The following is a 72,089-nucleotide window of genomic DNA, read 5'->3' as shown; positions in this document are numbered from 1 at the left end:
GAAACCTGTTCTTGAGCTGAAGCAAATATCTAACATCGTGCTCTAAAACAATCAACGAAATAGATTTTAAGAATCTGAAGAAGCAACACAGAAAAAACTGTATAAACTTGCAGCATCTTAATTGAATTCATCTTGCAACACTATAAAGCACCAGGTAGGAACCTAGACAGGGCTACATTTGTCATATTGTCTTAAGAAAAAAATTCAATTCACAAATAGATTAGTTCAAATAAGTCTTAAGACAAGTTTGGATAAGGATTTTGTGTGTCATGATCTGCAAAAAAGAAACCACTATATGACGTATAGGTGGCCGATTCCTAGTAGGGACAAGTGAAAGCAATGTACAAAGATGACCTTAGATCAAATAGGATAACTCTTTGATCCTATGCTTCGGAGAGTAGTACTTCTATGGGAGAAGAAGAGTGGATTCTTTTGACTTTCACTTATACGATTCAGAAACCACTATATAAGAAGAGTGGAATAACATCTACTCTCTCTTATATGCATATATTATTCAGTTTGATCTTTCACTTTAATTATTGACCATCCTATTATATTCCTACTCTCTTATCAAAGACTGCATCCTTTTTATTAGCTGGGCCTTTCTAAGTGAGCCATCTGTCAGTACAATTTTAGACGGCTCCCAGTCAATTTCTCAACGAGTTACAGCAATCTCAAAGAAATCATATTAACATATACGATTATACAAATACAATTAATGCCACTAAGAGGAACAGAATTATAAGTCAAGTTCCCCACATGATCTTCATCTATCCCGAATATAAGAAGGCCAGTGTCAAACTGATTAACGTGTCAATCTCCCTTAGATCAATTAACTTGTGACCACTATTACTCCTAATGACCAAAATCAATCATCTAATCACATTAAAGACATAGCTAAAAATAAAAAACTCTTGCTTCCTTCTATTCCGCTGAACTAATACAGGTTGTTATAATTGACAAGACAACATTCAATTGCTGTCCAAAATGACTAGTCCTTCTCAGGAGTCATGTCATTTACATTTCAAAAATGAAAAAAAACACACTTGTTTTCCATGTGGAATGAGAGTCATGCCAATAAGTTTACCTTTTTTTTAATTTAAAATATATATATATAAATAAAAAAGAAAACAGGGAATGAAAGTTCATAATGAGACTAAGAGTTGGTTAAATATATAGTCATGCAAAGGAATTAGTACATAAGTTCCTAAATGTTAATCAGAGATGTAACATCATTAGCCAATCAGCAAATTAACTTGCCCAGTTCAGCTCAGAAGTTAGGGTCATTGGTTGGGTTGTTGAATTTCATCCCCACTGTTCTATCTTCACTATGGTCAGCAATTATGTGGTGGTGCAAAGCCAATACCCTTTCTCTATCCACTCCTCTGAAAGCGACAAAGAATTTAAAGGGATTGCTAAGGCCAATTTATATAAGAAAAGACTCCCCCATGGTAAAGTGTATTACACCCTCTTAATAACATAAGTACATCCAACAGTCAATGAAAGTCTCAAATAGAGAGAGAGATTGTGCATATCCAGCCATAAAGTCATAGAATTGATTCCAGTCCATTAATTCAGAATCACTAAAATCTAAGAGGATGCTGATTTATGTGGCAAACAATCAGATTCTGTTAAACCACAAAGCAACATTTAGTATAAATGACAATTTCTGCCTACACACAACATGTATAAATTCAAGTGAAGCTGAGGCGCTTTAAACAGCTGTGTTAGAGGAAGAGAGTCCCTGCACGAGGATGCAGAGTCAATTTCAGGCAGCCAAGGATGACTTGCCTACAGTTCTCTATAGGTTTTCTATGCACAAGATAGCCTATTCTATGTAAAGATAAAGCCAAAGATAATCCACATTATATGCCCACCCAAGTGCCTTCGATGAAAAGAGTTATCATAGTACATCCTTAAGTGAGATTTTGGAGGCAGGTCATCCTTGGCTACCCTGACAGACTCTAATCTCTCATGCTGGAACTCCTTTTCCAAGCTCTTCAAGCACTTTGTTCATCTTTTTCTAGCTAATGCAATGATGCAGTATTAAGCATCAGGTAAGAAATCAAGGTATATCATTCAAGATGCATTTATAGCTTAATTATGTGTACTATCAAATGCATAAATGAGTTTAAATAAGCATCTACTTTCCCGCCTCATCCATTCTACCTGCTATAAGACAGGAAGCATGAACCATGTACACAGGTATGTGGTCCAGTGACATGACAAATACAGCATAAATTTCTTTTTCCTGTTGACCCCTATTTGTATTCGCAATTTCACAAGCCTGACCAAAAAATATCACACACACAATAGCATCTGTGCAATATTCATCACATGAATAGGTAAAATCATATAAACAAGACCATTTGTATAGACTATATAAGCAGTACTAGTACAATTACAATGCACCAAGTTTCAACACATGACACAAAATTAACTTATTCACACCTCAGCTCATGTGCTACATTCATAATCTATAGAGGACATATAATAGAGCAAGGGCATCGAGAGAAGGCTTAACATCAGACAAACTAACCATCGCCATATTAGCTTCAGCTGGTTAATGCAAAACTTCTCTCTACCCAATGTGGAGGATCCATCACAGCACAAGGATCTGATTTCTCAAAGTCGGCAACCTACAATAAAGGCAGTAAGCAAAAAAAAAAAAATCAAGTTTTACTCCACAAAACTGATTGTACGATAGTTAAAAGCACCAGAAGCTACAAATGAAAAAAGTCAAAAATGAATGTCAATTATAAGGTTTTAGTGATTTTAACACCTTTTCTCCACATCTAGGGCAATAGTGATACTTATGCCAGAGGCAATCCATGGAAGGGCAGAGGAAGCAAAATCCGAGCATCATCGGCATCATGCAACCAATAAAAGCCGCAAGACTAGGTTTTGACCTGGATTGCATTTTCAAATTAGAAAATTAGGGATCTTGGGATTAATAGCCCAGATAGCATTGATCATGCAATGATCAGCTAATAATGATTACTAATAAAAACATGCTAAACTACATTAATGCATATAAATTCATACACAAGTATTTTCATATGAAATCACCAAAGGTAGCTTAAAATCACCAAGATTAACTTTGATATGATTGACATAAGATGATAAACTGGTAGAAACGCAATCAACAAAGAATCAAATTTTAGTGGCATCTGGAATTACAATGGTTTGCATATCCAAGAATCACAAGAAAATGTATCAATGACAAATGGTCATAGTTTTTCAATGCACAATTCTATCAAATTAAAATAAAATCGTGGGTAATACAACAATTAAATTGACTTAAGCTAATTTCCCTAAACAACACTACTGATTAACCTAAAGATTACAAGAAAGTAGTAGAATTTCATATAAAAGGGGCAAATCAATCCCTATCTTAATCCCCAATTGAGCTTAATCTGACATAAATCAAACCAATTAAAAAAAAAAAAAAAAAAAAAAAAAAAAAAAAAAAAACCCAAGAATCTAAATAATTGAAAGAACATAAAATGGAGCAAATGGAGGAGAGAGAAAGAGACTAACTTGACGGAAGTAACAGAAGAATGAGAGCAGAAAACGCAGGAAAAAGGAGCAGGGGTATCTCTGTAAAAAGTCTGGTGAATAGGGGCACCTTTAGGATCATCAAAGATGGCGTTGGGAGGAAGAGTTCCTCTTTGATAAGGGTTTTCTGCGACATAATAATACTGCGGCGGTTGTGATGGGAGCGGCGGGTGAGGTTGCGGCTGATACATGGTTGCCGGCGGCGGATGTCCGGCGTTGTACGGAATTCCGAGCACTGGTTCTTCATCTTTATTACCCATTAATTTTACCAGAAGGTGAGAATAAGGAGAAATTCGGAAATGGGACGTTTGATTTGGGTGAATGAATATTATGGGAGTGAAGATCGATTTGTCGTGGGAAGGAGTGAATATGAATTTGGGACGCGCTTTTGAAATTTCTACGCCGGCAGAATTTTTTTATTTTTTATTTTCCTGATGTTTAACAACAAAGAGTGGTCAATGTGGACATGTAGATGCTTGCTTGGTTAATGGTTGGTTACTTCTTGATCATCATATCTTCATGTTTATTTTTCTTATATTTCTAGATTTTTTTTTTTTTTTTTAAAACATCTTATATTTCTAGATTTTAAACTAATGATATATGGTCAATATGGACTATTGGACTAACATGTAATAATTTTGGATTAAAGGATAGTAGGAGTACTTTTCATTGGGGACGGAATGAATGATATCATTCACAAAGATTTCACATTAAGGGCGTGTTCGGCAAAATATAGTTGTAAAGGTAACTGTTAGTTAACAACAAGTTGTTAGCTATGATTGTTGTGAGTATTTGGGTTTTAACATAATAATTAATAAATAAAGTTGGGTCCTATAATTTTGGAGCCTTGTTCTGTGGATCAAAATGGACCGCCTCATAGACGGGCCTGATCTATAACCTTTTAAACACTTATTTTTACAACATGCCTTACTAAAATAAGGTACATAACGTTGAGAAAGTAAAATAAAAAAATAAAAAATTGTCTTTGGCTGTCAATAAACACAATTAAAAATATTTAATACTATGAGAAAACCGAACTAATAGCATAAATCAACAAAATTAAAATTTTACTAGGAAAAGTATTAAACTTACATATTTTATGATTTTAAATAAGGAGGAGGTTAACAAATTAAATCAAAACCCTAACTTTTTTATCTGATGAACTATGAATGATGATAAATATTGATTATATTGTCGCCGTTGGCTAAGCAACAATCAATGTAACAAGGATGCATGAAACCATTAGATTTAAGAAGCAAGGATCCAATAAACCAGTTGAAGAGTGAGGAACTGAGGACTGAGGAGGTTAATTTTTACTTGCTTCTCCATCTTTGTAGCGAGGAGAGAGAGATTGAAGGCAAGAGGATTCAAAGTTAAGAATGTGCCTTTAAAAAATAAAATAAAATAAAATAAAATAATTATAAATGCATCATATTAAAACTTTAAACAATGCTTCTAAGTTTTAACTACAACGATGCCCTTTTGCCGTGCAATATTAAATTTTTTAGGGCTTGTTCTCTTTGAGCTTAATTTCAGCTCATTTTAGTTCAACTCCAATCAATTCAGTTCACCTCCAATCAATTCAGTTCAGTTTCTAATTTCCTTCTTTTGTAAAGAGTTCAGTTCAGTTCATTTTATTTCAGCTCCAATCAGTTTAATTCAGTTCAACTTAGTTCATTAAATTAGAAGATACCCTTAGACACCGAATTTTTACATGTCAATGAACTTTTAACGTATTCCTAATCTACTTCAATCCATCTATCTTACTTCTTGGGGGGGGGGGGGGAATCAATCGCATTCCTACTAGTGACTTGTGCTAAAGCCAAATGAGATTCTTAGAACATCTAATGCTTTAGAATTATCACTTGTTGAAAATAAATGATGTCTTATGAGTATCATACATCGGCCTGCAATTATGATAAAAGCAGTACTAATAGCTTTTTTTTTATTAATTCCTCAACATGCATGGATTTACTGACGAAGACATAGTTGCAACAAACTAAACGCATGGAGAAATGGAAATACTGAAACAACAAACATAGTACGATAACTAAAAAAGTTAAAAGTACATAAAACATGCATAAACTTAGGTAACGTAAGTCTCCCTACGAATCGGAGTACATAAGTAGTTGATGGATGATATCGTCGGAGGCAAATGAAGTTCATATAGTAACGAACGGCCTCGGTACACAAACGAAATTCATTGAAGGCATCGGAACACAGTGATATGGATCGCAACACCCATCTATGTATGGTATGCAAGATGTCCACACATCATGGCAAGTAAGAGCATTTTCATTATTATTATTATTGTTATTATCAACAATAATATTTTGGAGTAGGATGGTTGAGACCGGGTTAGGGATTTGGCGGACACCCAAAATAGGCTGAGGTTTTGTGGCAACCAACAAAATGGTTACTAGCACTACCAAACTAATTATGTTAATCTTCATCTGATCTTCTTTATTTATTTTTTTTTTTTATTTGTTTTTTGTTTGATGATAACAAGAAGAGGATCTATCGGATGCTTTTATAGATGGTTTTAAGTGTGAACAATTTATCACCCTCTACTTTCCGTAGAGTAATAGAGTGCGTGACGGTGCGTCCTAGCGTGGCAGCTCCTCATAGTTTTTTTTTTTTTTTTATTTATTTATTTATTTTTTTTTTTTTTAATACTCCCTACGTGCCTAAAAATAATATTTTTGGCCAAATTTCAGTCCTAAAGTGTCTATCCCATTTGCATTTAAACACCCTTCAATTAGCAATAATATTTGTGCAAATTAGCTTTTTCAGGTAATTTTGCTTTCTTTTATTACTTTTTCTCTTTATTTTTTACAAATCCCATGTAAATTTTGTTTATTCTATGTAATTTTATTAATTTTTCTCTCTACCTTTTGCAAATCTCATGTAAATTTTCCTTTTCAATGTAACGGACATAACCTGTAACGGAAGTAGTATTTTTATTAGCATTTTCCTTTGCAAATCGTTGCACATAACCTGTAACGGAGGTAGTAATTTTATTAGCTTCCCCATACACTTTTGTACTTCCAACTTAAGTTTCTTAATATTCTTGAAAGCTTCTCAAAAGGATATTTTTAGGAACAGAGGGGGTATATATTATTACTCGTACTATCTGTTCTTCTTATTATTTGCCACACTAGCAACAAACCCTTAATTGCATCCAAAATATCGGACCATTATAGTTAAGGCACTGCATATTTCCTCTTAAATGCTCTTATGAGTCTTATCTTGTTGTTCCCTCAAAATAATTACATAATATTTTTAAATTTGCTTTCATCATCGTAAACATGCACATTTTATCAGATCATAATCCGTGCCACAGCCCACAAGAAATGCATTAATTAATGTTCAATTTTGCTATTTCATGTTTGTTTATTACATGTTGTAATCTCCCGTGATTCCTATATTACTAGGAGTATTAACTTACTTATTAAGGAAAATGTTATACATACGGAGTAACTCTTACGGCTACATATAAGCATTAAATATACACTAAAATTTGTATAAATTTAAAAAATTATAAAAAATATAAACACAATTTACACTGATTTGCACGTGTTTTTGTCAAGAATTCTTAACTTTATACAATTTTCAAAAGTGTATTTAATGCTTATATTTAGCACTTAGGGCTGCATAATGTTTAATCATTTCAACTAAAAAGTTGTTCCGAAATAAATTAAAAACAAAAAACAAAAACAGCTAGCTTAGATTCCATGCAACGCATAATTTATGTCATTCCCAAAAAAAAAAAAAAAAAAAAAAAAAAAAAAAAAAAAAAACCTTCAATCATGTCAACACTAGCTTAGAAGCTAAATAAGGAAATATTGAGGATAAATTAAAATTAATTACACCGATTTGTGCGTAATTTTGCCATAAATTCCCAATTTAATTTCATTTTCAGGAGTATATTTAATATATATATATATATATATATATATATATATATATATATTTAATATATATATATATATATATATATATATATATATATATATATATATATATATATATATATATATATATAGCATTACCCTTTGATAAATGGATGAAGGAGATATTACCGAGTATTCAACAAAGACGAGGAGTTCTAAATAATGGGAGTATTAACTTTTTAGGTCCAAAAATTTAGGAAGGGAAGATTCCTTGGGTCCATGACCATGCATGGCCGATCCAACCATGTTAGCTCTTAAATGCTCTAAATGCATGACTAGAGCCTGTTCATATTTAATGAAATGAGCTTAACTGAACTGAATTGAACTGATTAGAGCTGAACTGAACTGAACTAAACTAAACTGAACTGAGCAGAAATGAATATTTTATGAGAGAGGGAAATTAAGAGCTGAACTGAACTGATTGGAGTTGAACTAAACTGAACTGAACTGAACTGATTGGAGTTGAACTGAACTGAACTGAACTGAAATTAAATAAATGTGAACAGGCCGTAAGGCTTGTTCAGTTATTCTTATTTTTGCTGAATTGAATTTATTTTTACCGAAACAAAATTATATTTGCTGAACTTAAATTAATTTTACTGAATTGAAATTATTTTTACTGAACTGAAATTATTTTTGTTGAACTGAAATTATTTTTTTTTATTGATTTTCGATTATAATTCTTCTTTCAGAAAACTGAATTTTATTGAACTGAACTTATTTTTACTGAACTGAAATTATTTTTACTAAACTGAAATTAATTTTACTGAACTGAACTTATTTTTACTTAATTTTAATTTTTTAAGGTGAAGTGAACAGGGCCTAAATTAGTTTATGGTTTCCTCGTGCAACTTCAATGATAAACTAATTATCGAAGTACCAGATTAGCTTGTCATGTCATATAAGTTTTTAACCTAATTGTCATATTAGCTACCTTAACCTCCGGTGGCTAGATATTAGCTTACTATTAATCTCTCCATTTTATTTTTAAGGATAATGCTATATGCAACTATCTTTTTTTAAAAGTTACACTTGCTATTTTCGTTCGTTTGTTTAAAAGCTAAGTTGTCTCTTTTGGAAAACCTTTATAATTTTACTAGTTTTGTGCCCCGTGTGATGTCCGGGTTGTTTATTGAATTTTAAGATAATTTTTTAATCTAAATGCAATGTCAAATTTTAAAATATATCATTGATACGAAATTAGTTAGGAATTGATGTGCTTTTGTGATGATTTGCTATCTAGTAGACATATAATAATGACTAATAATAATGTTGGTAGAAATGTTCGATTTAATACATTAAAAAAAAATAAAGAATTAGTAAAAAAATAAATTAAATAAAATAAATGTTCAAAGTTCGTTGGGTTGACTCGAACCCAAAAACTTTGGAAAAGGGTTGAACATTTCTTGACTCGTAACCTGAAATAACTTAATTCGAGATGACTCATGACCCGACCCTAATTGACAGGTCTACATAGTAATAAAATTCTATTAGATTGTGAAGTATATTGTTTTAACCGATTAATATATATTATAAATGGATAGCTTACGCTTTTTTGGTTTAAATTATATGACGATCTTTTTATGCATGACATTATTTTGCTTAAACTTAGTGTTAATTTTTTTTTTAAATATAACTTTTTTTATATATTAATTAAACATTGTATTATTTTGCCAAAAACTTGTGTGTTTTTTTTTAAAAAAAACTTATTTTAGAGGAAGTAGCTAAATAAAAATAGTGAATAAAATCGAAAGAGATGAATATGGCCCGGTGAACATAGCATATAATATTATGTAACAAAAAGTTTTCAATCAAATAACATAGAGTTATATTATACTGAATAGGATAATACACTAAATAAAGTAACGTTCGTATACAATGATCAAATTTATGTAATAACATTATTGTATAGTAAAATAACATGAAATACATCATTGAACAACATAATACACATTTTGAAATAACATGAAACAATAAAAACTTTGTATTTCATGAGTACAAAAAAATGTCCATACGGAATAACACATAATTGGTGGGTATTTTAATGCAAATACATGGGTTGATCATTTTGAAACTAAATTAGGCAAAAAGAGTCGAAGTTTTGGAGATGGAGGGAGTCACTACTACAAAAGGCGTGCTTTTTAGTCGCTTTTTAGCCTTATTTTCGACACTAAAAAGCGTCGCGAATCTCGACGCTTTATTGTGTCTAAATTTTTATACGGAGCGTCGCAACTTGCAACAGTTGGCGCACTTTCTTAACTTTGGCGATGCTTTTTGTAGTCAAGAATTTTAGGATTGGTGACACTTTTCTATGTCCAGATATTCTTACATTTGTTATCTAACATTTTGGCGACGCTTTTTCCTGTCCACGTTTTCTAATTTGGGGACGCTTTATCTAGTCCATATTCTTTTTAAAAAATATCAAAAATAAAAAAATAAAATATTTCAATTACTGACAATGATTTCTAGTATATTAATATATATTACCAAAAAAAATTAAAAAGTACAACAAAATTATACCAAAATTTTTATATTGCATATATAAATATATTATAGTATATATACAATATCTCATAGTAATGAGTTTCTATTACAACAATTAAAATTGAAACTTAGAATTCATTTGTGACTAGTTGTAGTGGAATAAATTCCGAATCACTGATTGAAATCTTTAAAGAGCTTAAATATATCTTTCTTCCGTCCTTGAAATATTGCAGTGTTAGTTGTCAGCCTTTTTCTACCGTTTCTCGGTATTCATACATGGATGTCTACATAATCTTTTCACCCTGCAACACATTAAAGCATATGCATCGATCAATACATCAACAAGTGAGTCTAAATAAAATGTTAGATCAAAACTACTAACACTAGGGAGCCATCTCTCTTCCTCCCTAAGTTCACATTTTGTAGCCAAAGCCTCCAAATCCCTTCATAGCGTTAAAAACTAATAAGCTGATAAGCCAAGAAATTTATGATGGCTGTAGAAATGTAGGAATGATCTCCATTATCTTCTTACCAAGATGAATGTCATAACCAATAAACTAAAACTAGCAAGTACTAACATACAAAGAATAGATAAGCTTTATAATTTAAGGAGTTATTTTTTTAGGGTAATTAGTGTACCTGCAGTTGCTGTTGACTAAATAAATGAAGATATCCTGATCATGGGCAAGCAACAAGCTCAATCAACTCGACAAGCTGTTGTCCCTCCTGAACAACCTCGCCTTGCTGTTGAATTCCTAAGCTCATCAACTATTGCGCGAATATCAAACTGTTGTCCCTCCCGAACAACCTCGTCTTGCTTCCTTTGCAAACCCATAAAAAATGCACAATGAAGCCTTTGCCTGGATGGATCAAACAAGTCATGTGGACAGGGATGGCACTGCAGTTTCCCAAGAGTATCACGTTCTATCTGAAAAGCACAACAGATAAAATAAGACCTATTCAGACAAAAACCAATAACGAAATGCAGAAGAGACAACTGGAATTCATAAGATAACAAATAACAATTGTGTGCAATGTAAAACAGCTTGACAAGCACCAATAAAGCTTAAGCCCCAGCAAAGACCAATAAAGCCACCACTAGTCCATTGCAGACAAAAACAAAAATGTCTTACCATCAGAGTCAACTGTCTAAATCGGGATTCTACCCAACCTCTCCAAGAACGCAAATCATCAGCATCAGCAGCAATTATGTCAACTTGTAGATAGTTTTTATAGCTCTCAAAGAACAAATATGGCTCAAACAGAGAGCCCCAGCGTGCCTTGTTAAGCTCAATATCCTATGATAATCAAGTAAAAAAAAACTTCATTAGTGTCTTCCGAGTGATCTTAAAAAAGACAAAAAAAAAAGGCTTCAAACCACCTTACCTGATAAATCTTGTTGCCAAACTCAAGCTGCTCCATCATTACTCGGAGAGTACTAGGAGAAACATTGTAGCTAGAATTCATGCAAGGGTATGCAGGCGTAATGATAGGCATGTGATGAGTACGGTCCCGATGATTTTTACGAGGATCCCAAACTGGAAATCCAAGCTCTTTCTCTTCAATCTCACAAAGCATCACAGGGTTGGGCCAACGCCACTGGGTAAAGACCCTAAAAAATCGAGAAACCAGCATACTTGGTACTGCATTTGGATGCAGCTGACAAACTTGAGCAACTAGAATTGCCCAATTTACACCTCCAAGAAATCCAGTCACCTAAGCCAACAGATTAATGGAATTAGCAAAAGAGGAAGAAGAAGGGAAAAAAAACACTAAATTGGGAATATAATCAACAATAGCAACTTGGAACAACATAGAAACTCACATTTGAGTAAACACCTCGTTTTTTCGCCCAAAACTTAAAGACACCGAAGCGCAGTGTGGAAATGCTGAAAATAGAAGATAGTTTATCATTTATAATCATTCAAGGATCAAAGCAACAGCAAATGAAAGCTGCTAGTGGACCAAGACTATAATCATATTGTAGTAAAAATATAAAATCTAAAATACAACAAAAATCATTAATAACTAAAAAAATGAAGGAATATAAAGCATTGCAAGGCTAAAGAGACCAAGTTTTCATGTGTACCTTGATGTTAGGAACTAACTTAAGAATTTGATCTGCAACCCTGCATCCATTTAAGCTTCGAACAGTAGCTTTGTCAACATTGTATAGAACCGAAACATCGGAAATATCCAAGTCCTGCAACAATGCTCATTTTAATTATCATGCTAGAGTCACACTATTATAATAATAACTTACAGGAAAAGAAAACAATCACAATACTACCAATGTACAATTCTCCAACAATATATATAATAGATCCTCTAAGTACACAATAGGAGATCATATGTTACTAGAAGAAAGAAGATGCAGCTAGTATTGGAATAGGATACTGTAACTAACTACCCCAAAAGAGACACTTCTAATGCCCTTTGCCAAAAAAAATGCAGTCCCGCAAGATATTATGCAATTACATGCTACAAACTTCAATAGTGCTGACTACAACAAATAAGGGGGATGGCATCAAAACAAGAACTACCAATTATAGTGTGAAAAAAATCAAAGTACTAGCTACTTCAGGAACAACCAAGACGGAAACACTAGCATAAAGAAGATCAATAGAGATCCCATCAAACTTAAATTTCATCACTGGAACATGCACATCAGGAATTGGTTGAAGCTCGGTCACTTCCACCACAAAACATCCTAGTAGAAAAGGGGCAGAAGACAATGGAACCCAACTTCCCAAACATCCTAGTAGTTCTGCCCATACTTTCAACTACTCAGAATGAAAGAAATAATTTTTTTTGCTTTCCATATATAGGAGCAGTTTCACTGTCAATAAATTAGGCACCTGGATGAAGTGCAATGCTTATAAAACATATACAAATCATTTATAATAGCACTAGAAGTAGCATACACTGGACTAGAAAAGTAGAATTTCATACACCTACTAGAGATTATTCTACCAAAATTCAAATTAGCAGTTTAGACAAAGAGATAGATGTATTAATAGATCAAAGTGATTGATTCAATACAAGATAATTCCCACTCTATGAGAGATAGAGATGAGCTTTCCCAATACTCTTAGTTGTTATAAGATCAAAGTTCAACTTTCCAAGACAATAATGTTTGCAATATAACAAAGTATATTGTTGGTCTTGAATGGCCGGCAGATCTATACCATCCCACCAACAAATCCATAGTCACCTATTATTTCACCAACAAAAGTTTCCAAAATTCTAATGCTACATTGTGAATAACCAAGTGAAAACTATCTTATTACACCTGGAATTTTTTGTTCAGCATAACTTCATATTAATTTTAATCAATACAGACAAATGTGATGTGCACCTGAAACCTCATGGAAAATCCTGTAAAATTAACAATTAACAGGAAAACTACACCGTCTTATTTTTATCATTAATCAAAATCATCATAATGCATTAAGCCACGATTAAGCAGAACATATTCAAAATAGGAAAACCCCAAAACATTCGTTAAATCAGTTGCCTGGGTTATAGCGAAGCAGATGAAAATTAGGCAAAATTAAAAGGGGAAATTAAGCTAAACTTAACAATATGAAAAATCCTTTACCTTAGGCTGAGAAAAATTAGAAAATCCAAACAAACAAGCCATATAAATCGCCATAAAACAAACAAACGACCCATTTTTTTTTAAAAAAAAAAAGGAAAATTTGAGGAACAACAAATTTGGAAATTGAAAGCACGAATTATGAACTGAAAAACGTTTAGTATCTAATTAAGTGTAGAAAGTTACCTGATGCACCGTCAATGAATTCTTCTAAGTATCGATATGGCGATGCTTGTTCTCTTTCAATTCAAAACCGTAAAAGGCCAAAGATTTTCCGATTTCAACCAGAGATTAAAGAAAATTCATGAGAAATTCGAACATTATACTATACCCTAGATTAATTCGAACCAGAGATTAAGGAAAAGCAAGAAAGTTTACCTATATTAATCGATGAATTTGACAAGTTGATGAAGAAAATTCCTACAATTTCCAGAACGAATTTAAACTAAGTGATGAATTAATCGGAGATTATTTTAGATTTTGGAATGAATTTGAGAGGAGAACAGATAGATAGATGAGGCGTAGCAATTTAGCAATTCTGATGATATCTAACCTAGGCGGTTTAACTATAGGGACACGTGCGGGTCATGTGACTTTGTCGACGCTTTTTAGTGTCTATAGTTTACTTCGACTTGGAAAAGCGTCGACAATAAGCGGAATATAGATCCGTACGTTGACGCTAGTACCACAGCGTCGAGGTAAAAGCGTCCATAAAATACTGAAATTGTAGTAGTGGGTATTGTTTTTTACTTTAATGCTAGATTCCAAATATTCTCCTTTTCTTATTTTATATGATTGATTTCATATGGGATTATCATATTGAAACGGAGGGAGTAAAACATCAATAAATCAATGTTGGAAATAGAAATGTTTAAATTGCATTGAGAGTAATTAAATATTTTTGTAAAAAGGAATAATTGTTGTAAGAAGATAAATATTTTGATAAAAGGGAATAGTTGAATTGGAAGTATTCATATATTAGTCAAACTATATTAAAATAATTAATCTAATATAGGATATAATTGAAACGTAACCAACAAAGAGGAACGTCCAAAATGGCAAATATGACCATGGTAACAAGACTTCTAGATTGTTGGAAATTTGGGCAAAAATCATGGTACCAACACTTATAGATTGTAAAAAATTTGATGTTGTAACTATGAAAATAATAAAGAAATTTGGTCAGAAATACAATACTCAATTGTAGATCTCATATAAGAGTCTGTTCTCATTGACTGAACTCAGCTGAACTGAATTGAACTGAACTGAACTAAACTAAACTGAACTGAGCTGATCTGAGCTGAACTGAACTGAACTGAACTGAGCTGAACTAAACTGAACTAAGCTGAACTGAACTGAATATTTTATAAGAAAAGGAAATTAGGAGTTGAACTGAACTGAATTGAATTGAACTGAGCTGAACTGAACTGAACTGAACTGAACTGAATTTCAACGTAAGGGAACAAGCCCTAAGCTGTGATACGTTATAGTATACGACTTGCTCTAGAAGCGTATTTCACCACTACCGGTACGAGGCTCTCAGTACGATTGTTCCCCAATAGTAACAATGCTACCTTCCAACTCTGTACTTCGATTGGAAGGTTGGAATTACTTCAATAATTGTTTAGATCTTTATAGGAAAGATTTTGTGTTTAGGGTTTTTAAATACTTTGTTTTTTTTTTTCGTCCATCCAAAAAATAATATACTCAAAGGTATTTATAGTTATGTGGGGAAAAGGAAACAAGTCATGTAAACCGACTCGCATCCCTCGCCAAAACCCGCACACACAGCTCAAACCTGCGGGTTTGACCTGCGCTTGGCCACCAAGGGTCCGCTTGAATCCCGTGCCCGCAGGAAACTTCAATCTCAGGCTTAGATGCGGTGACAAGGGCTTGCTCCGTCTTTGGCTCAAACTTAAGCAATTGAGCACCATTTGCATTACATAATTCCAACACTTCATATGTTTTTCGATCATTTAATTTCAATTATTTGAAAACATAGATTACAATGCAAATTCATATTAGTGAAAGCATCTCCAATAATCAAATCATTAAATAATACAACCTAACAAAGATTATAAAAATCAATGTTACATAAATATTAATTACTAGCTAGTGATCGTGCATTCGAGAGGAAGACCTTGAGGGAAGCGATTGTTGTCCAAACAATAATCGTAAACAATGTATTGTTGTCGAATAGATTTCATAGTCTCTTGAGTCGAAGAATCAAGCTCTTGAGAAAGCCATTGAAACTTAGGAGTAGAGGCCGATTTAGGCTTGCAAGAAGATTTACCCTTCGTAGAAGACCATACACAAGCATTAGCTTTGTAATTTTTGAAGGAACAAGTAAATGGCGCGGCTGTCCAATTTGTCTTAACACGTCCACCTTGTGTTGCCCAATCCTCTGCATCCCAAATGCTTCCGTAAAGCCTCATTGTTTGGTTGTTCGCGTATGGTATTCCTTTCGATTCCAAGTTTCGAAATACTCGTATTGGAGTTCCATCTACATAGAATCTGAAACATATAATAACTGCTGGTATAAGCATTGTGTATAGTAGATAAAAACAGTGTTGCAATAACATTTACTTAATTAAGTTCTTCAATACTGTTATTACTCCATCCGTCCCTAAATTACATTCTTATTTCTCTTTATGCGACGAATAAATGTTAAAAGTAGGAATGTAATTTAAGCACGGATGGAGTAGTAATGTAGTATGTTAAACATTTTTCCCGTCTAAGCATTTTGTCAATTTCATTTGGGCATGATAACTCTGGGCCATGTATTGTACGACTTGGCCCAATAGAAAGCGTGCCTACCATTAGTCCATTACCACTGAAGAGAGATCAAATGAACCATCTTGGCGTTAAATTAGTACATTTTTGTAATGTGATATTTAATTTTGGACAAATGAAATACTAGTACTTCCTTAGTTTTTTTTTTACTTAACTCTCTTTGACTTTTACACTATTCACTACTCTTCTTTTGACCCTCTTTTATGAATAGTATATAACGAAAAACACATTCATGTAGGATCTTTTTGAATTCATCTCAATAAGTACTATCATAATATGTATCTTTTATAATTTTTACTAGTAGAGAATTAAAGTTATTAATCGTAAAAGTTTTGCATAGACAAACGTGTGATAAAATAAACAGGTCAAGTAAAAAAAGAACAAAGGAAGTATATAAAAGTGTTACTCTGTATGAGGTAGATAAGTATATAGGTACTAACGCAATGAGTTGGGGATTCCAAAGGATGGAGTAAGTGTGGAAATTGGCAGTTGGATCAAACCAAAGGTAAAACTGCTGCTCCCGGTTGCCTTGGCCTTGGGTGAAGATGTTTGTGTGTAATATATAAGGTTGGCCGGACATGTTGCCTAAGAACTCCAAGTCAATTTCATCGTGAGTCGCTCCTATTGAAGATAGCTGCACAAATCAAGATCGATAATAAGTTAGTACACTATGTCATACGTACATAAAATCAATCTCTATTTAAAACAACATTGTGCGTTCATTGTTCAAGATTCAATAATGAACAAACAATACGAAAAAAAAAAAAAAAATACTACCTCCGATTTTTTTTAGTTGGCAACTAAAAAAAATCGGAGGTTGTTATAAAAATCAGTGCGTACATAGTATGCAGTGACAACGCCAGCTGAGTTGCCAGGGACGAGTTTGATTTGCATATCGATCTTCCCAAACAAATACTCGTTATTGGACTTGAATCCCGAGCCAGATGATTGATCCAACGAAAGAGTGAGAAGCTTCCCGTTATTTAGCATCGTAACATGTTGATCACCCCATGTTATATCAAAATCCTTGATGAAATTCCCACTCAATGCTCTTACGATTAAGTTGCTAAATAGGAGTATTATTGCTAATGGCACAAATCCTCTAGACATACTTGTAGTGTATGTATATATCTATAATGATCGATGGTGAGAGCGAATGTTGCGAGGTGATGATGAAGATAGACGAGGCTATATATATACATATTTATTCAAGAAAAATTGATGGATAAAGCTAGAGTGAGGTTGGTGATGGTGGAATTTCTAAGTGAAAAACCAGGCTGGATTAATCAAGGAGTTAAGAGCATTTTAATTTTTTAATACAGTTGAAAATTTAACATTGTAAGGTGTATAATGCTTAGTTCAGTAATGTTGGGGTGAAATGGCGGTGCGGCTGCAATATTCAAATGATCAAAGTGCGATACATGCTCAGCATTCCATTGCATTGATACCTTAATTAGTATTATTAATTTATGATCAAAGTGGTATTCAAGTTTTTAGGTTTTGTTAAGTTGTGCTAATATACTTTTGAATAAATTAGAGAAACATCAGCCAATGGTTTAATGCTTCTTAGTAACTAGAAACTAGGTATCAGTGGGAGTAATAATATGTTGAGCAATTAAATACGGAGTACAAATACAACTAGGTTATTGGAAGAGCTCAAATTTTAAGTATTGAAATGATCATCACCTTTTGCTACTTGTTTTAGGCTTATTAATTGTTTGGGAGCCCATTAAGGGATTGAGGTCCAGCCATAGGAACTTGGCTCAATGAAAAAGTAAAAGCCCAAATACAGTCCAAGCCCAACATCCAAAAGTAATAAATGTCACTACTAGTAAATAATGAAGGGTTGATCCAAAAGTCGTTTTTTGGTTTTACCAATTGTACACATTGATACTAAGAAGGATAATAAGCCTTGGTTCTTATAATTTAGGCAAAGAGGGTTCTCGACTTCCCGCAAACACCCCATTATTGGCTTACATGTACTCCCTCCGTCCCTAAATTTTACCTCATTTGACATTTCGTGGTTTCCAAGACGCATCTTATTACGGTTTTATTTCCATTTTCGTAAGTGTAAAAATTATAAAAACTAGATTTTAATAAAATATACAATAAGACAAATCCAACAAGATCCACATGATTACATTATTTGCTATAGATTAAGGGTCTGTTCTCATTGACTGAACTCAGCTGAGCTGAACTGAGCTGAGCTGAACTGAACTGAAGTGAAATGAATATTTTATAAGAAAAGGAAATTAGGAGCTGAACTGAAATGAACTGAATTTCAACATATGAGAATAGACCCTAAGAGTATTTTACGGTCAAAGATTATAAAATTTGACCCAAATTTTTGCAATGGATTAAATATTTAGAGACAGAAGGAGTATTTGTTTGTAGACAATTGAACCGAGCAAGATAATACAACATTGAAACTTTTGTTGATTGCAACACACAAAACTCAACTAAACTTCACAAGACCATCCTTTTTATCATGTATATATTGAGCCTTTTGGTTGCGTACATGTGTTTTTGTGTGAGGTTCCATAGATGAGCAACTTGTAAAAGGCTAACCCTTTCTTCCACTCACTCAGTCTCATGCTCGAGGCTCCTCGCCACCTATTTCTCATGAGCCATGGTCATGGGTATTGGACCTGTTCTCTTCAATTTAATTTCTATTCAGTTCAGCTCAGTTCAGTCCTTAATTTCCTTCTCTTATAAATAGTTCAGTTCAGCTCAGCTCATTTCAGTCAATGAGAACAGACCGTTAATCTCTAATTTAAATTACAAAGAAACCCATGATGTAGTGTAACATGTTTTTCACCTTATTTTTATTACTCAAATATAGTAGACAAAGAAAAATTAGATCATTCTAAACTAAACTAGAATAGGTCAAACAAGCACTAAAAAAATAGAGCAAAATACTTTAATTAAAGCTACGGAGTACTTGTATAACAATATACGAGTAACGTGGTTGAATTTCTAGAGAAGAGGTCAGTAACAAAAAAAGAAATCTGTAAAAATATAGATACGCGCGCGGTTGCCGGAGGATTTCCTTGGGTGTTGGGGTTCACAAAAAAAAAAAAAAAAAAAAAAAAAAACACGCACAAGAGTATATGGAAAGAATGATTGTTACTTTTAATTACCTCTAATTTATAAAAAAAGCAAACTGTAAAAAGCTTAATTAATCAATAAGCGAACTATATTATGATCTGATTGAGTAAAAAACTAAATATACTAGTATGATATATCATCTGTATGTGTGTATGGGTGGATAAATATGGGGTAGCACGCCATGTTCTCTACCCACTCGGATTTGTTCCCTAATATTGCTATTTTTCTTGTGCTTGTAAATATATCACATAATTATCCCTCGTTGACTGTGCTTAAGCTTTAAGGGAATGTAATTTTTACAATTATACTACCTAGTTATACTTCCAATACAATGCGTTTCAACCTAACTTCATATGTACCTTGTCTTTAATTGAATTAACTTTCATGATTCAATTCAATTAATATTGTTATTCACTTTAAAACTATTACTCCCTTTGTCAATTGTTCATGTTGACTTTTAACATAAAAAAAAAAAATTACGCATTAAGGGTCTGTTCTAATCAGATTATTTTCAGTTTAGATCTAATAAGTTCAGTTCAATTCAGTTCAGTCTAGTTTTTAATTTCCTTCTCTCATAAAATATTCAGTTCAGTTCACTTCAGCTCCAATAAGTTTAGTTCAGTTCAGTCAATCAGAATAGACCCTAAGGCTCTGTTCATTTGAGCTGCTTTGTCCTACTAAAATCTGCTCCACAATGTGTTGGAAGCTCTGCTGAAATCTGCTATGCTTTGTCCAGAAGCTCAAAACAACAGAGGCTAAACTGTTTATCAAACAAAATTCTAGAGGCTTGAAATTCAACTCTTGCTAAAGTATAGTAGCTAGTGTATGTCTTGACCTGACCGAATATCTCTTTAACTATATAGACTTTATTGGTCCTATTGAAACCTATGAGCCGTCATAATATCTTACTATCTTATCTAAACTTATTACAGCAACTCTTATGTAATCTTTTCTAAGGGCTTGTTCTCTTCCGTTGAAATTCAGTTCAGTTCAGCTCTTAATTTACGTCTAATGATATTGCTAATGATATAAAGCCAAAATTTCATTCTTTTAAGCTCTTATTACAACGACGACAACAACAACAACAACAACAACAACAACAACAATAATAATAATAATATTATTAACAATAACAATAATAATAATAATAATAATAATAATAATAATAATAATCAATAAGTAATAAATAAATAATAATAATAATCATCAATAAATAATAATAATAATAATAATTGAAATAATAATACTAATAATAATAATCAATAAATAATAATAATAATCATCAATAAATAATAATAATAACAATAATAATAATAATAATACTAATAATAATCAATAAATAATAATAATAATAATAATATTATTATTATTATTATTAATATGTACATTTATTTGTATATACACATAGTATAGTAATAAATAAACATGGGCAACGGGCCGTGTCGTGCCGCCGCGGGCCGTGCCTGACCGTGCCGCGATGGTGGGCGTGTCGTGCCGTGCCGTGCCGGCTTCGCGGCGGGCCGTGCCGTGCCTAAATTTGGCACACCCCAGCCCACGGCACGGCACGGCCCACGTGCCTGGCGGGCCGTGCCGTGCCGGGCCGCGGGCCAAACCGTGCCACTTTTTTTTTTTTTTTTTTTTTTTTAAATGAACGTACAAAAAAAAAACGATATATAAATATTTTTTAGTACAACTTAATTTTATATAAATAATGTTATTAATTTATATTTGTGTTTATGTTAATGTTAATATATTTTGTTTTGAACAAACTTTATTTTAATTAAGGTTATAAAAATTATTTATCTAATTATGTTTAAGTTTTTATAAATAATTTTATTAATTTAGCAAAAAACAACAATACATATAATAAAAATTAAATTACCACTACCGTGCCACGTGTCGTGCCGGCGTGCCGACCCACGGGCCGGCCACCGTGCCTCGTGCCGATTCCCAGATTTTTGTTCACGGCACGGCCCACGGCCCACAGGTGGGCCGCCGTGCCGTGCCGTGCCGGCGATCGTGCCGTGCCGGGCCGTGCCGGAATCGTGCTGGGCCCGTGCCGGCACGGCCCATGCCCATCTTTAGTAATAAATAAACAATAAATAATCAAAGATCACTGATCCGTAGTTAGAAATCACTAATTAATAAGTTCAGTTCAGTTCAGCTGAGTTCAGTCAATCGGAACAGGCCCTAAGCCTATTACGGAGTATTAACTTTTATACTATCTTATCTAAGTTTATTATTAACTCTTATGATATCTTATCTAAACTTATTATATTTACGAAGGAAGTAAAAATAAGACGAGGAGAACAAGCTAATACGGAAACAAAGAAAAGCAAAATGAGAAATGAATGAGGAGGGCCAAAGGGAATATTTGGTAGAGTTGGAATGAGGGGTAAAGAGTAGAAAGCTAAGTGTCAGAAAAAAAAAAATGGCAGCAGAGATTCCTACAACAGGCAAAATAACAAGGACAACAATACCATAAGCATATATGGCCATGTCTTAGCTGAGAGCTTGGACCTTCTTCCTAATTAATTTAGTCCTTCCTTCAATTCCATCTATCAGTCTGTCTCTCTCATTATCATTTTATTAATAATACTGATCAATTGTATTATGTATTCCACTTTGCAACCATATATTATAGCTCCTGTTCGTACGTACTGTATCATGTGTCACCCTTCCTAGCTAGAAGTTGTTTTTATTTTGTTTGCAAATGTTCTTTTTATTCACTTATTTTTATTCTTTTCTTGACCCTGACCCTGACCCTGACCCTTACTATGTACACAATGACTTCTTTTTCTCGACTTATAGGAGTACACTCGAGATAATTTTTTTAAAATAAGACCGTCTTATCATCATAAAACTACCTAACATAAAAGGAAAAAGAAAATTAGGATAGAATTACGTACTTCTACAAAACAACAAAAGTAGTCTAATTATATACGGAGTATTATGGTAGTCTTAGACAAATGTTTCTCCATTTGGTTTCATCTATTTCCTTTCTTCCCTTAGTCAAAATAGTTAAATATTGCTACGAGTACAATAGCTCATAAATTCATAATATAGTTGACTAGTACACTAATTACTATATTTTCTAAATATATAAATGCTATGCTCTGTCATGTTAATTAGTTATATATTACAGAGTACCAAGAAATAATTAACAAGCATATAGACAAAGGGTCTATTCACATTTACTGAATTGAGCTGAACTAAACTGAACTAATTGAAGCTGAACTGAACTGAACTGATTGGAGTTGAATTGAACTAAACTGAACTGAACTGAACTGAATATGTTATGAGAGAGAAAAATTAGGAGTTAAACTGAACTAAACTGAAATTAAGTAAATGTAAACATGCCCTAAACTTCAGCTTTGTTTGTATTAATCGTCTTAATTTTAGCCAACATTTATTCACCTTTCGTCTTTTTTGACCCAACCAAAATATACGTTTGGTACACGTTTAATATTTTGAAACCTACCTAAGGTTAAACTTCTCAATCAATTTTACAAATTATATTTAGTTTTTTTTTTGTTTTTTGAGCGGTACTATAGCTTAGTTGATTAGGTTAGCACAATAGTTGGAAGCCCGGTTACAATTCCCAACTACGCGCTAACCTAATCAAGTAAGCTATAGTACTGTTCAAAAAAAAAAAAAAAAAAATCTAAGCTATAGTAGATGGAAATTGGTTGACTTGCTTGATAAATTTGTTAATGAAAAAGGGTAGTGGACGAAATGTAGAGGAGCCAACTGGTTTAAAATAAAAAAAGATGTCATATATTGTCATATACTACGTACTTATATTTGGTATCCAAAAAATAAATGGAGTATATATATAATACTTCGTATATACTTATATAGGAGGCGGCAAAAGGAGCTTTCCACGAATGTTTTCTTAAGAAACTCTAACTTTGTTGAAATTTAGGTTGCAAATTAAATGTTACATCTCATATTAATTATGAAAGCTACTGCCGGTTAAAACAAAACACTCTTAGATTGAATTGTATTTTTCACAAACTATTTGACCAATCTTTCATTTCTCTTTCACGATATAATTGTAATATTGTCGATGTTTATCTTAATAAAGTTAATTATTATTTTGAAAGACTTATTATATTTATCATGAAAACAACAAGGTGTAATACTGTCCTCTTTCCATCATAAAAAGAAGTTTGTTTTTTTCTTTACCTACTACTAGTATATATTACCATATTCCCTATCATATAGTTTCAAAATGTATTTATGTTAGATTGCGATTTAATTGAGTTAACTCTCTATTACATTTCGTAACTTGGACATTTGACTAATTTAACTTATACTCGTATGAAGGTTTTAGAAAAAGAAGGGAAAAAAAACCGTGTGTAAGTAGAATTAATAAAATTCTCTTTACAAATTGAAAGGTTGTAGTTTCAATTGAAAAATGGGATTGATGTGATCAAATTATACATTGAATAGATTATTGAAATACTCTTTTACTCCCTTCATGTTTAAATAAGCAATATGTATTCATTGTGCACGCACTACAAGAAAAATCACTTTTCGTAGCGATTATTTCGTAGCGATTGTTCATTCGCTACAATATGCAAGTATGTTTGTGAAATAATTAAGGATGTCGTATCATTTTTACAATCGTCATGGTTTTCCCATATAAAATCGATACGAAAAGCATAATAATACATATCCACACTATTTTTACACATTTATATAATTTTGAGAAATCGTATCATTTACAATCGCCACTAAATCCTAAAAATCGATACGAAAAGCCTTTTCAACACTAGATATATAAATATTGTTTGACAAAGAATACATAAAATATATCATAGCTTATTGGTGAAACATTTAATATAAGAGTTTGAGGTTGCATGTTCGAATCTTGTAAAGATCATACGCATGTTTTTATTTTTTTGAAGAAAATGAGTTGAATATTTATAGCGATTGTAATCGCTACAATAATCACCACGATTAGATGTAGTTTTTCGTATCGATTATTGAGGCCAACCCCAGCGATATTGAAAACCACTACTAAAGGCTAAGGCAACGGGAGATATTGTATCGAATGACCATTCGTTGGGAAAGCTTTTTGTTGCAATTACAATCGATACTAAAGGTTAAAATAATCGCTACGAAAAGGTTATTTTCTTGTAGTGACGTTTGCCACCAATGAAAAAATTTAATTGATAATATCTTTAATAATCAATAAGTAAAAAATTATAACAATTGAATATTAATAACTACTAATTAAGATAATTTTTTAACAAGTACTTACAAAACTATATTTATTCTTATGTATGAATCACACACACTAGTCAAAGTCAAATAGATAAATAGTGCAAAGTCAAAATGTTTATATATATACCCTATAAAAGATTGTTTAATGTTTATTTGAACGTCTAATATTATATATCTTATAATATAAAAAATAATATTGTACTAGCATATTGAAGGTTATTTAGAATCAAACACTATATAGAGGTTTGATTCACAATTTTAAATACAAATATGGGTAAGATCCTTGTAAGGGATTTTAAATCGATGATCAGGATTTTTTAATTTTTTTGTCCTGAAGATTCGATCCGTGGTTAATTTAGGGCCTATTCACTTCAATTCAGCTCCAATCAATTCAGTTAAGTTTAGCTCCTAATTTCCTTATTTCATAAAATATTCATTTCAGCTCTATTCATTTCAGTCTGATTCAGCTCAGTTCAGTATATGTGAACAAGCTCTTAGTCTATTCTATTTCCCGTTTGAACTTATTTTTTTACCACCCTTAATGTGAATAGCATGATTAGGGGTGTCATGTGGTAAGTAAACTTGTTACATAGCATGGTTAATTAACAAGTTATTTTCTTTTCTTTTGGCTATTTATTTGTGCATATTTATGAAATAAGACATACAATAACTTATAATAATGTCATTGGGCGTGTCCTATTCACTAATATCTATTAATCTGAACATAACTAAACTAGTTAAATTTTATTTTAGTTGCAATTTGAAGTTGGATAACCCTTATTAAATATATTATCCCGAAATTAACTTATCATAAATTATAAGATCTAAAATAAGTGAAAATAAGTTAAATAAAATTTAATAATTATATATATGGACAAAATCCTAAGATTATTTATATTGATTTATAAAGAAATTCAAAACCAATAATCTTGATAGTAAAGCTTTTTTTTTTTGCATTATTCTTTAACATATATTATTTGACCGGAAGATGAGCTAAACTTACAATGTGTTTGAAAAAAGAAAGGGGAAGGAAAAGAAGGGGAGGGATCGGATGAGAAGGGGAGGGATCGGATGAGAAGAGGAGAGGAGGGCTGGGAAAGGGAAAGAAGGGAGGAATAATGAGTTTTCCTTCCAAATCTCTCTAATGATTGAGGGATTAATTTCCTACAATCTAATCCCTCAATTTCTCTTCCCACCAATTCTCTTCTTTCCCCATTTGTTATTCAAATGAAAGATACCCCATCTCTCCATTTAATCTCTCTTCTCTCCTATTCTTTCTATCTCCTTCAATCTAAACACACCATTAAGGAAACATTAGATCATATGAAATTTTGTTAAATTCGTGTCAATCAATATTTATAACATTTTACAATCCTTACTCACTGATGATTGAAATTATACTAGATAAAGTTTCATGCAATGCACGAATTTTACTTAATTTATAGTGAAGTACAATGTTAATTTAACAATTGTCTACTAAAAAACCGAATATAGTATCCTAATATACAATTTGTATGCTCATTTTTATAACAAAATTACTTAATATCAATGTAAAATACATTCATATAAAAATATTTCGTTTGAATGTGCAAGAAAAAATAATAATAGCCAAAGTAGAAAGTGAATATTAGGTTATAAATACTCAGTACTTTTACGAAGGATAGACAAACGGTTTCAATATTAAGGGCCTGTTCTCATACGATTATTTTCAGTTCAGTTCAGTTCAATTCAATTCAGTTTAGCTCTAATAAGTTCAGTTCAACCTAACTCCTAATTTCCTTGTCTTATAAAATATTCAGTTCAGTTCAGTTCGTCAGTTCAGCTCTAATAAGTTCAGTTCGGTTCAGCTGAGTTCAATCAATGAGAACAGACCCTTAGTTATTAATTAGGAATAACTTTATACACAAACAAGTGTGAAAGCTTAAAAGGTCATAACCAAAACAGAAACGAAAGAGATGAATTATTTAGCAATTTTTGAAATCTATCATCTAATAATGACTTTATGAGGTCACGCGTTTTAAACTATACAAGTTGATATATAATTCCTTTCACGTAAAACTAGGAGGATAGTCTATTAGAAAATTAAATATAACGTGATTGAGGGTGTCGCATGACAAGTGAATGTACGCAACTACAATGATCAAATCTTTTTCTTTTGATGTAGCTTAATGTGTTCAATTTTTTTTATTTTTTATTTTTTATAAGGTTAAGGAGAGTAAAATCCAACAGTTTAATAATGGACGAATTATAAGATTTTTGAATTTGATTTCGATTTTGATTACAAAGAAAATTGTTAAACATTTTTCCTAATTTACAAATGTTAATAATGTTAAAGAAACAAATTGCATTAAAAAAAATTAAATTAAAAAAAAAAAAGGCATGGATTTAACCATAAAAATCAGGAAAATTAGTTAAGTCAATAATGAGATTCCTCGACTTCCATAAATGAAATCAATCAATTTTAATGATGATTGACAGTAAAATAAAAATGAAATAATAGGCTGGCGCGTGTATACTTGTTAGTTGTAATTTTTAGAATTTGACCAAAATACCCTCATGGAAAGTCTTCCCCCACCACCACCATTGTGTATTTTGTGTTTGCTTCTTTCAACACCTTCTTTTACAATTACACGCTCTTTCCTCTTTCATCTCTCTCTTAACAAACCCCATCTTTCTCTCTCCTCCCCTTTTTCTCTATTCCTTCTCTCATTTTTCGTAACAACAATTTTTCTTTTATTTTTTGTTTGAAAGAAATCTTTTTTTTAAAAAAAATTTGGTTTCATATTTGGAGAAGAAAGATTTTGGTAAGCAAAGTTATTTTTGCTTAAAAATCAAACAATCAAATGGCAACAATAACCGCATCATTAGAGCGATCACTTCAAAACTGCTCTTTAAACCAAACCACCAGAACTCGCCGAGGTGGCGGCGGAGGTGGCGGTGGTTTAGGGCGGTCATCGTCGTCTGATTCGCCGGAAATTATTCACAATCATAAAAATGACAACCGTGGTAGACGGCGTGGTAACGATCAATCTTTGGTAGGCGCGACGACGACAACAACAACAAGAACAACACAACAACAACACTGCTCAAACGCCGCATCTTCTTCAGATGAAAATTCAACATTCGTTGAACTTAACTCCCATGTTTCTCTCCCTTACCATTGGGAACAATGCCTTGATTTGAAGGTTCGTTTTTTTTTTTTGGGGTTCATCTCTATTTTTGTGGGGTTGATAGGGATACTTTTGTGTAGTTAATTTTTGTATGATTCTTCTATTTATGAATGTTTTCTTGTCAATAAATACCCTTTTATTAATTACTTCTATTGATTGATTTTACTACTTGCATTCAATGTTCATTCATTAGGAATTTTTCATTTTAGATTCTTTTGTTATGAAACCCTAATTCAATATTAAAATTGAAATTACAATAGATTTTTAGATAGGTTGTAGTTGTTATTATAATCTTATTCTTTATTTTAATTTGCATGCATTGCTCCAAAAAAAAAAAAAAAAAAAAAGGCTTATGAATTTTTATCTTGAAATGGCGCTAGAAACAATTGCAAATTTGTATGGCTTTTCATTTAGCTTTCTTCTATTTGGAGATAAAGTTTTAATCTTTATGAGTTTTATTCACCAAATATTTAAAAAATGGGTTTGTTGGGGTTGGTGGATAGAAGTCAGATGTTTGTTATTTATTTTCAGCAATGTCATACATAAATAAGCCTAATAATATGAAAATTGTTATGTATAATGACAGACAGGGGAGTTATATTACATAAATTGGAGTAATGGAATGAAAGCAAAGGAAGATCCAAGAACAACAGCAACAGGTTACAATGGTGATTACTACTCAGAAGGCGAGGAAGAGGATGAGGATGAAGATGAGGACGAGGATGAAGAAGAGGAGAGCAACTGCTATGATAGTGAGAGTTCATCAACCGAATCATCTCCGTGTTCGAGTAATCGAAAAGGGAGTTTCCGATCACTCAAGAAACAACAACAACAACAAGAGCCGGAATTGAACCAAGAATCAGTATTAGTAGTGGCAGGTTGCAAGAGTTGCTTAATGTACTACATGGTGCCTAAACATGAAGAAGACTGCCCCAAATGTTCTGGTCAGCTTCTTCACTTTGCTGCCAATAATTCCTCCCCTTAGAATTTTAATATCAAATTAAACCGACATTATTATTATCATCATTATTATTATAAACCAACTCCCTTTTTCTAAAGTCTATATAATCTTTTTTAGTTATAATCCTAGAAATGGAGGAGGAAAGTGTATTTTTTTTTTTTTTTTTTTTTATAATTTTTAGTTTGTTAATTAAGGTGAATTGATGGTAGATAGAAGAAAGAGTTGAGAGGGGTGGATGAATGGTTGATTCTTGATTGTGACATTCTGTAGCTTTGTTCTCTTTGTTCTTTCTCTTATCTCCCATGCTCACATAAATATTATATTTTCGGTTTTCTTTTATTTTGTCTACTACTCCCTCTTTTTCTTTAATTTGTCTCATTTTATATATTTTTGCCTCCATAAATTATGCAAGATTATTTGATTAAGAAAATTATATCCATGATTTATGAGTTAGCTAGTCATTGACTATGGAGTAGTTATTTAATATGTTTATGACTTTGACATTTAAAATATTGAGCGATTGAATGTCAAAAAACTACAAAGTGTTAAAACAAATGATTGATTGTGTTCTGGTACATGCATATTGGCATATTGCATATGTATACAAACATGCTTCTTGATGACTGCAATTTTTTAAATTTTATGTCATTTATTGGTCTTTCATGTTATAGTGTTCTCAATGAGCTGTACTATTTAACAAAGATGCTTAATTCTTACTCCTTTGATTATTACTTAAATACTTCATGTGAGCTACTAGAATTCAATATAATACTCGTAGAATGTGTTGTCTATGGACCATATATTGATCACAATACATACGGAGTACTTATGTAGTGGTCATTTAATTGTACGTTAAAACTTGTCAATACATGTATGTCAGTTTGTCAATGTCATTGAATTTGTGCCTCACAAACATTCACAATTCTCCACATAGTTTTGTAATGACATGATAAAACCCTTCAAATGAACATCACACAATTCTTCTCTCATTCACAATATAATCATGCTATCTTTTACTTATAGAAGTAACTCAATTAAGTCATAAGCATTCATAAGACCATGATCAAAGCTTAATTAGTCAAATAAGAGGCCATTTTTACCAATATTGATCTTGTTTGTTGAACTGCAAGCAAATCAGCCGTCGCCACGTAGGTATAAGCAGTCCTAACCTTTACGTTTTTTATGGTTGACTAGGAAAGCTTTATTTTTTTGCCCATCTTTTTCTTCTCCCTTTTTAAAAGAATAAAAGCTAAGTTGTAACCGAAATATGATCATGTAGTTTGACCCTTATTCTACGGGAGGTGATATCCATACTCATCAATGTCACAACTTGAAGTTATATACGAAGAAGCATATATAATGGGGTTAACACAATCATTTACCACCTGCTCCTAGTCAGTCCACCTTGATCAACTTGTACATTAATTTTAAATCAATTAGATTGTTATCCTTTAGCAACTCTATTTTTTAATTAACCCACATCATTTTTATTATTATCTTTTCCTACTATTATTAGTTGCCTATCTTGCCTTAATTATACTCAAGACTAATTTATTCTTAATTACTTTATAATCTACTTCATATTTTCAAATTTTGTTTTGTTGTATTTCTTAATCATAAGTGATTAATAATGCAAGCCAATTCGATTTTAAAATATATTGACATTGTATTATAAACCACTCGACATATTTTTACTCCTTCGGTTCCCTTAATTTTTTTTTCCCTTTTACTTCGTACGCCCAAGTAGAAAGAAGAAAAAGAACGAACATACTTGAATACTTCCTCCGTTTTTTTAATGCATAACTTTGAGTTTTCACTATTCACATAGTGTAGTTAACTTAATTTTTTCACTTTTATAATATAAGTAAATGTTATTAAATAATATATCATTAGATTAGTCATAATACCTAGTTTTATAATAAGAAGTATAATTTTGTTACAATTTTTACTAATAAGAAGTTAAATATATTAATGGTTAAAGTTAAAAAAACGGTCCTTTAAATGTTACTCATAGAATGGGAGCAGATGAGCTGTAAACAATGGTATTTGTCTGGTGGTAGAATGGATTGGTATAGAGGCAAAACACCTCTAAATTGGAGCTATAATGTTACAGTAATACAGTATATAAGAAACACTAGCAAACAAAAAAAAACCAAAGGGACCTTTGTTCGTTTGGTTTCTCATTGTCATTCGTCAGGGGAATCTAAGCAGGTTTTTGCTGTTAAAATTGCCACCACCAACAACAACAGCAGCAGCAGGATGAAAGAGAACCTATACTGTGTTCATTTTCTCTCTTGCTTGATAGTAACATGACTTGTACTACTACTATCCATTTCGTTATGGTCCATGTTACAGTCTTTCAAATATTCCCTCTCTTATTGTTCTTTTAGCTTAGATCACGGGTATCCTGTGCGTATGTGTTTACTAGACTCTAACTAATATGGATTTGAAATAGGTTGATTTTTATAAACTGAAACTTCTCCCTTTCGATATTGTTATACGGAGTACAGTACTTCCTAACACTTCTCTTTTCATACTTGCTGACACATTATTTTAATAGTTAATATCTTTGATTATCAATATGTGAAAATTATAAATATAAATAGTATAAATCGAGACGAAAATTACAAGATTCTGCATGACAAATTTTTTTTTAGCTATAATTGACCAATGTTAGTCAAAGGAAAGCAAATGCGGAGTAAATAGTATAAAAGTAAAGTGTTGCAAGTGTAAAAAAAACGGAGGAAGTATTTTTAAGACTTGGGGCCTGTTTTGGTTTACTGAAAACAACTGAATTGATTGAGGCTGAATTGAACTGAATAGAGCTAAAATGAATTGTTTATAAGAGAAGGAAATTAGGAATTAAAGTGAACTGAAATTAAGCTAAACCGAAAAGATCCTTAAACCCGAAAGATGTGACGCGGATATTAAAACATAAAGCTGTAGTACAATTAAGAGATAAGTTTAGATCAAGAACAATTAGTACTAATTAGATTTGCCAAATTTAATTAAGATTAAGAAAGAATATTAAGCTAGATTTGAAGATTAAAAAGGATGTGAAGGTTAAAAAAGCTAAGAAAGAGGTCCAGGTAACAGAAAATAGATGAAGGAGAGAAAGAGCAGGCTAAAAAGAGTATCTATATCAGTGGGTTTCTGATAGTCTGGAAACCCCAGAAAAGAGAATCTGCTTTTTGTGGGGGCTTTTTTGTCCTCCTTTCTGACTTCTTTTCTTTCTTCTTCTTGTTGTTGTTATACTCTTTTTATCCACCCTTTTTTTTTTCTTTTTTTTTTTTTTTTTAAACCAACATTCCTGTTTTATTTTTATTTTTTAATTTAGCCACATTCTTTGTTTTCATATTTCTCTCAAAACTCTCCCCTTCTCGGTAAGTTAAAACCCGTTACCCACTTGTTACAATCAAAAGACGAGTTCTTGTTCTTTTCTGTAAAGATTCTTTTCTTCACACTCTTGCTCCTTTTCACTCCCTTGGTTAAAATATGTTTACTTACTACGGAGTTCTCCGTTCACGTAGACCTTTTAAATATACCCGAGTACATAATATCGTATACAAGTCTTATTTATATACGCCTGAATATAAGGTCTACCTAAAGAAAAGTGCGCTCGAGGATATATACTATAAGAATTTTCAAAAGAAAATCCCCAAACACTCGTAAACAATATTTGCCTCTTTCATGGTGTACGTTTGTAAAACCATGTAAATTTGTCTCTTTAATTTCATGATGTATTCAATTCGTATTTAGCAAGGGATTGTTTAGTTCACCTTGTTTTTGCTTATTTGATCTGATATGAACATATTTTTTCTGAAATAAGTAAAAATAAGTTGAATTAAATAAGGCTTAAATCTTAAGGCTTAACTATCAAAATATGTGCCACTCAAAATAAATAAATAAACAAAATACTAATACGTAGTATTTGATTAATAATGACATTTTATTTCTCATTTGAATTTGCTTAACTTAGCTAAACTAGCTTATTAGATTGTTTATTGATCACTGATTTAAACTAAAAGTCTATTAGAACATTTTTTATTGTTAAGGTGTAAATTGATTCCTTACTTATTTCGCTATAAAATCAATTTCAAACCGTAGTTCAAATACTAATTGGGTTTGGAATTTGTTATATACACCCGGATATACTGTACACTCATGAGTATTTTGTTCTCATTTTGATTATTGTTTTTCATTTAATCATCAAATGAAGAGCAAAAACTAACCTTGGCTTAGTTGAGTGTATGTACGATACACCCGGGTGTATATAACGGTCTAAGATGTGTTATTGCATAATCAAATCTAAAACAGAGTACTTCCGTTTTTTACTTGCAACACTTCCTTTTTTATGCTTGCATATACATTATTTCAATCGCTAATATCTTTAATTACAAATATGTAAAACTTATAAACATTTGATATTTCAATAGTATAAATCGTGACGGATTTAACAAGATTCCATAATACTATATATGCTATTAGTTATAAATCATCAATGCTAGTCAAATAGAAGCAAATAAATAGTATAAAAGCCAAATTGTTACAAGTATTAAAAAAAAAAAAAAAACAAGGAAAGTATCTCACTTTTCCGGCCAAAAAAAAAATATCATTAGAGACATTAAATTAATATGAAGGATCTTGCTAACGAACGCCCCCGAGGTGTTGGATAAACATTTAAAATATTACCTAAAGTGGTATTAATTTGTGAAAGTATGACAAAATCACGCGTCAATCGATGTAATTAATGTTAATTTTTAATTTAATCTTTCTATTTTTAACTAGCTTATCCAACGCCCCCGGGCGTTCGTTAGCTTTTGCCTCATTACATTTATATCATTTGTAATTCTTTAAAAGGTTTTTTTAATTATCTAAATCTTAAAATCAATTAAAATGCCAATATGCTATGTTGTGCCATCTAGAAATGATGGTAGTACTTGGATCCGAGTATGTTGATGAAGATGTAATATGGATCAGCCATTTGTTTTTCCAAATGGGCCAGGCTTTGTAGTTCAGTTACTTGTCAGGAAAGAGAAACAGGCTTAATGGGTTTATACTTTCATCCGCAACTTCCAACCACAAAAATCCCACTTTACTATGGCCCAAAGCTCTCTCTAACCACTAGTATTTGCAGATCGCATACTCTTTGGGTTGAGTTGAAAGCTGAAATCATCTTTTCCAACTATTCTTAGGACATTTGGTCCATTTGGAACCATAATATTCAACGGACGCAGATAAGTTTTGCGCATTCTATCATACACTCGAATGTACCTCAAAGAAGATATACCCGAAGGCATGTAGGATGGAGGATGACACAAGTGTAAAGATTGAATCATTGAAAACCATGTATTGATTATCTTGTAGATAGAATTTAAGGTAAAATGACATTGATAAAACCCATTCTTATATTACATATTTCATATGCATAAACAATAATGTACATCACATCAATACAATAATAACAAGAAACATACAATTACAAACTACAAAGTCTACACAAAACATGAGGCAGAAATTAGAATCCTAAATATGCTAAAATCATACTGAGTGAGCCCAAAATACTTGTACCATAAAGCACAACAGCATTTCACTATCAAGAAGATGATATAGATCAGTGTCTTGCTAGTGCGATGCAGCGGCATGGGGACCATAATCAGATGCCCTAAATTGAGTAAGAGTCTCCAAGAGATGATGGGTTGCCTTGTCAAAATTGACAAATCCCATGAACCAGAACTCATGGTTGTCTATTGTAGTCATCTGAATGTATCTTTCATTAGAATTTGCTCCAATAGTCGTCGGGTTAATCGCGCTTATTTGTGCCAGTGGTATCATAACCTGTCACATGAAATTGCACATTTCAGTACTTGTTAACCAATAAATAACAGTAACAGATACGAAATTTGATCTCATGTCTTTGGTATCACCTCATTAAAACTTAACCCTTTATTCTATATATCGCGATTATATTCATAGTACCTTGTAGTAGCTCCAAGCCTCTTGGCCGGAAGGAGCAATGAAAGAAAGCGGACGATCACTGCAGAAGCCAACCCTGACATTAGACAGGTACAGGGTTCCTGCAACAGGTCCTTTGGTGGTGGAGAGGTAACAGGCAAAGGTCTTTTTGAGCTTCTCGTCGGGTTGTGTTTCAAAAATCTGCTTGAACATCGGCTCAAATCCACCCTCTGTCAGTGCCTTTGCCGTCAGATTGATCTTTCCCCAGGCTGCTTCTGATACTGATGGTCCTGTTTTCACTGCATCCATTTTTTTTTCTTACAGTTGTCAGTCAAAATTTCTATAAACAAATTGACCTTTAACAATCACAAAATTCACAAAAATCATCATCTTCTGAAATAAATAGTTTTGGAAGGGTTCGGACGCTTTAGAGTTAGTTATATATACAACGGTTGCATTGGATATTTACGGGTTAAAGGAGACTTACAGTTAGACCAGATGTTACGAGCAATAGTCTCGGCCTTGTGAGTCCAAGTGTTGAAGGCATGAATAACAGGCTCAAGAGGGTTATTAGTAGGTGCTTTATCCAAAGGAGAGTATACCAAGTAAGGTTGATCATGAAAATATTGTTTCTGGTGCTCATCTGCCCTCCACAAGGCCGCTTCCTGGTTGTCTGGATGGGCTGTCGGATTAGCCGGCGGCCCCATCATGTGAGTCCCCCACTTCTTTGTATCTTCCTGATCCATCGACGTCACCACTTGCGGTTGCGGTTGCGGTTGCGGTTGTGGCTGTTCTTCTTGGTGTGTTCCCGCCATTGGTGGTTTGTTTGATCAGTTGAACACAAATTAGGCAAGTAGATAAATGAGGTGTTATGCTTTGTTAGGTACAAATAAAATTTGTCTAAGATGATTTATTTATATACTAATTAGATATTCTAAGCAAGCAAATACAAGTTGAGTTGTTCCAAATTCCAAAATGAAGATGTCACTTCAACGCGGTGTTGTAATTCCTTTCTTGCTAAGTAAGATCACAATTTTTGGTGACTTGTTAACCATTAACTTCAAACTATGTTATAGTTTCAGATTGATAATTTCCGATTAACATTTTACAGACATATCAAATTACTCTATCGATTTTGTTAAAGACGTATCGATTATTTATGAATTTTGATCGGAATTTATTCTATTAAATGTCATCGTCACACCTGGCACGTGAAGTTGTACGTTAATGTTACTTTTGACACCTAGGCTCAAGAAGAACTTTCTCATGTATTTATCCTTAACTTTTATAAGTAGTATGATAAGTTTTATATAAAAAAAAATTGCTAGAGATGTGTGAATTAGACAGGTAGAAATATGAATTTAATATAGAATGTGGTGGAAATATATGGGACTCTCCAGAAATGCGGCCGAGTAGTTTGGATTAGTTTAGAAGATGACTGATGTCGACATATGTTGATGACTAGCAATATTGCTGATTGAAACACCAAACTTTAATTTCAAATTAAAAAAATAAATAAAAATGGCAGAGATATATTTCTGGATTAGATGTCCAATTTTCATTAGCGTGGACCGTGTACATAAGCCCATAAATATGTGAGCATGTGGACCAGGCCCATCACTTAAAATCTTAAGTGTAGTTTTCCACGAGGCCCAAAAAGACTACCATTTAGGTTTTTTTTTTTTTTTTTTTTTTTTTTTTTTTTGGGGGCGTTGTTGTTGGCAATTTGGTACAAGTATTCAAGAATATAGTACTCCGGTATTAAGTTATTAACAATTGTAATTCTGTATCGAGCCAATAAGGGTTGGCTATTTGGCTAAAATGGTAAGCAATGTTTAAGGAGGGTTCGAGTTAGAACCTCATCGTATGTAAAAATTCTTGATAGGAGACTCACATATTATAAGCCAAATGTGAGATATGAATATAGACCGATTAATGGAGGTACATGTGTAATAAATGGTGCATATGTGACATGATGTGTTTGGCAAAGGGTTGATCATCGTGCATGCATTTGTTGTAAGCTAGCTAGCTGTTAGTTTGGCAATAAGGATAAGGACGAAATATAGAAATTTCGCCAATACTTACTTCTAAAAGTTAACGTAGGAAGGAAAGGTATGTAGTGTTAATCCTTAAAAGCAAAACTAGGATTTTACAAAAATTGCCTTCATTAATATTCTACCACAAATCTAATGTTTTAAATTCTACTCATACAATATAATTAATTAATCATAACCTAAAGTGGAACATCAAAATTATGAGCTACTCTAATGTTACCCATGTTGGTCATGAATCATACCCTCCATCTCAAGGCAGATTACTTTCTTTTATATTTTTTCTTCTAAATTTCATAATTTTATACTTGTAATTTTACTTGTATAGTATGGTGCAATACCTTAATTTTGGTGCTAATGAATTGAGCAGGTTGGTATCCTGGACCGGAAACTGCCCCGCCTCCACCGCCTCGGCCGGGTTTTGAGCAGGGGTATGGATCAAGGCCGCCTCCTGGGCCTGGGTATCAAGGTTACTTCAGTGATAATTACCCGCCACCAGTATCCCATGTCCACCACAGCGGCCCAACTCATTATCCATATCAGCAGCCCTATGAAGGCTATGATTACTCCTATGATTCTGGCTGTCCATCCTTCCTTAGGGCTTGGTATTATTAACATCTCTCTTCTTTTTTTTTTTTTTTTTTTTTTTTTTTTTTTTTTATAATTCTTGTTTAATGTTCTTTGTCCTCCTATCTAGATTATACGAAGTTAATATTTTACAACACTGTTTTTCGTTTTTTCTAATTGCACCATTTGATATAAACATACTCCGTAATATTTAGGGTCTGTTTTACTGAATTGAGCTGAACTGAAGTGATTGGAGCTGAACTGAAGTGATTGGAACTGAACTGTTTATAAGAGAAGGAAATTAGGAATTGAACTGAAGTAAACTGAACTGAACCGAAATTAAGCTAAAGAGAACAAACCCTTATTTATTTAGAGCTTTAATGGTATAAAAGATAAGGGATATTGAATTGGTGTGTAAATACATGCACAAAAGTAATAAGTATATAAGAAACTATGAAAGCACATCAAAAAAATTGACATAGTACAATTAATATGAAATTGAATATGACCTTCATGAGCTTGTGTTATGCACACGTTCAATCATCTACAAGAAGCATTACATAATTATTTGGATAGGTGAAATAAACCATACCACTAGAACAAATGAGAAAACTAGAAATTTGATAAAAGTTCTTTAGTGAAAAATTGAAAGTCAAATGAGAAAGTCTTTTTCACTTAGTCCAGTAACTTTTTCTACTTCTAGTAAAATGAAGAAAGTCTTTTTTACTTAGTCCAGTAGAGATTAACCAATCTTCACTCTAGATAAAAGGGCATGGAAAATCAATTTACTAATAATATAATGTATTTCTTTAAACGTTTATTTAACCAAACTACCATTTAATATTGTTGGCTTTAAGAAAACTTGTACTCCGTAACATTTAATCTAATTGGCCCTTTTAGCAAGGAAGTATATTAGATAGAGAATTCTTTTATGTTGGAGATTCCAAACAACTAATCAAGTGTTAGACCATATTGTAAACCAAAATCATAAATAATTCGGCTTTGCATTGAATTATTACGTATTTAATCGGCATTTTGATGATATAAAATGTATGTATATATAATGTTATACAGTATTAATACTAGTTCTTGACTTTGATGTGGATGCAGCGTTACTGCTCTTTGTTGCTGCTGCGTCCTGGAGCAGTGCTGCAGTTTTTGGTGATTTAGTGTAGTGATAATCATGCAATTAAAGTCATGTATTTTATTCATAAACTTTGTTTATTAATTACTTGACAACGATGTAATAATTTAAGATGTTAAATTGTTATAAATCACTTTATTTATTTTATTTTGAGGCACTAGCTAGCCAAGTAGCTACTGTGGCAACAGGTTGTTGAGGCCGGCTAGTATTTGTTGGAAGTTGTCCAACAGCCTTCAACTTTGTTACTAGGAGATATCCCTATAAACTAGGTCATGAAGCCCACTAGAGAAATAGACATGAAGAAGCCATTCTTAAAATCAGTCCAATTTGACTAATGGCTATCTGCCTATCTTAAATGGCGTAGAGAATTACTTCGTACATTGTACTCCCTCCGCCCCCGAATGATAGTCACTATTTTCATTTTTGGACACCCAAAATGTTAGTCACATTTCACAATTTTAGGTCCCATACAATAACACAAAATGACCTATATACCCTCATTTTTTTTTGGTTGTATTATCTAGGGCTGAGCAAAACTATCCGAAAAACCGATCCGTAACCGTTCCGAAAATTAGGGTACCCGATCCCGATAATCATAACGGTTCGGGTACCCGTTCCGATAATTTGTTATTGGGTATGGTTATGGGTATCATTTTAAAATTAACGGTTACCCGATCCGATAAGCATTTTTTTTTTTGCTTTTTTCCCTACTTAAATCTATTAATATAAATCTAAACTTTTACTTTACTTCATAATCACTTTATAATATCAATGATTAGTAATATTATTAATAATTTGGTCAAGATCATACAGTATTGTTTTTAATTAGTTGTAAATTATATCATAATAACTACATAATTAAGTTTAATTATCATTATTGGATATCTTATTGGGTACCCAATAACCAATCCGAAAATCCGGGTACCCGTATCGGTTCCGGTTATGGGTATCACTTTTAGTAATTTTGGTTATCGGGTACCCGAACCGTTAGTACTAACGGTACGGGTACCCGTCCCATGCTCACCCCTAGTATTATCTGTGCTTCCCAAAATACCCTCATATTTGCCTTTGTATTTGTGCCTTAATTGAATGAGTTGTCTCCCTTTTTAATGACAATCAGTTTCTCTCTCTTCTTTTTGTTTTGCACATGATTGGGTTTTAGTTCCTATGTACTTTATTTACTTCTCCTTAATTCCCGTGATTTTCACCCAAAAGTGACTATCATTCGGGGACGGAGGGAGTATGTGTTAATGTTAAACTAATTAATCGCTTAAAAAACTTCATCCCATCCATGTAAAAGGAGTTTGATTCTCGAAATAAGCCCATTGAATGAATGTGTCAACTAAATATACAATTCGTCTATTATTTTGAATCAAAATAAAGTTAAATTAAAAATATATAGAGAGTAAAAGAAAGTTCTTTCAAAAGATTAAAAAAAAAAGAAAGTACTCGTAATAATTAAAAGAAATACAAATGTAAAAAGCATGTTAGAAAATTCTTATTTTTGAATCTTACTCCGCAGTATTTTGCATGGCTTTCAATCGAAGGAAATATAAACTAACGTCTTTTTTTTTTTTTTTTTTTAATTCATTTTCTGTTGTTTTATTTATATAGGGTAGTCGCAGTTCCTAATTTAATACTCCATATAAACATAGAGTAAAAATGGTTGCTTGATTCATGGACATAGATGTCGGCAATAGAACCCTCCATAGTTCATATAGTAGACATGTAAAAGTGTAACTAATTCAAGCACAACAGTAATCAATGAATGAGAAAATGTATTAAAAACATCAAAAACATGTTAATAAGCCGAACAATAAAATCAATAATTCATATAGTACAAGAATTGCTTGGTGCTAAAGATAATTAAGTGGATAATCAAAAAGCACGTGGTTAGGCCAAAAACGTAGAAAAGGGTAAGTTTGGTGTAAGGGGGACATCCTTTTTTTGTGTTGAATTTAATTTAATTAAATGTTATGTTCGGCTGATTCAAATTCAACCGTAGAATTCCCTATTTTCAAGGCCACGTTTTTTATATTGCTACAATTTAATTTGATTTAATGTGCCGCTCTTTTTTCAAGGGTAAAGGTAAATACAAGGTGCAGCTTGCGTGAACTAAGGAGTTGTTGAAATTCAAACTAATTCTCTTTCTAAAGTTGCGTGAGGCGTGATCCACCTCTTTAAATACACAACTCACAGCTATCTCCACAAATACAGTTATATTCACAACTATATTTTGCCGAATATGTCTTTAAAAGATGGTAGTTTAGTATGATTATTCATCTCACCTTAAAAATATAGGAGTACGTAACTAATACCAATTACCCAAAATTAAACCCCATACACCAATTAAGACCAAATCATACACCAATTAAAGACCAAGTTCAAAAACATATTAAAAAAAAAAGTTTAAAAAAAAATTGTTTAAAAGTTGCGACTATATGACAACTGACAAGGTAATTGGATCTCATCCTCCATTTTAAGGAACCGTTGTAACAAGTTTCGGGTTGAAGTTCAAGTTCGAGAATTTTGATATGACAGGTATTATGCTCACCCCTTAAAATATGTTCCAATCAAATCAATGCCTTAAAAATAAAAATAAGAACGGAGGAGTAGTGATTAAGGATCTGTTCTGATTTACCAAATAAAGCTGAATTGAATTGAACTAATTAGAACTGAATTGAATCGTTGATGAGAGAAGAAAATTAAGAATTAAACTGAACCGAAATGAAACTAAGATAAACATAACATACTTAAAAAAAGCAAGCAAATAGAGAGAATAAAAGGTGAATCACGGCCTTTGACACTTGTACCCCAGGCTTTGACACTTGTATCCCCACCTCTGCAGTCATGCCCCCATTCATCTCGTGAACGTCGTGACTCAATAAATTAAAGCCCCACTTCTCATCCGTTTCTCCCTCCTCCCTTTCCCATTCAAAACAAACAAACTACAAATTCCAACCACTGCTATTTCTTTTTAGCTTGTTTTAAATATGTGCGAGTGAAGTCAAGTTGTTAGATGCAATTCCATCCCCTCTCACATAAATCATAATCCATTATTACGCTCCTTTTAATTTCTTGCAATTACAACCATTCCACAAATTAAAAAATCACTACTCCGTATTATTCTTGAATCAACAATTACATACTTGACAAAATCTCACTAGACGACCAAGTCATGGCTAAGTCTCACGTTGAACTCGACTTCTTTGGGTTACAACCCTTGCCCCATCCTCCGCAACCTCAGTCTCAGCCTCAGCCTCGGCATCGCCTTGATCGCCGTGCAAGTTTCCGTGGTATGTAACCAACACCGATATGATATGATATGATATGATATTATTCGTATTTGTCGTAAAATGTTAATTATGATTTGTGAAACAGGAATAGCAAAGATAAATCCGGAAATAGTGAAGAATGTGATAGCAAGCAAGTATGGTGCACCTGCCGCAGCTGATTATAATCCTAAGTCCGTGTCTCTTCCTGGGACTCCTCGTCTTGGATTTTCTCAACTCCCCGTCTTTCAACCTCAACCTGGGTTTGTTTTCAATTTTTTAATATTATTTATTTTTATAAAACGTGTTTTTAATATTGGTCAACTTAAATATCTAATTTTAATTAAAGTTGTTTAAAAGAAAATAAAAATGAAGGGATTTATTAATTTAATAATTGAGAAAAGAAAACAGGGCAGGTAGCATGGAGAAGGCTGGAGAAACTGCCCCAATGACCATATTCTATAATGGGACCGTTTCTGTTTTTGATCTGCCCCACGACAAGGTTTCTACTTGTTTACTATTTCTTCTATTTAACAAATATTGATCGTCTTTTGTGAATTACTGCCTCCGTTACCGGTTATGTGCAACGATTTGACATAAAACAGAGAGGAAAAATGTCTAATCGTTGCAGATAACTTGTAACGGAGGTAGTATATACAAGAAAAACATTACACGTATGTAATTAGGCCGTGTTGGTATGATAAACAATTGTGATTATGATTGACAGGCAGAGCACGTAATGAAGCTAGCAATGGAAAAGTATGGAAAAGTGTTGGATGAATCAAGTTTAATGTCACCCAAAATAAGTACTAATACTGAGAATATACAAGGATCACTAAGTGAGGATGGAGGTTAGTGGAGTATTAATCTACTTTTAATTATGATTTGGAGGTAATTAATTATTAATTAATTAAACATGCGTGTGTTAGTGTTTGAATTAAGATTCCTTAAAATGTTTGCATTAAAATGGGAATATGTTTGTTTAGATGATGCTGATATGCCTATCAAACGTAAGAAATCACTTCAGAGGTTCTTTGAGAAGCGCAAAGAGAGGTATTTTCATTCTTCTACTACTTGTTTTTATTATTCTTAAGTTATGCATGCACCTTTGAGATGGTTTGGTAGCTTCATAATAATAAGTTTGTGATTAAATTTAAGAAAAAAGTACAATTTATATCATATGAGTAGTTTTATACTCGGTATTATATTTTATGGGAATGGTTTTTTTGAAGGTAAGAAAAGGTAAATTAGTGAAATTGTATTTTGTTGGTTGATGAGAGAATAAATAATGGGATCACCTCCATAGGCCCATTATTAAAGTTGGAAGGAATACTTATTTCTGATTTTCATAAAAGAAGTAACGTGAATCATGTGAATATAAGAGTATATAATCAAATATTTGCTTATTTCATAATAAATAGATTATGAGAGTGAGGGATAACTCAAGTATTCATAGCTTCTCTTTCGAACATCCGATCAATTCTCACCCCCGTCTTTTGTGGCTCTCTAAACATCAAAAAATAAAAAATGATCATCATATTATTTTATTTGTGTTTGCTTATTGTGAAATATCTTTAAGATCATAATTATAAGGTTAAAAACAATTTTCATATTAAAAAATTCATCAATGAGAATTTTAGGGCTTGTTCTCTTCGAGTCTTCGGCTTATTTTCAATTTAGTTCAGTTCAGTTCCTAATTTTCTTCTCTTATAAAATATTCATTTCAATTCAGCTCTAATCTGTTAAGTTCAATAAATCAAAACAGATCTGTAAACAATTTCATTTAATACAAATTAATCTCATTTCCTTACAAATTATTATACCCATAGTGCAATTAAATTTAAAATTTAATCTAATCATGAAATCGGATTATAGATTTATAATAGACTAAATCCAGTGAATTAAACATAATTTAAACTATCTTCATTTCATTTTAGTTTGATTACGTACCTTAGCTTTAATTTCACTGTTTTTCACGGTATAATATTATTATATAATAAATACCCTTTATCAATTGGTATAGATTCATAAGGTGGTTATAATTTGATATACTTAGCCAATTAGAGTGCCCTCCTTTATTAATATTAATCGGTCAAACTTCTAAGTTCAATTCAACATACACAAAAGTTTTCTTTCTTTGTTTTCAACTAACCTAGCCTATACTCCATTGACTAGAATTCGCTAAGATTGTTGTCTAGGAACAATTGGTGATAACAAACTAATAACAAATGGTTAATTAAAGTGCAAATAATTGAAACGAAGGATGGTAGGTCAGTAGATGGTTAGTCGCTTATGTATACTTTTAACTTTAGCATGGTGGTTCACTGGTTCAAGTTTTATGAAGAAAGTGGGAGGGACCCAACAAGTATTACTTTATTTGGAATTAGTCTATGATAGACTGATAGTGGTACATATCCTTACCTTATTTGTTATACTCCGTATTTTTTTTCGCAAAATAAAGCTTATAATCGACAAGATACATATAATTTGAGTCTATTTTAAAACACAAACTTTCCAAAAAAAATCGTTTGTACAATAATTATTGTACATTTATTATAAAGATAGCCTAAAGTAATCAAAAGTTACCCATAAAATGAATAAAAATTACCCATGAAATAAATAAAAGTTACCCCAATATGCATAAAAGTAACCCAATATAAATAAAAAATTATTTACGCTTTATTAGTAAAGAATCACATTTTAAATGAATAAAAATCAATTATTAGTGATTGAATGTAATTAAACTATCTTTATAAAGTACGGAGTATAAACTACGAAGTATTACCCAAAAAAAAAGAAGAGAAAAACCTACCTTTATAAAACTTTTTTTGTTGTCTATTTATATAAAAAATTATATTATGTTTAAAGTTACCCAAAAAAGGCAAAAAGTGAACCTAAAATTAGCTATAAGTTATGCTCGATGTATACTACTATTAGTATTAATCGGGTATATATAAAAGTTTTTCATTTTAAAAACAGTTACATACATTTTGGTTTTACATGATAAAGATATTGCATAGACATAATAAATTATTATAATAATACTCTAAAAATCGAAAGAATCCACGTTTAAATTATTTATTGATTTGGGAAACTACTTGATTCTTTCCTGGAAAGCTTTTGGAAATACGTCAAATAATGTGATTTGTCCATTATCTCTAAAGTATGAGTTGGTTGAGGTTGAGTGGGTCTTTCCCTTTGCTTGCAAATTACAATCACCAAAAGATTCAAAACTCTTCATCACATCTTCCTTTTATAGGATGCCATTCTTTAAGATTACCCGCAAAACTAGCATTTCCCGTACGATATTCTTTGCTTCCTGGCTCCTTTAAATGATGCTCGTACAAATTCTTGCCTGATTTTCCACAATATTTCCTTTTTCATTCATACATTATGATGGTAGAGAATTTTAATTAATGTTGGACAATTTTCTTCATTAATCAATGGTGGGTACGTAACACGTGTTGGGCTGTGGGCTTGTGGCTCAATTTTATAGATGTATTTATCAAAATAGCAACATAAATAGATATTAACATAACCAACCGACTTCTAATACTTAAAAAACTCAATAATGCAAGTTTTTGATTTTTAGAGTAAGTCGAATTTTCATAAGCAATTCTCGAGGATCAACAGTAATATGCTATGCACCCGTAAGTTGTTAAAAGTGTTAGTCCGTGACATAATGTTTGAAACTAGTTCGGAAGAGGGCGGAACTAAGGAAGCAGTATTGGTTAATTGATGCAGGTTGGTGTCACCATATGCAAACATGGAACACATGGTTACCGGAGTCCACCAGCAAAAGACCTAAATTACTATGCAAATGTCACAGTTGAAGACAACAATGTTGATTATTTTGCCGTATTGTTTGTGTTATCTTATTTTCCAGAATTAACCAAACATTATCTTTCAATTCCCTGTATAAAAGTCGTCTTGCAACTTCCACCCTCTTTCCTTTTCTTATGGGAATTCTGCACGTGTTTATTTTATTTGTCGTATATTTAGCATTATTACGCATTTCGTATTTAAGTATTATTTGTATAAAAAAAATCTAGCTAGGTTCTATTCTAGACCAACCATCTAGTATAGAATTGACTATATAATTCGTACTGTATTTTAATTCGTTTAGCTTTAATTAGTCAAACAATGGAGTGGGTGCTTCCTTATTAGCAATAATGATGTCTTTATTTATTTGATTGTTCGGTTATACTCCGTATTAATGCTTTATGTTTTAGTCACGTTTCTCATTGACTTGGCCAACTAACTTTATGTTATAGACTTTGTTGAATAATTTAATTTTTATACTATTCTCCCATTGTTCTTTCTTATTTGTGGTCCTTTCAATTGTTTGATTGATGTATGTATCTGATTATTTGCGAAAAGACTGAAACCTTCGAATCAATACTTTGCATAATATTCACATTTAAATATTTAATACTTCCTTTGTTTCTTTTTAGTTGACGCCGTTTGATTTAGGCACATATATTAAGGACAGGAGAAAGAGTGATAGAGAATGAAAAAGCAATTGGGTATCTTGTAAATGCATGGTAAAAAAAGTTACCCTTAAAAGAAACGCGTCAACTAAAAAAAACTTCCTAAAAAGAAATACATGTCAATTTAAAAAAACGGATGTAGTAATTAATATCTTATTTTATTTGCGTGGCATATGCAAATATTTGATTAGAGAATATGACTTTAATTCATTAAATAAACACGATTGTCTGGCATAACCAATTGACCAAATTGGTAAATAAAAAAGACCCTTAGCGACAATTTGGTAAAAAAACTTTCTCCGGCGACAATTTGGTAAAAAAAAATAACCTTAAGCGACAATTTGGTAAATAAAATAATATCAAGCAACAATTAACCCAAAAAAATACAAAAAATTCCGATAAATTCTCGCGAATGCTTAATATAGTTCATTTTTCTTGTTATTTTACCAACCCTTTTTTACGGAAATAACAATTTGAAGAAAAAAAACGTTAAGTATCAATTTTCACTTAAGTTTCATACTCCTTATTAACGAAATTTTTTTCAAAAGGGGTTGGAAATAAAAAGGGATGACATGCAAATTCAAAATTTTAAACGGAAAAAATAAATTTAAGAACACAAAAACAAATTAAAATAGGATTTTTAAAGGGATTGTCGGGAAAAAATAGATTTTTTTCAGTTCTGTTCTAATAAGTTAAGTTAATAACCCCTAAATGTCTAATACTAGTATTAAGCATTTTAGACTATATATGTCTAGTTTTAAATGCTCTCAAAGAGAAATTGAGTCCATAAATCCAATAAATATGCTAGATGATCTAGCATTTAGACATTGATAAATGATAGATTGAGAGTAGAGGTGTTAATTCGGACGGTCAAATCTAGTCACATCAATTTTTAAAGTTCATTCAAACTAAATTATTATGTCACACAAGGTCTAAAAACTACAAATCTATAACCGAACTAATGGCCTAAAATTAAGAATTGAGCTTCTATTAAGCCGAAGATACTAGACCCTAAGCCAATGAAACTAACGAATGAACCTCAAATCTAACTAAAGAGTGCACATCAAATCCACCCATCTTGTGGACTAAGCCAATGAATAGTTCGGATACCTTTTTTTTTTGTTGGTAAGGAGAAAGGTCATATCGGCCAAAACCTCTCATTCCGGATTAGCGCTAATGAGAAATAAGGTTATGAGATAGTTCGTATAAACCTTACAAGTTTCGTTCATCATATTACCGTAGTCAATTTTTCATTTTGGTCTTAATAGGAATAACGAATTCCTTAATTAAAAGAGCCCCTTGCCCTCTATTAACCCTGTTATAATTCACTCTAATGGATTAATACATTTGCTACGAACAATTAGACTCCATCAAAGCAGAATCCAAGCTTAGGATGAACAATTTTTTACCAAAATATACTCAAATCAATTATACTTATATTATATTATAATAAAAAATATAGGTCTTGACCAGGCCCTCAAATCAGAGAAATTCAGAGGGGGCAGACATGTCGACCTAAGCTTAACTCTCTGTGCACACTACCATGCTTCCTTCATCATTTTTTTATCCAGAGCATCGGCTTATTGTGCACAGTATTTTTTTAAATTTATACTATAAACTAAACAAGTAATTAATTGATTAAGTTGCTAATTAGCTATAACAAGAACAGATGAGGTTGATTATAGGAGCATCAGTTTTAAAAAGCTCGATTTTTGTAACATCATGCATTACAACTCAGTAGTTATATCATGTGTATCATCATCTGCTCACTAATTCATCACCCCCAGATCATAAAATTTGATTATTCAAATTCAATACTTTTATCAGGAAACATGAATTTAAACAATAAGAGTTAAGAAAGATGAGAAATTAAAAACCAGCCGAAAAAATTATAAAAATAAGTAGAAAAACATAGAGAAAATGAAGATCAAATTGGAGCAACAGAAGAATTGAATTGAAGATGAAAGATTGAAACTTTACAGATGAATGATGAGGAAGTGAAGCAGAAGATGATCCCCATTTAAAGGCGGCCAAGTGAAACCCTAGATGGGGGGTGGTGTATGCAATGGGCCGCGCCACCAAGTTTTAGGATGTGTTATCATTATTGTAATATTGGGTTACTTGCTAGCTCAGTGGGCCTGGCTTAATTTCAGCCTAAACTCAAAACCTTTTTTATTTAGCATTTTAGCCTAATTAGTAAATATGTCTATTGGGGTGTGGACATGAATAGAATTAATCACCTTTCACCAACAAGTTTTATGATTCCAAAAGACACCTCACACATTTACTTTCCTTTAGGAACAATTTTTTGAAATTGATCTGAAAGTGTGGAATATAGCCTTTGATTTTGGACATATTTTGAATTTTTCTGTGTTCATAAAAGGTTAGAAGTCAGAGTTCTTCCACGGACATCACAAAGACCATAGGAGGTCGTATGCATGGGGAGCTAGAAATGTTTATCTTGTCTTTGAAATGACAAGTTAGCCGGTTACGTATACACCTTCTTTCGTTAGTTCAAAGACAACATCCACATGCCTTTAAGTGACCAAGTGGTTAGAGGGAGAACGTCCACATGCCTTTCGTTAATTTTATATGTTCGACCTTCTTCACAAGTACATTTTAATTTATTTATTTATTAAGGCACCTTTCAATATATAATTTTGGTTTCGTGCCCTGTAAGTGATGGTCAGATATGGTTCTAAATAACATCATATGGTATGAGTGTATGAACCTAAGAGTGCCTCCCTTGTAATTACTTGAGTTTTTGACATAAGGTCCTAGCTTTGAATATTTGAGATTGATCAGATTTCATCGGTGAATTATATGAAGTATTATTCACTTCAAAAATAACATTCGGAGAATCATTTCCTGACACATTTATAGAAGCCCCGTTGTTAGGAAAGATTAAGAGCATATCTTTTATATGTATCATATATTATAGTTTCCTTAATTATAGGCTTAATTGACTCGAGATAGTATTTAGAATATCTTGTGATATTATCTTAGGAAGTTATGTACTCTATTTATATGTTTTGAGATCAATGAGAAGGATTCAAGCTTTCAGCCCTAAACAATTCATGCAGGAACCAAGAAAAGAACATTGGGAAGTAGCTCTGCGAGCTGTTTATATCTGAAAGGCACTCCAGGTCAAGGCATTTTGTTACGATCTGATAGTGAACTCACTCTGCAGGGTTGGTGTGATTCAGACTAGGTTGCATGTCCCTTAACACGCAGAGCTTTGACAGGATGACTGGTTTAGTAGCCTATTTCATGGAAGACCAAAAGGCAACCAACTGTTGCTACAAGTTCGTCGGATGCAGAGTATCGCTCCATGCATGCCATAACTTGTGAATTAAAGTGGTTGAAGGGTCTTCTTTCGAGCTTATGTGTACATCATCCCAAAGCTATAAAATTATTCTGCGATAGTCAGTCTGCATTGCACATTGCGAAGAACCCGGTGTTTCACGAACGAACAAAGCATATTGAAGTTGAATGTCACTTTGTTCGGGATGCTATCATAGATGGTCTCATTGATCCCTCCTATGTTCCTACTCATGCCCAACTGGCCGATATCTTCACTAAAGCATTGGGCAAATCGCAATTTGAGCACCTCCTTCCCAAGTTGGGCGTCTTTAGTCCACCCGCTCCAACTTGAGGGGGAGGGGGGGGGGGGTGTTAGGAAAGATTAGGAGCATATCTTTTATTTGTATCATATATTATAGGTTTCTTAACTATAGGCTTAATTGACTCAAGATAATATTTAGAATATCTTGTGATATTATCTTAGGAAGCTATGTACTCTATTTATATGTTTTGAGATCAATGAGAAGGATTCAAGCTTTGAGCCCTAAACAATTTATCACCCGTCCTCGAGATTTCAAAATGATCGATGATTTGACAATTTAAAGAAAGAAATAGCTTGTCTAATGTGTTTTGTCATGTAAAAAATATATTAAAACCCTTTAAAAAAAAAAGAAATTAAATCTATGAATGATAAAAATTGACAATTCCTTTGTTTTTTATAAGGTTGAGTCAAATTTGCACATTTATCGAGACACAAAAAAAATAATTTATAAAAGTAGACATTATGCCAAAGCCAACAACATTAATGTATATGACCATATTTATATACTACCTACGTTACACATTATTTGCAACAATTTGACATAAAATAGAGAGGAAAAATGTCTAATTGTTGCAAATAATATCTAACGGAGGTAGTATTATAATACCGTATTAGTTTAATTTGTGTACTTTGGAAAAAAAAAAATCATGATTTAGAAGTAAAAAAATAGTATTCGAGTATCATTTTGACACAATTATGCTAATTCCTTGTGTCCCAGTCTCACTCTCCAAAAATCCAAATCAAAAAAGTTATCTTTAGTCGTTGAATTGCAAAGGCGTATGATTAAATTGTTGCGCCAAACTGCTGTGCGACTGCCATGGATGAACAAGAACAACCCATCTTCATTCATCTCAAAAGGGCAAGGGTTTTCAGCCCAAGCTGCTCTACAAAATGGAGGTTACTACTTCATAGATTATGCAAACCCAGCAACTTCTTCCCCATTTGAGGAGCTCAATTCCCATTTTTATGGAAGATCGATTCAGGAATGTTTATTAACTCACGACATTATCAAAGGTCAAGCTTTACACTGTCAAATTCTCAAGAAAGGTAATTGTCTTGACCTTTTTGCCCAAAATGTTTTGCTTAATTTTTATGTCAAATCTGACCTTCTTCCTGATGCATGTAAACTGTTTGATGAAATGCCTGAGAGAGATACCATTTCATTGGTTACTTTGATTCAGGGGCTTGGTAAAGCTGGTCGCTTTACTGAAGCTCTGGGGTTTTTCTCTGTGCTTCATAGGGATGTCCATGAGATGAATCCCTTTGTATTTACTACTGTGTTGAAATTGTTTGTTAGTATGGAAAGGCCGGAATTGGGTTGGAATATTCATGCTTGTATTTATAAGCTTGGACAGGATTGTAATGCGTTTGTGGGTACTGCTCTTATTGATTCCTATTCCATGTGTGGGCTTGTGGATATCGCGAAAGATGTCTTTGATGGGATTTTATGCAAAGACATGATTTCTTGGAGTGGAATGGTGGCTGGCTATGTTGAGAATGATTGCTTTGAGGAGGCTTTGCGACTTTATTTGGAGATGCGGATGGTGGGATTCATGCCCAACAATTTTACTTTAGCTAGTGGGTTGAAGGCTTGCATTGGTTTGGGGGCAGTGTGTTCTGCTAAGAGTATTCATGGGTGTGCTTTAAAGACTGGTTTTGAGAAGGACAACTATGTTGGCATTGCTTTACTTGGCTTGTACACTAAATTTAGCGACTTTAGTGAAGCTGAGTTAGTATTTAAAGATATGCCAAAAAAGGATGTGATCCCATGGAGCTTCATGATTACGCACTGTGCACAGACTGACCAGAGTGATTTGGCTGTTGATATATTTCATCAGATGAGGAAAGCTTTTGTCATGCCTAATGAGTTTACTCTTGCTAGTTTATTGCAAGCTTGTGCAAGCATGGCCTGTTTGAATATGGGGAAGCAAATGCATTGCATTGTCACGAAGGTTGGCCTTGATTCTAATGTATTTGTCTCTAATGCCCTTATGGACGTTTATGCAAAGTGTGAAAGGATTGAGGACTCTTTGGTATTGTTTGAGGCCTCGGCAAACAAAAATGATGTCACCTGGAACACTATGATTGTCGGCTATGGCCAATTAGGGGATGGCGAGAGAGCATTGATAATGTTTAAGGGTATGCTTGAGCACAACGTGCTGCCAACTGAGGTTACATATTCTAGTACACTTCGTGCTTGTGCCAGCTTAGCGACAGTTGATCCTGGAATGCAGATACATGCTTTTACCATTAAAACAAAATTCGACAAAGATAGTGTAGTCGGTAATTCATTAATAGATATGTATGCCAAGTGTGGAAACATCAAGCCTGCTCGTTTAATATTTGATACAATGGGAAAGTGGGATGAAGTTTCATGGAATACTATTATTTCAGCATATGCAATGCATGGCCTTGGAAAGGAGGCACTAATAATGTTTGACAGGATGCAGGGAACAGACTGTAAGCCAAACAAGTTAACTTTTGTTGGTGTTCTTTCAGCTTGCAGCAACATGGGACTATTAGATGAGGGGCAAACTTATTTCACCTCAATGATCAGTGATTATGGAATAGAACCATGCATAGAGCATTACACATGTATGGTTTGGCTTTTGGGGAGATCAGGGAATCTTGATAAGGCTATGGAACTGATTAGGGAAATGCCATTTGAGCCTAGTATCATGATATGGCGTGCTGTTCTTGGAGCATGTGTCATACACAAAAATGTTGAGCTTGGAAAACTTGCTGCTGAACATGTGCTTGAAATGGATCCGCAAGACGAGACAGCTTATGTATTACTATCAAACATTTATGCCTCGCTAAAGAGATGGGGGCATGTAGCTCATGTCAGGAAAAGCATGAAAAATAAAGGAGTCAAGAAAGAACCAGGATTGAGCTGGGTCGAGATACAAGGTGAGACACATTACTTCACTGTAGGTGATACATCACATCCTGATATCCGGTTAATAAAGGGGATGCTTGAATGGTTGAAGATGAAAGTCAATAGAGAAGGATATATTGCTAATTGCAATGTGATTCTGCTCGATGTAGAAGATGAAGAAAAAGAGCGCCTTGTGTGGTCGCACAGTGAAAGACTAGCTTTGGCCTTTGCTTTAGTTAGGACACCATTGGGTAGTCCTGTGCGTATACTTAAAAATCTTCGAATATGTGCAGATTGCCATGCGGCAGTTAAGCTTATATCAAAGGTTGTTCAGCGAGAAATTGTCGTCCGAGATATAAATCGGTTCCACCACTTTGAGGATGGCATCTGCTCCTGTGGTGATTATTGGTGAACCCTTGTAGAGCTACGAGTTTTAAACACTACATGTTTCATCTTTTACACCGGTCACACAATTGAAAAGAATATGTAGCCTGAAATTTTCTTTCATTGATGGAACATCATCTGGCCATCTACATAAGTTGATATGGAGTTAGATCAAGCTGGTTTTAGATGCTCGTCAAAATTTTCAAGTCATCAGTATGGTAAGTTCCTGCTAGTGCTTCTTAGAGTCTTAGCTGTTGCTGGTGCAAAATATGTCTGCAGGATATGATATTGTATTTCTTTGAGGTTTTTTGTTTTCCAGCTTTCCATCTAGTTTAGTCTATATAGTTGTAAGGTTGCATACATTTTTGTTTTGGCAGTTGGTCGTCATTGTTATTATTGTTGTTGATTGAGATTTGTCCTGGTTCAAGTATACATGGTCGATACTCTAACATGTCTTGGTTGCTCTCAATGATACAATCTTGGCTTGCTTTGGTTGCACTTGAATTTGCTTGTACCATGACTCCATGAGTTGCACTTTTTCAGAAATAGATTTCTCATTAGTGCTTGCAAGTAAATGCTGCTCTTCGTAGATGAGGAAATTGTAACTTATTGACGGGATTCTAGATAGTTGATTAATATCCTTGTGAAGCAAGCTTTATATTTTGGATCTAAGAGGTACTTAAAATCTTGGATTAGTATATGGAAATCTCTATATAGTTTCTTGTCAACTTAAGAGAGACCATAATATATTAGAGGTTTCCATTTTGTGATTGCAAATGGTAAATATAATATTCTAGATTTTGATCGATTAGTTTGCCATCATTTGGCAAAACTCATTCTCAAATATTTAGAGACCAACTAGTAGGTCGTATACGGCTCTAACCCAACTTTGATGATGCTAAACCAACCAACGCTACCAATTTTAATAAATTGGTCAAATTAGTTTGTGTAGCTGACCTCATTTATGGGATTAAGGCTTTGATTGATTAATAGATTTTGTGAACATGAAATGAACATGAGACCAAATACGAACACGGCACAATACGGCTTTTTGCCAGCTCTATTTGCGACCCACTAGTGTCTGTTTTTTGCTCAAAACAACCATTTATGACCTCCGGAGGGCTCCATCACATCATATTTTGACCTAGAGTCTTGAAAATCTCCAAAAAGAATCCTATCTTGTGCTGAACCTTCAAATTTGCAACTGGATAACTTTTTTGGACATTGAGGTGATTCTCATGGTTCCCACGGGACCTCGAGAGGCCTATTCGGTGGTGGTTTCCCAATTGGAACCACTAATTCATGCCGCATGACTTTGCTTTGTGCCCCTGCCTTGTCTTGACTGTACCAATTTTATATATTTCATTGTTTATAGACTATTTCTTGAGCAACCTTAGACTTCCAAAGTTTAGACTTTGACATGTTCTAGTTATTTGGTAGAACTATATGGATCATAGGTTCTTTGTGCTGCCCCATCTTAATTTTATAGTCCACTTTGAACATGTGACTACAGATTTCCAAGTGGAGTAATTTTTAAGGCAATTGCTTATGTACTTAGAAGCTCATATTCTGGCCTTTATATCGAGGGTCAGGCACCTCTAATATCCAGATTAAGTATGTCTGTATATACTCCTAGCATTATGAATGATTATTCTCCATGAATGTAAAGCAAAAGTTATGGTTTGATCAGTGATGCAGAATATAGTATGACGGACAAAATAAGGAATAAGATGACTTGAATTAAAAGATGTAGAAAAAATAAAATAAAATTGAATTAAGCTACAAAGAAAGCTATAATTTTGTAGTACTCTCATTTGCTTATTATACAAATTCCTCATATATTTTATTTCTTTTCCCATTTTTCCTATTTATTTATCGAACTGCTCCTGTTCTTGGTATGCAGGCCATTGGAGACCTATGTCTTTTATTTAGGGGCAACTCTATGCACTTATCATTGTCCCCATTCTTTCCTTGACACTTAAGTAATGACTGACTCTGTGCATAGTTGTTTTCCATTTTCATTCCAATGTTTGATATTGACAGTGGATGATTAAAATGCAAATTCAAATGATGCAGCAGTGCCATCTTTTTGAAGACGAGTCCATCTTTCATCCCATTGGACTAAAGATACGCTCTGAAGCTATTTAAAATGGGCATGAATATGTGAAGGCGATCAATTCCTCTTTAGAAAACTTGAAGTTTCATGAATCCCGCAGTGTTTTATAGCTCCTTAGCAGCATGTTCTTGATTTAGGTGTTACTTGAAGTTCCCATTATCAAGAGACTACAGGTACTACTCTTATCTCAGCTAATTTGAACTTTTTATGCCCAAGATATAGTTCATTGAGTCATCTAATGGATACTCTTTGTGTGCTGTCTAAAACTAAACATCCATGCGCCTTCTTTTAAGTTTTAATTTTTGCATTCTATGATTTCTGGTAAGTGGTATTTAATATCTATCAACTGATTTTTTGTAGATTTTTTCTCCTCTGTGTGAGTTTTAAAGTAATTATTTCCAGAATAGGTATCTATCTTGATTATAAATTTATATTGCAGTAGGTAGTATACTGTGAAACTTTTAGCAAACTGGCATAAGAGTATGTGTGTAGCCTTGTCCTGCCTAGAGTTTCCTAGTATCTGATGTTGTTCTTATTGATCTTAGTTGGCAGGGCTGCAGGGTAAAAAGATTAAATGCTACTTTTTGCCTTGATAATGACAAAGCTATAAGGAGTAGACCAATGACTTTAGTCACTTTGGGGTATTATCTGAGAGATATAAAATATTCCAAAGTTGCAACTAAAAAAAATCGGTGGTAGTACCTGAGGAGAAATACCTAAAATATATACAAGCTAGGATATATCTTTTCGATCCCTGATATTGTCTTAAGCCCCCAACTGCCTAAGCTCTTAGACACTAAGTGACTTTATGCCATAACCTATCAATATATTATAATAGTGGGTACTGGTCCAAACATAGCCATCATGGCATTTTACTAAATGCAACAAATTTCTTTCCCTTCACCCTTCCAAAATGCTTGAAACGAATTTGCAATCCATTCGTGATATTCCAAGGCCAAACCCATTCCTCTCTATGTAACAACAAGATCAAAGCCTTATTCCCAAAAGTATGGAATCGGCTATATGAACCTAGACTCCATCTCATGTTGTTCTTCCATTTACTTCTATTAGTGCTTCATGGTCTTACAAACCCACTTTCTTTATATCATTTTAAATCCTTCTGTCCAAGTCATCTTTGGTCTTCCTTGCCTTTGATTGTCGTTACACTCTATTTTAGCCACCCAAACATAATTCTATGAGTTATATCCTGGTTAATATCTTCATTTCTTTGGGAAATAAAACATGGAGGCACTAAAACCATTTACTAGAGGTTAGTTCATTATGATTTAATTGGCACAGCATTCTCACTCTCCCACTTCCAACACTAAACTGTCATTTCTTGTATCCCCCTAGGTTTTAACTTTCGTCTCCATCACTTTAATGTACTCCCTCCGCATTTTATTACTTGCTCCATTTTTCCATGCACAGAGATTTAGGAGAAAAAGTAAAAAGTAATAAAACATGAAGGAAGTGGGGTTGGTGGAAGAATAAAGTATGATAGTTGGGAGGAGAAAGAATCTGGAAATCTTAAAATATGATAGTCGGGGGGTCCACTAGAAGAGAAGAAATTGGTGAAATATTGTGAAAGGTTTCCAAAAAAGGAAATGGAGCAAGTAATAAAATACAGAGGGAGTAGCAACTTTCATAGTTCTGTTCTCATCTACTAATACAATATCATCTTCTAACAACAAACACCAGACAGGCCTTGTTATTTTGCCCAAGTCTACTGCAAAGTGAAAAGGACTTGGGCCGGATACCAGGTGAAATCTAATGGTAATAGAAAAATCCTCCGTCACTTATCCACATTTGTTTTCACATGTCAATACATATCCTTAAATAGGTTGTATACTTACATGGTATTCCCTTCGTTGTCATTGCCACCAAACCACCTCTCACAGGACCTTGTCATACACCCTCTTCAAATCAATAGACTGTGTAAATCCTTCTTACTTTACATATGTTATTTGTCTCATAAGATTAGAAGCTTCTCTAGTGGATTGTCGTGGCATAAACTGGAAGTGATTGTCCAATACATCAGCGAATTTCCTCACTTTATTTACCACTCTCTCCTAAAATTTCATATTATGAATTAATGAAATTTAATGATGGCAAAAAATTGAAGGGGTGGGCATGGTCCGGGTGGTCTCTCAATGGTTTTGCCCCCTCTTCTATATTTCTGGTACTACAGGGTACACCAGTCCTTGCATCATCATTTCTGTGGGAAGGTAGGTAGTAAGCATTCTTTTCAATGACATCCAATGACCTTGTCGCTATCCTTTGATCCAAAGAAAATTGATTTATAATCTTAATTCTTTTCAATGACATCCAATGACCTTATCACTATCCTTTGATCCAAAGAAATTGATTTATAACCTTAATTCTATACATCTTTCTTTTTTCTTTTTTTTTTTTTTTTTTTTTTTTTTTTTTTTTTTTTTTTTTTTCCCTCTTGATTTGGTATTCCATGCTCTACATATATTGTGTTAACTACAATACAGAATGTAAGACATTCTTCTTCCCGGCAATTCTTACTTCTGTATTATACAATCCATCCAGGTCTTCCTTGGGTCTACCTTGATTTCTTTTCATGTATACATCATCAAATCATTTCCTAATGTTGGCACTGGATATGTCTATTTGACCTTGTAGTCTTTGCTAACTGTAATTGCAGCATACTTTATGTAATTTGTATTGATTAATTAGGATGCATACAACTTTCCATCATATCAGCAAGCGTGGCAACTTACAAGTATGGAGTACTGATGATGTGTTTTTATGAAATATTGTTATTAACTTAATCCAATGTTCATCACTGCCCCTATAAAAACATTTATTGCATCATGGCTTTGTCAAAATTTCAACTCATTTGATTTTCATGATCTCATCATACCCCGCCGGTGTTGGAATACTGGAATAGTGGAATGTGTATTGATAGTGTCAATGTAATTAACGGTGCAGAGTAAATGCTTAATGCAGGTTCAAATTAGCACTCAAATATTGAAGGGGCATTTTTAAGTATTAGCATAGAAATGGGTGGTGGTTCTATTGGCTAATACATATGATGATGTTAGCTTATTTCTTGCCTTAAAACATTTATTGTTGGGATGTAATGAGCAATAATAATGCAAGAAATGAACTATACCAATTTTATATGGCTGGGGCCACATGGAGAGTTTTTGAGGAATTATAGTCATGTACAACTCAAGAGTCAAACCATGATTCATTTACTGTTGTGGGATGCCAAAAAATTGCTTGTTATTCTGGGTTTTGTTGTTTTGGGTTTTAGCTCAGACTTCAGAGATTGTTGTTCAAAATTTTATTTTTCTTTAAAATTATTTTTCTTTCACTACTAGTCTAACTTTGATATGTCTGGTTTCCATTTATACATTTTCATAGCTGCTTCTGGCTTCTATAAATGAATTTAATACTTTTGCAAACCTTATCCTTTATCAGAGCTAAGGAGCTCAATTCTGGTGGGCTTGTTGGTAATTAAAATGGGTTATCCTAATTCCTATCTAAAGAATGTTTAAACCAGAGTTAAGTTGCTGATTAATTAGTTGATTTATGGATTTAAATTTCCTTCTCTGAGTTGATGTTGCTAAGTGGTGGCAGAATTAAACATGTATATGTTTATTTTTTGAGTTGAAATGTGAGTTGCTGAAATGATGGTGATAACTAAGCTGCTTTACTTAATTCTATTAACTGCAGGTGATTATGAATGGATTCTGGAAGACGGGAAACGTTCCTTACCAGGTAACATTTCAGGAATTCTCCCTTTGATCCTTCATCTGCTTCTGTGTTATAGATATCAGAAAAAGGGTGTCTTTCACTTTCTTTCCTTCCTGCCTAATCCCTTAGACCTGTAGAGGCTTTAAGTCTTGTGATATTGTGAACTTGAGAGCTTAAATTACCCGGATGCTCATTTGAAGTACATGTTGCATAACCAAATATCTAACTTTTCATAGATGGAGATAATGCATGCTGCGGAAATTAAAAGATGCCTTGTCTTATTAGCTTTTTAGTATTTCAGTTAGGATGCCTGAGTTACTTTCCATACCATGTATCTGTTCTTTCGTGTAATTCTCTCTCTTAATATCACAACTTTCATATTTCTCGTTGTCTTTTCTTGCTTAAAAACCCCTAGGCTAATGTAGATTGTGTTACTGATGCTCTGAATCTGTTGAGTGCTACCTTGATTCTGCAATCAACATAAATTTTCACACTGAAGAATTCAATAGGGAGCCAAGTAACTATTCTTTTCTTTTTCTCTTCCTGTTATCTTGAAAATGGAATTAGGAGCCTTTTTCAGAGTATTATGGTGCTGTATTGAACTGAATAGAAAAGCATAATCAGGAGTTTATTTGAGCCATGGAGGTAGGTTAAACCTTTTGTCTATGATAATACGTAGATCCACGTCCCATTTGATTAAAGACGTATATTTTAGTTGTGCTGGAGGGAGAACAGACTTGGCTTTTTTGAGATACATTCTAGTTTATATGTTTCGTTCAAAAGTGTCCCAAGTGTCATGCACATGTCTGGCCATGTGGGTGTCCTTACTGGGGGTCTAGTGGAAGATCTCCAATTGTTATAGTCAATCAAACAATTAATCAATCAAAACCTTAATCCCATAAGTGGGGCCGGCTACATGAACCAAAAGTGATTATTCCGTATAGTCATCCATTTTCAATTATTATAGTCATCTCATATATTCTCAAGGGATTAGATTCGCTTGCTATAACATCACAGATTTTGCAATTATATGCAAACTTAAAGCAGTGGAAATTTATTTGTCGGATTTAGCACTCAGTTACGTATTGTAGTAGACGCAGCCCAAGTTTGACAATGATACTCTAAGGAGAGTTAGGTGACCCATCACTTGAAGTGCTACATGATGTGATATTTGTGGTGTTATTTAGTGCATCTACATTCATTGAACTTTTGACTTTAACGATTTTTATCTTGTTGATTACATTGTCCGCACTAACTGACTAACGGAGTTTAACATGTCTTACGAAAATTTAATGCAGTATTCCATTGCTTAAATCATTCTCTGTGGGACTATAAAGTTGGAGTCTAGGCTCTGTCTTTCTTGTTCTCTTGCTTGGATAAGTTGGATTTGGAAATTGAGTTTGGTGGTCATGCCCCTTTAGGTGAAAGAGTATAGGAAATTAGTAATATGCAAAGGCACAGATGTGACATGCAGTTTCCTTGATATCTGTAGTGGATCAGCAGTGGAAATTAAAGAGTACTAAACATCATTTTCACTGACAATGAATCAATTTTCAAACGACTACTCTCAGTTTTTTCTCTCATTATACTATGAAGTGCACACAGCAATCATGGTTGGCCAAAATGATCCTGCCACTGGCGAGGTTGTGGGTTTTCCTGTTATGTAGATGACATTGCATTGGTAACGACCCATTTGGTGGGTGGTAATAAATTGATGTATTGTTAAGGAAAGTCTCATGTCAATGTTCATGGTAATGCTTGTCTTCCCCAAATGTCACTTTTTCTTCATAAATTATATTACCATCCATTATCATTTTGGTGAGAGGTAATGAAAATTTAGGAAGACAAACATATGTTTGGGGATGGAGTTCCATTATTAAAGGCAGCATGAGGCTTTTCTTACAAAATTACATACAAAATCATGACCATTACCATTGCTGTCTACTTAACAGGCTGTAAGAGTATTGCAAATGATTAGAGTAGTTGAGTTTTGATATGATCTGCTATTGCAGTAAGCTTTGATGGAGCTTATTAGTTACAAGTCAAAGAAGTGATTTTTAGAGGCTTTATAATAAGATTATCTGGCCGCAAAACATGTGTCTTAACTAGTTCATATTTTAGGAGGTTGTATGACATGCATAACATGCTCACTCCACATCTTTAAGCCTTTTAGGCTGTGTTTGAGTATTTTCTTATTGAACTTAAAGAATGAATAATCAGATTTGGACTGTTTGACGTAAACATGCTCTTGTGTCTATTCCCATCTACTTTCTAAGTGAAATATCTCTCAGAAAGCAACATTTCATCTTCTTCAAACATTGAATAGATTTGCTGCTAAAGTCATGCCCTAAAATGACTAAGCAACCACAATATTCCTTATTTATGCATTTAGTTATGGTAATTTTATCTCTTTTTGTATATCTTAGTATTATGGTGTAACTTACAGACCTTTTTTTTTTTTTTTTTTGGAGTTATTTATTCCCTTCTCAACTCTAGATTTACTACCCCTTGTCTATTAGATTTTTTTGCTGTCTCATTCATTAGCAAACCAGAGTAATGATGCAATTTCATTCACTCAGTTGAAATATGAGATAATTGGTTCTGGTGCTAAAAAGAGTAATGGTATTTTCAAGTGCATTCAACTAAAGAATGCTTGATAACCTCGTTTTAAAATTGGGTAACCACTGTCTAGTCCTAGTATGGTATATAACTCTACTTTCTGCATATGTACTTACGTTTTCTGCTACCTTAGCCACAAGCTGCATATTTATGGTGCTGTGAGTGGACCTATATTAACTTTGAATCATTTTTCTCGAGCAGTACGAATGGAGTTATATATCTTAACTCGCCATTCTGCATAATATGTACTTTGAGCTCTGGAGTCTGGACAGTGTTGAAATGCAAGTACCTTTGGAATGTACTGGAGCTAATGTTTTTCGTTTTTGTTGCTTACTAAAAGGTTGTTGCTTTTCAATATAAGACATTTCACATGGAGTAAACATGGGAAACCTTGCTCTAAGATCCTAACCAGATTCTACTCTCCCCTGACTTTGTCACATTATTTGCTGATTCAAGTGTCTTCATTACATATTTTATATGCCTGCTCTGTGTATCACTATACCCTGTTTACTGGACGCTTAATATCTAGTTCTAATATTCTCATGTTTAGTAGCGTATTCATGTGGCTCAGCTCATATACAATTGATTGTAGTGAAATCTCTCAATGAGCTATAAACGTTATAATTATAGTTTTCTGATTATTTGTAGTCAAGCCGAAACTGTCAGCTGCTCAATGTCGTTTGATTATTCTCCATTTATGAACAATTTTCAGACGTAAATATCTTTGAATAATTCGATTGCATGCGTTTGATTTTTCCCTATGGTTTTTATGATGCAGGCAGAATATATGGAACAAAATTTCAACTCTTTGGGGAAGGAATTCCACATCAGAATTGGACTACCTTTTGTATGCAGCTTGTCCATAAACAAGTTGCTGAAGCACTTGCATCAGCTGCAGCTCTAGCACGTAGCCGAGTGTTGGCACCTTGCTTCACAGAATAGGATATGCTGATTTGTGCTTGTGAATTATAATCCAATTATTTTGGGATATTGTATACTTCCACATACAAGTAGTAGGTGTTAGAGGGGGACATCAACCTTCCATATCTTGGTAGTAAAGTAATAAGGTGGTGGCGGTAGGCAAGTAGGCAACTTTCCTAAGTTTTGCGTTGCCTGTAAATAAGATTGCATTCATTTTTGCATTGTCCACTGCGTAATGTTTGATCATTTGAGCTCTGTTCATATTCAACTTGTTTGTGGAATGACACTTTTTAGTTGAAAAGCTGAGATTGTCGAACGAAATCAATTGAGATTACAATGCAACTTGTTTGATGCGGCATTATATTATTGGTAAACTCGGTTCTATATAATATTTCTATTACCTTCATTTCATATTATTTGCAATGATTTGACGCAAAGTAAGTAAAAAATGTCTCATTATTATAAGTAATATAAAACAGGTAGTATATAATTATTTGAGATAAAATACTCATAACAATCGAGAAATATATTGTTTCAAGATTATATACTTTGATTGTGCTTTTAGGGCTTGTTCACAGTTACTGAAATGAGCTGAACTGAACTGATTGGAATTGAAGTGAGCTGAATTGAATATTTTATGAGAGAATGAAATAAGGAGCTGAATCGAACTAATGGAGATGAAGTTAACTGAAATTAAGCTAAAGTGAATAACCCTTGTAGTGTGGAAAATTATACAAAGGACATAGTAAGAGATTTAAATCTTTATATACCGTACTATTTAGGTTGCAAATGCTTTTTTAAATGAATGTAAATCGTAAAGGGTTGATCCCTTGACCCACACGATATTGGGCCAAGATTAAGGGGTAATTTAAGTTAGGAGACAAATCAAAGCCCTAACAAGTAAGTGAGTAACAACGTACTCCTTCCTAAGGTAAGATTCATGAACTCATTTCGTACATTATTACTAAAAAGGGTTGATACTATTGCACTTTTCCATCTTTGTATATTTATTACTCCGTATAAAATTTCTACTAAAAAAGGTTGATGCTATTGCACTTTTCCATCCTTGTAATTTGATTTTCTATTTAAATTTTAACCTTATTACAATCTAGAACAATTCTAAGTGCGTGGGGAACTTTCTCCCATTTTTGTAGTCAAATGTATGATTACAATAACCCCTCTGGTTTATTAAATTTTATTCTACTCCATCAGTTTATTTTTAAATAATTGGTTTCAATTACACTGACTATGCCTATAAATGTGTAGAGTCACACGACTTTAAACAGGTGCATTTTAAACTGTTAACCACTATTATCGATACAATTGTTCAAGGTACAATATAAGTGGTTAGAATATATATTTGACATTATATATGTCATTCTCGCATCAAACGTTATAGTACGTTTATTTATGTGAAATGTATAAAATTGAGTAATTTTTAAAAAGGAGTATTTCATTTGAAAATTATCTTACAAACATTTGCAATAACACTTCATATTGATAAGGGGTAAAGTTAGTAGTAATCATTGAGTAACCACAATCTTTATTCGATTGATTATTGGTTATAATATAATTATAATGGTTAATCGTAGTGAGAATGGATGACAAGCTACTGTCATTTAGAAACAACTTAACGCGAATAGCGGTTAGAATCACATTGTTTCAATCTCAAATGATAATATATATATTTATATATGATTTTACGAAAAGGAATACAAATTAACAAAATAATACTTTAATTTGTGGTAATTTATATTATTAAAATAAATTTAGGTTCAAATAATAACATTAGAAATCTAATCAGAAATCAACATTGTTTTACAAAAAATGAGAAATGTTTTAGGACACCTATATATCATACTATAAATAACCAATAATGTGATTATCAACTTCATACAAAGGGAGTAAATATATTGTCATCAAATAGGGTATCTACTATCTAGGGCTAGCTATACCAATATACCATGCCATATGAAAGTAGATAAATGATTTCATGCCATGTAATCATGCACACAAAGAATAAGATAATATAAATATAAACATGTAAAAGCTCAAAAATACTTTAATATAACCTTATTTTAAAGGCTCGGTATATAAATTAATTACATGGAAATATGGAACAGAAGTGTGGTTGTTGAGAAAGAATAATATTGAGAGAATGTCGAGAATGAACTTATCTAATAATAATGGAAAAGTATAATAATGTAGTATTATACCAAAATCATGCATTGATACATGGATTATCTAATTATGGTCCAATCAACCACTTTTGTGTCACTTTTTTGTATGTATCTTTTGTGTGTATAATTATAGTATGTAGTAATTTATATTATTAGATACCTTTGTAAGTTGTGATGATTAAACAAACGATTATACTTCATTATATAAAAAGAATAGATTATAACGCATAAGAATCAAATTACATAATCGAGAACTTAATTTTATAATTTATATACACAAAGTATATAACGAACCATAATATCAAACATTCTTGCTAATAACAGTTTAAGATTCATCGAGAACAATGAACAATACTTTGATTAATTAATAAGTTAATTAATGTTAAGAGTACATATATTTTAGTAGATTAGTAAGTTAAGTGTCGGAGATTATTCCGTAAAAGTGAAGGAACAATAAGAAGACAAAACAACGTGAAAATGCCATGCGCTTTTGATAGAGAGAGAGAGTTTAGTACTCGTAAAACGCTCCTCAACAGAATTTGTAAAAGCCCAAAAAAAAATATATATATATATATTAATTAAAAAAAAGGCCATAAAATTCCACGCTTAGCTTTTTGCATGGACGTGCATAAATTCCTGACTGCGCGTGCATTTGCATTTGCTAGGTTTTTCATCTTGTGGGGGCCACTTTACCTCTAATATTAGTCCCTTAACTCTCTTAAAATTATACTTTTAACCATTTACCAATGAGACAATCAACATTATTATCATCATGGATTCGAAAAGTATCCCTAATTATGTTATCATTGTTACTAGAATTATTGATAATGGCATTAGTAGCCCACTTCTAATTGTTGGAATTGAAGCTAGGGTTGTCCACCGGTTCTAAGGGCCTATTCTCATTGACTGAACTGAGCTGAACTGAACTGAACTGAATATTTTATAAGAGAAGGAAATTAGGAGCTGAACTGAACTGAAATGAATATTTTATAAGAGAAGTAAATTAGGAGTTGAACTGAACTGAACTGAATTGAGCTGAACTGAACTGAATTTCAACGTATGAGAATAGGTCCTAAATTAGATGGGTGAATCGGAATACTAAAATCGTTCACTTTAACAGATTGATTAGCAAATTACTTTTGAACCAATTTCACGGTTATAAGCTTCTATAAACATAAAAATCTCTAAATTTATATGCGTGAAAATTGTAAATATTTTATATACATTATTTAGATTCAAATATAACAAGATACATTCCAAAATTAAACTTGAGAGTCGTCAATAAGACTGTAATATTATATATAAATATTAACCTCAATTGTCTTGCGATCTATCATCATCATTTATTTAATTAGTTAATTTCATTATTAAAAAAATTATATGTCCTCTATCCTAATTAATGCAAGTGAACTTTCAAAGCTAATTAAATATTAGGGTTAAAGAAGAAGCACCATTAAACTAAAATAAAAGGGGATTAATTAGAATTTTTTAAAAATATCTCCACTTTTGATTAAATCCCCTAGATAGTCAATCCATGATTTTTTAAAATTCCTTTTAAAAATATATATACACAATCTTTTTTTTTGAAACAACCGAACCTCGATTATATTAAGAAGCGAACATAACGTCCATCAAAATATAGGGGGAAATCTCACAAGGATTATGATTTACCCATACTTGTTCAATACCAAAAGGAATAAGTCTAGCTAAGTGATGAGCTACATAATTCCCTTCTCTCTTAACATGAGACCAAACACATATATACACCATCTTTGTAAAAATATAGGATGAAAATATAAACAATAAAACAAAATTTGCCTTCAAAGTATGAATATTGAGTGGGTCCGGTTATATATATGGTGTTAGAAAAAAGGAAAAGAAAAAAGATGGGGATGACCTTTTCTTTAGAATTATTGACGTTTAAAATAGTCATAAGTAGAAATAGATCTGCGAGACTACTATACAATTATAATCATAACACTCAAGAAAGTTACACTCACTGGCCCGCTCTTGCGTTGCCCACTGGCCGGCTTTCCGTGATCAAACCAAACTAAATGTCCCGGAGATTTCAGACTTTTCAAAAGCCTAAGGCCTAGTAAAGAAAGTGTTGTAAGTATTTAGAAACAGTCGAAAGATGCAAGTGTTTACAATAATTATTTAGGAATGAGGGGAGTAGTATATTGTTAAATTATTTGTTTTAGACAGTAATCAAACCCAATCTAGCCAATTCAACTTCATTTTTTTATTAATTGTAATAGGAACCCGAATATCCCTCCACTCTTGCGCGTAATGCCCTAATGCTAGTGATACAAAATTAGAAGTGTACTTTCATTGTACAATATCTCTATTTGCTATTTGAGAAATATTTATGTAAGATCATCTTATATATTATTAAGCTATTACAAGCCTAAGTTACTTTGTAATATTTTTTTTGGACTTTTGAGAGTTGAACAAGGGTGAGAATCGATTCTAGGATTTCCTGGATACGAGAGGGCTTGAGTTATCCTTCACTCTCAATTTACTTTGTAAGTTATTGTAAGTATGTGACCCTTGTCTTAGTTTCCCTATTTTCTTGACTAATTTATCAATATATAAGATGGTCTTATTTAAAATTTTATTTTATTCTTAGCATTTTACTTCAACTTTTTTTTTTATAGAATATGATAATTATTCTAGTTAATATTCTGTGTAGAACGGCATAGTTTGTGAATATTTTGTAAATATCTTTTGAGATTTCCTAACGAGATTAGGACTCATCTTTGTAACCCTATTTATATGAATCAATGAAATACACTCCGATCTAAGGAGTTGAGTATAATCTAGCATTTTTATCTCTTAAAAAATCAGAAATTTTATTCAATACCTCTTCTGTCTCATAATACAATATCTCTTCTTTTTTTTTTTTTGGGTAAACCAAATATAATGTCTCTTTTCTATTTAAAGGTTGATGAACTTTTTGACATATTACCCTCTTTTTGATGAATTGTTATGTTTTTTCATTTTCTATTTCTTTCTTGTATTTTAACATTAATTTTCAATACTTTTTCTCTCTATCTCTTTAATTACTTCCAACTAATTTCTTTTTCGCTACCTTTCTCTAACCCTACAAACTACATGCACAAATGTACTTCTAATAATTAGATTAAAAGAATTATAAACTTCTTAATTCTTGCGTAAAAACTCAAAGAGGTATTGTATTATACTGTTATGAGATGGGGGAGTATGGTAAAATATTTCATTAGAATAATTATTTAGAGTAAAGACTATGGTAAAAAGAGATAGGGGTTAAAAATGATGATGAGGCGGTGGTTATGATGTTGAGTGGGGAAACGTTAACGTTGAGATATAAAAAGAAAGAGCTAAAAAGGGTTTATATTAGTCGTACTACAGATAGATCGAAATAAACAAGAATGGAATATTTGGGGTTTTGTGACCATGCAAACTACGCAGTGCGTTTGTCCCTCATTTTATGTCCCCCTTTCCTCCTTCTTTATTTGCCCCACACTTTAATTATTAACCCTTCTTTCAAATATCTAACCACGTTATACTAGCTCATCAATGGTAAATATGAGAGTCAATTTATATCTTACGCAGTTTACATTTGTGTTTGATAGAATTACTCCTGCTTTTTTAAGCTTTTGAGCAGAGGAGAGCAAAGTAGAATAAGGCTTTGTTTATAGAGTAACACAGATTATAATAGAGCAGAGCAAAACAATTACTCGTATTATTATAATTCTCATTATATTATCAGTAGTACGGTAATTAATAACGACACTAATAATAATAATAATAATAATAATAATAACAATAATATAATAAGCAACGGCATAATGTTGTGTTGGGATGGTGTGTATTAAACATCAGCATAATGTTGTTTGTGATACCTTTGTTGATATTTGTTTTCGGTCTGAAATTTCTGCACGAAAGAGGTTAACGTTGGGATGATTGGAGGGAACGATGAGACTCTTCATGCAACTTGTTAATGTGTTACTTTTTTTTTGACGGGAGTTAATGTGTTACTTTATTCTTGGGACAAAGGCCTTTACGATGTATGTGCGTTGACTTGACTGAGTTTTCTCCTTTAATACAATCTGGCTTGTCTATGGTTTGCTTCTTTCCCACTTTTCTTCATTGGGAGAATTAGACAAGTATGTTGTTACGTCGTTAAAGCGGGTTCATGCATTCGCTAGGACTCATGATATTGGTGCTTGTGCAATTGCTCACATCTTTAGGGTTTGGTATAGCTAGAGGGGTAGGGGCCGAGATTTTATTTCGGCTCCTACTAATTTCTTGTAATTTGGTTGACGTTTTAGGTTCTTGTTATTTTTAATAATAATAATAATAATTAGAGAAAAGTAGAGTAGATTTCAATAGAGCAAAGCTGAAAGATACAACTAAAAACGAAAAGAAAATAAAAGGGCTTTAGTTGTTAGTAGATAGAGTTGTATTATGTGTCTTTTTTTTAATAATTAATTTTACTAGTTAGGATAACTTTCTCTCATTTATCCGAGGTGTATCCGAAATTCCCGAATGACCTAAGAAGGGTAGCTATGTGGTGTTTGAAATAATTCATACCTTAACTTGACTTTCATAATCATGGTCTTAAAAATTAAGATGTTTTGTCTTGTATGTCTTGCCTTGCCTTGACAATTAATTGATGTAATGTGTGATTTTGTCATAATTATATCATAATTGTGAATTGTGAATTTGTGATATAAGATTATAGAAAATGAGAAAGGAAATGATAGATACAATCTGAAGGGTTATTACATATGGAAATATTAAGCGTAATGAACCTTTGAAAATATCAACTGTTGCAATTTCATTCAATTGTTATTCTTTGCCTACACTTGATAAAGTGCTACCACCTTGACCTTACAAAATGTATTATTATATTAAATTTGATTAAGCAGTACAAATTGAATTGTAAATAATACTACCCTCGTTAAATGTTGTATGCAACTTTGGGGCATTATTTACGAGATATAAAATATTCCAAAGATGCACATAACATTTAACGGAGGTAGTATAAAATACGAAATATATTATGGATGGACTGTATTTCTGTACTACTCCGTGGTACGGAGTACCTATCTATATATCCCTGAAATTAGTGTATTTTTTCAGATTAGTGTATTTTTTTCTTCCATGCATAAATATGTCTCTAATTGATTGGCTCTATATAATCGAGTACGCAATTTGAAAAAAAAAAAAAAAAAAAAAAAAAAAAAAAAAAATAGGAAGACGTGAGAAAGCATGCAAATGCTTAAAAACGTAAAAAGAGAAAGAAAAGAAAATAATAATAATAATAGAATGAAGTTAGAAATGGTGGGAAGCATGCAGAAAGTAAGTGGCCTTTTGCACTTTGGAAAGAAAACTCTTCCCCCACAATCCACTAACGAAATAAAAGAAGAGGCTAACAAATAATGAGTTATACAAGTATATATCATCGCTTTTTTTTTTTTTCATCTATCTTTTAATTTATTAAATTATATTCTTTTATTCATCCACCATCTATCAAAGTATCAATCGATCTACAGTTAGTTATTTTATTTCATTTGAGGACCCTCTAAATTATAATTTTTCTTAATGTTATTATGATATTTGTCAATTTATTCAAAAAGATAAAACACCTGAATCAAGATTTAAATGGACCTCCTTTTAATTATTTGGAAAATTCTTCCATTTTACTACATGCTCGACCGTATATACGAAGTATAAAATGACTACGATAGATGAGCGTGAAATCTTCATCCATGCAATATTCATATATATATTTATGGAGTTCATTTTGTAAGGTGAAGGCGGTAGCACTCTATTAAATGTGGCAAAGAATAATATTTGTATGAAATTGTTTACTTCATTTGATATTAGTGGGTGGATTATATATAGATTTATATATAGTCTAATTTTATTAAGGTATGATCGGTTTAATTGAGTCTAATTTTGTTGTACTAGTCTGAATAAATTTTAATCGTATTCTTACACCAATGGCCCGTTCTGATTTACTAAACAACTGAACTGAACTGATTAGAGATGAACTAAACTGAATTGAACTGAATAGAGCTGAAATGAATTGTTTATAAGAGAAGGAAATTAGGAACTAAACTGAACTGATTGGAGCTTAACTGAACTGAAATTAAGCTCAACAGAACATGCCCTAATTTATACAAAAAAATATACTTACTTTTTAAATGTGTACAGTTTAAATTTGTCTTAATTTGTACTTTTTCACATTTTTATTTCTTTGACATGTTAGTAAAAATTCTAACTCTTCAATGTGTTTGAAGTTTGCATTATTGCCTAAAAAAAGTGTCTAAATATTTCTAGTTAAAATAATCTGGTCTAATTCTAGCAAGAAAAAGTAGCAACTTTTCAAAAATTAGTTAAATAAAACAAGTTCTATGTATAGGCCCCCTTTTTTTTTTTTTTTTTGAATCTCACAAATTAAGCACGGCTATTTTGATGACAAGTTTTTATTTTTTATTTTTTTACCATTTGCAAATTGATAGATTAAATGGACTCTTAGGTATAGATTCATTATTCTAGTGAACGATTTGTTAAGGCTCATTAGGTCTTACTTTCCTAATCTAGATGAAGAACAAACAATTTGTTAAACCTAACTGCCAAAACTTTCCTAACATTACTCCGTAGTAACCATTAAATAGTGGCATCTATAATAAAATCAAAACTAGGAAATATTACATTCATTGGGTCAAATAAGATTGTAATTGGGCAAAATAACTTATGATCAATGTTTGTTATTGATTAATATCTCTTTCACACCGCTGTTTGATACAACCTTTCACAAGGGGGTCTTTCAATTTATTGTAGTTTTGAAATCAAACTAAATTTGAAGCAATTGAGTGTAGAAGTGGAATTGACCTTTGCCATGACGTTGTACAAATGCTAGTAAAAAAAATATAAAAAAATAGTGTTTCAGTTAAAATGTTGCATTTAACTTGAAACAGAAAAATTATGAAGATATCAAAATAAAGCTGAAGGATAAGGGTTCGTTTGGCATTGCTGTGGTTTTCTGATTTTTGGTTTTTTGTTGTATAAAAATATATGATATATGTCACATAATGAATAAGAAATTATTTAAACTTATTAAAATCATAATAATTTTGAAAACTGACAACAAAAAAGTGGAAACACCTTTTTCTTGTTTCCTGTTTTTGGTTTTTAGTTTTCAAAAAAACAGGAAACTAAAAACCAAAAATGATACCAAACAAGCTCTAAGATGCTAATTTAATGTCATACGAAGTATGATGGATTATTTAAGGGATAACAAGAATTAA

The 72,089-nt window shown here is 32.6% G+C and overlaps 5 protein-coding genes, 2 non-coding genes and 1 pseudogene across 10 annotated transcripts; 4 read left to right on the top strand and 4 right to left on the bottom strand.

Moving 5' to 3' along the window:
* Positions 1-2,351: 2,351 nt before the first annotated feature.
* On the bottom strand, positions 2,352-4,043 carry LOC145639932 (GSH-induced LITAF domain protein-like). Its single transcript, XM_081691252.1, has 3 exons — positions 3,541-4,043; positions 2,783-2,909; positions 2,352-2,639 (listed from the first exon to the last, which is right to left on the bottom strand). Exons 1-3 carry the CDS (start codon positions 3,816-3,818, stop codon positions 2,556-2,558), a joined length of 489 nt encoding a protein of 162 aa, XP_081547378.1. The 5' UTR covers positions 3,819-4,043; the 3' UTR covers positions 2,352-2,555.
* Positions 4,044-27,342: 23,299 nt separating this feature from the next.
* On the top strand, positions 27,343-29,194 carry LOC145628875 (protein CURLY FLAG LEAF 1-like). Its single transcript, XM_081681335.1, has 2 exons — positions 27,343-27,911; positions 28,483-29,194. Exons 1-2 carry the CDS (start codon positions 27,570-27,572, stop codon positions 28,879-28,881), a joined length of 741 nt encoding a protein of 246 aa, XP_081537461.1. The 5' UTR covers positions 27,343-27,569; the 3' UTR covers positions 28,882-29,194.
* A 5,053-nt stretch (positions 29,195-34,247) lies between these two features.
* On the bottom strand, positions 34,248-35,685 carry LOC145628793 (GEM-like protein 5). The gene is made up of 3 exons (XM_081681233.1): positions 35,300-35,685; positions 34,837-35,111; positions 34,248-34,695 (listed from the first exon to the last, which is right to left on the bottom strand). Exons 1-3 carry the CDS (start codon positions 35,625-35,627, stop codon positions 34,483-34,485), a joined length of 816 nt encoding a protein of 271 aa, XP_081537359.1. The 5' UTR covers positions 35,628-35,685; the 3' UTR covers positions 34,248-34,482.
* A 1,255-nt stretch (positions 35,686-36,940) lies between these two features.
* LOC145628710 (protein CYSTEINE-RICH TRANSMEMBRANE MODULE 7-like) lies at positions 36,941-38,721 on the top strand. Its single transcript, XM_081681124.1, has 3 exons — positions 36,941-37,121; positions 37,234-37,468; positions 38,541-38,721. Exons 1-3 carry the CDS (start codon positions 37,067-37,069, stop codon positions 38,593-38,595), a joined length of 345 nt encoding a protein of 114 aa, XP_081537250.1. The 5' UTR covers positions 36,941-37,066; the 3' UTR covers positions 38,596-38,721.
* Positions 38,722-41,318: 2,597 nt separating this feature from the next.
* Positions 41,319-46,045, top strand: LOC145628627 (protein TIFY 9-like). Its single transcript, XM_081681014.1, has 6 exons — positions 41,319-41,870; positions 41,956-42,109; positions 42,258-42,348; positions 42,574-42,697; positions 42,833-42,899; positions 45,591-46,045. The coding sequence occupies exons 1-6, from the start codon at positions 41,753-41,755 to the stop codon at positions 45,652-45,654; spliced, it is 618 nt and encodes a 205-aa protein (XP_081537140.1). The 5' UTR covers positions 41,319-41,752; the 3' UTR covers positions 45,655-46,045.
* A 1,745-nt stretch (positions 46,046-47,790) lies between these two features.
* Positions 47,791-47,894, bottom strand: LOC145566643 (small nucleolar RNA snoR100). Its single transcript, XR_014095465.1, has one exon. It is a non-coding gene; the product is annotated as a small nucleolar RNA snoR100 (small nucleolar RNA).
* A 126-nt stretch (positions 47,895-48,020) lies between these two features.
* Positions 48,021-48,104, bottom strand: LOC145564150 (small nucleolar RNA SNORD36). The gene has a single exon (XR_014094758.1). It is a non-coding gene; the product is annotated as a small nucleolar RNA SNORD36 (small nucleolar RNA).
* A 2,561-nt stretch (positions 48,105-50,665) lies between these two features.
* LOC145628430 (putative pentatricopeptide repeat-containing protein At5g13230, mitochondrial pseudogene) lies at positions 50,666-62,981 on the top strand (annotated as a pseudogene). Of its 3 annotated transcripts, none has more exons than XR_014111457.1 (4): positions 50,666-53,441; positions 55,303-55,512; positions 59,048-59,092; positions 62,466-62,981. The product of XR_014111457.1 is annotated as a putative pentatricopeptide repeat-containing protein At5g13230, mitochondrial pseudogene, transcript variant X3 (transcript). The 3 variants fall into 3 exon arrangements; XR_014111454.1 differs by having other exon boundaries at positions 55,300-55,512; XR_014111450.1 differs by having other exon boundaries at positions 55,267-55,512.
* The last annotated feature ends 9,108 nt before the right edge of the window (positions 62,982-72,089 follow it).

The sequence above is a fragment of the Chenopodium album genome, chromosome 1 (genome assembly GCF_948465745.1).
Source record: "Chenopodium album chromosome 1, dcCheAlbu1.1, whole genome shotgun sequence".
In the NCBI taxonomy this organism is placed as follows: domain Eukaryota; kingdom Viridiplantae; phylum Streptophyta; class Magnoliopsida; order Caryophyllales; family Amaranthaceae; genus Chenopodium; species Chenopodium album.
This window is presented reverse-complemented; position numbering and strand designations above follow the sequence as displayed.

Bases quoted from the DNA above. Each gene is read 5' to 3' on its own strand.
- LOC145639932 (XM_081691252.1), bottom strand. From the start codon at position 3,818: ATGGGTAATAAAGATGAAGAACCAGTGCTCGGAATTCCGTACAACGCC. The intron at 2,910-3,540 runs GTTAGTCTCTTT...AATGCAATCCAG, and splicing joins TCTTCTGTTACTTCCGTCAA to GTCAAAACCTAGTCTTGCGG. The intron at 2,640-2,782 runs GTGTTAAAATCA...CCTTTATTGTAG, and splicing joins GCCCTAGATGTGGAGAAAAG to GTTGCCGACTTTGAGAAATC.
- LOC145628875 (XM_081681335.1), top strand. From the start codon at position 27,570: ATGGCAACAATAACCGCATCATTAGAGCGATCACTTCAAAACTGCTCT. The intron at 27,912-28,482 runs GTTCGTTTTTTT...GTATAATGACAG, and splicing joins AACAATGCCTTGATTTGAAG to ACAGGGGAGTTATATTACAT.
- LOC145628793 (XM_081681233.1), bottom strand. From the start codon at position 35,627: ATGGCGGGAACACACCAAGAAGAACAGCCACAACCGCAACCGCAACCG. The intron at 35,112-35,299 runs GTAAGTCTCCTT...AAATGGATGCAG, and splicing joins TCGTAACATCTGGTCTAACT to TGAAAACAGGACCATCAGTA. The intron at 34,696-34,836 runs GTACTATGAATA...TTCATGTGACAG, and splicing joins AGGCTTGGAGCTACTACAAG to GTTATGATACCACTGGCACA.
- LOC145628710 (XM_081681124.1), top strand. From the start codon at position 37,067: ATGAGCTACTCTAATGTTACCCATGTTGGTCATGAATCATACCCTCCA. The intron at 37,122-37,233 runs GCAGATTACTTT...TGAATTGAGCAG, and splicing joins ATCATACCCTCCATCTCAAG to GTTGGTATCCTGGACCGGAA. The intron at 37,469-38,540 runs GTATTATTAACA...ATGTGGATGCAG, and splicing joins CCATCCTTCCTTAGGGCTTG to CGTTACTGCTCTTTGTTGCT.
- LOC145628627 (XM_081681014.1), top strand. From the start codon at position 41,753: ATGGCTAAGTCTCACGTTGAACTCGACTTCTTTGGGTTACAACCCTTG. The intron at 42,110-42,257 runs GTTTGTTTTCAA...AAAAGAAAACAG, and splicing joins GTCTTTCAACCTCAACCTGG to GGCAGGTAGCATGGAGAAGG. The intron at 42,900-45,590 runs GTATTTTCATTC...TAATTGATGCAG, and splicing joins TTTGAGAAGCGCAAAGAGAG to GTTGGTGTCACCATATGCAA.